The 62,265-nt window shown below is 45.8% G+C and overlaps 1 long non-coding RNA gene across 1 annotated transcript; it reads right to left on the bottom strand.

Moving 5' to 3' along the window:
* Window positions 1-23,834: 23,834 nt before the first annotated feature.
* LOC116454497 lies at window positions 23,835-43,621 on the bottom strand. The gene is made up of 3 exons (XR_004244124.1): window positions 43,508-43,621; window positions 39,496-39,499; window positions 23,835-23,845 (listed from the first exon to the last, which is right to left on the bottom strand). It is a non-coding gene; the product is annotated as an uncharacterized LOC116454497 (long non-coding RNA).
* Window positions 43,622-62,265: the final 18,644 nt, after the last annotated feature.

Genomic DNA, 62,265 nt, shown 5'->3' with positions numbered 1-62,265 from the left:
AACTAAAATATTTACTAATGAGAGGGAGAAGGGAAAGTAATTTAAAAGATTTAAAATAGTTGTGTGTGGGGTTTTTTTATTCATGCTTCCTTTCATTTTCATTACATATTTCAATATTTGCCTACCTTTCCAGCAAAAGATTTACCTCAAGTGCGTACAAATTATCTGGCATTTGGTTAAGGACAATATGTCTAATTATGGCTCTAAAGACCTGAAATATTTTTGACTTAAGCTAAAAGTCAAACTGAAAAAAAAAAGAGCAAAATTAATAATCCTTTTAAAATTCATTCCCATGATCATAGTTGTACAGAACACCTCAATGCCAAAGATTAAACCAAGGGAAATACGAGAGTGGGGAGGAAAAAGAGAGAGAAAATAGAATTTCCCATATTATGCCCTGATTTAACCTCCTCTGGAGACTTGGGAAACCTCGTGTTAAATTGTCTGTATTTGGGTGATGTCTATCCCACACCTTCTGACTCCTGCTCTGCCAGGGAGGATGCACGTGGCTGGGGGAGCCAAAGGCTCCAAGCTCTGCACTGATAACGAGGTTCAAACTGTGGTGATAAATATCTATTTACTACTGCACCTCCTCATCCCTGCTTCCCCTCAGCCTGAGTAACTAATGAAACTCAATTGAGCATATTAATTATTTTCCTCCGGGGGTGAGGAGAAGGAGGATAAGCAGCACCATCTCCAGAGGGTTGCCTGTGCTCCAGCAATTCATCTGTGGTTTAGAGGGCAGAGTGACCCATCCTCAGGAAGACACAGAGGTTGCAGGTGTGCTAATTTCCTGACGAAGGAAGGCACTGCCAAATAAAGAACAGATGGCTCCAGTCACTAGTTATTTATTTCTATAATTAGTTGCAAGCTGTGGTCTCAGAACTTTAAGAAGTTTTGGAGTTCTATGAAATTCCTTCCTGCATTGGCAGGATGGAAGCTGGGCTGGGCTCTGGCAGTTTGCAGGCTGATATTTACCAGCTGGGCACACACTGCTTCGGGCTCCTTAAAGCATGATAAAAATCTTTCCTCTGGCTGGTGGAACCCAGGAGAACATCAAGGACAGGTTGGTCTTGTAATGCAGAAGAGCATTTAAGTCTGGATTAAACTCAGTTCTGTTATCACCTTATGATGCTTTTCCCCCATCAACTTAATTATCCTCTAGTTATTTCCCCAGCTTCTCCTCTGCTTTCCCTTCCTTTTCTCTTTCCTTTTCCCCTTCCCTCTGTTCCATCTCGCCAGGGTCACACTCAGACTCCTTTTAAGTGGTCAAGAGCAGTGAGGACTCACTCTGGAGTCAGATTTCAGTGCCGGCTGTGTTCAGGCTCAGCTTTGATAACCCGGTGTGTGTTGTTGCAGTCCCTGTTATCTCTCCTCCCAGAACCTGGCCTTGCCAACCCCAGCCATATCCTTAAGCCAATCTGTTCTCAAAGGTGGGATCAACAGATCAGGGAGGAATATTTTATTTCCTTCTGGAAGCATCAGGCAGGAAAGGAATTTGCCAGCCCATCTAGGCATGTCTACTCTGTTTTTATTTTATTTTAGATGAAAGCTGCTAAGCTGGAATTGTTAGAAAATGCAGGTCTGCAAGACAGGGGGTGAGTAAACCATTTTCTGGGTCTGTTATAAATGTGCCAAAAGCATCTCATGACAATACCTTTTAATGACACAGGAGAGTCAATAAATAGCAAAAGGAAAGAATTATTGGACAGATTTATCTATGCAAAACTTTTGTGCTTTTGACTTTAAAAAGGTGTGTTCTTTATTTTTGCTTGAATGGCTTCATACAGACAAATATTAGGATTTATTTCTCAGCTATTTAAAAATAATAACAGAACAACCCCATACCCCAGACAAAGCCAGAAACACTCCAACTTAAACCTGAAGAAAATTATCTGCCTCTATGGGAAAGAAACTAATGAAATCCAATCAAATCTCAGCTGGAAGAACAAAGAATGGTGGCTTTGGGCATAAATCAGACATGGAATTAATTTTGTTCTTTATTACATGCCTTAAAAATAAAAAGAGGGCACCCTACGCCTGGGAGTGCTGAAGAGATTGAAATGATGTCCAGAGTCTGCCAGCTCTGGAGTTCAGGCAAACAAGACCGTTTCAAAATCAATATGAATCCTACTGGTGATAAAAAAAACCCCAAAAGCACAAAGGGTACAGAAACCTTTTGCATTTATCAGTTTCCAGGGTGGAAAGAGGGATCTGTGGGATACAGAAGGGACCAGGTGGGGATGATCAGAATGTCCAGGGTTTCCCTGGGTCGTGAGGTGCATTTTGCCAGGCACATCTTAAAAATGCAGCTGTCCCCCAGGAACCACTGGAGTGGGCCAGGCTTTTATCCCACCACCACAGAGTGGCGATGGAAATGCCAAAACCTCAGTGGAGATGGAGCCTGGGCACAGCTGAAGTATCACATTGCTCTTCTCTAGGCAGGACTGTCCTTGTGATGCTTCTGTTCTCAGACTCAACAGTGATGATCCCTGCTTTGTACCTGCCCAAAATTCCTCTTAAATTCATTCTTGTGAGCCCAGCGTGATCAGCATGTGGGAAAAGAGTCTCACTCCAATTCCTCTTTTTGCCAGGTCTTCATTTTCTGTCATCATAAAAAGCAGCACAGAGCTCCATTTGAGATTTCTACCCCAGGTTTTTTCCTCGCTTGCAGTAAAAACTTTAATTAGACATTTATTATAGATGAGGAAATCTAAAAAAAAAAGCTGCAAAGTGAAAAAACACTGAAATTTTAATATTTCCATTGCAACTACTTCCACTTTTGAAAAATTAAAGGGAAAAAAACCAAACCAAAACAGCACCAAAAGAAATGAAATATTTTGGTTTGATTTCCTGAATGTCTCTGAAATTTTTCAGACCAGTTCAGTATTAAACATCTCTTTGTCTTTAGTGATGCATTCCTTGCTGGAGTTGTAGAATCCCAGCTTGCTGCAAAAATAGGGATAACAGAATTCCAAAGAATATCCAAAAAATATCCTGGAGTGCTGCAATGAGCCTGGTACACTGTGAATCACAAATACAAGAGGAATTCCTCTCCAGAGATCTTAGCTGGAGGTGTCCAGCTCCCAGTTTTTTATGAGGCAGCGTTTAGTGGGGCATAACTAAAATAAGTTCATTATTTTCTTTAACTGCTTTCAACCAGAGCATTTAGAAAATTGAAATATTTGAGCCATGGTTCTGTTTTTAATCAGTCTTTTTTCTGGCTGAAAGTTTATATTGCATGTTGATTTTTCCAAATAAACAAACCAACTACAGCAAATGTAAATTTTTCCTCTGAGAAACTGCATTTTCCGTTGTGTATTTCCAATTTGTCCCACTGGAAAGTGCCTGAATAATTCAATAATACATAAAGAACTGAAGGTAAAGGGATGGAAGCGAAGCCTGAATGCTATTTGGCCAAAGCCCAGAATTAGGCTAGAAGGAGAAAGATGAGCATGGAGTGATGTAAACCCTCTTAAGTGAGGCCTAATGATTCACAAATGCCATGAAATGCATAGGTGGAGTCATTTGTATCCCACGCACAGGCAGCGAGGGATTTGAAAAGTGCAGCAAAAGAATTATTGGCATAATCAGAAAAAAAAGCCAAACTCAGCTCTGTTTTACTTCACATGAATCAGGTGGAACGTGGCAGGAGCTGGGCAAAAGTGTCACCCTGGGGTGACCCTGACTCCTCCCAGGAGCTGTGGGGCTGAGGATGGGGCTGGACGCTGCTGGTGCCTTCCTGGGCAGGGAGCTGGGCATCAGGGCAGGAGGAGAGCTAGAGGTAAAACCACTTTTGAGGCTGTCATCAGCTTTGGGGACTTTAACTGTGTGTTAGGGCAGGAAGCAGAAGTTTTGCTCCTGGAAGAAACATCTGTACCATGTCCCCAGTGGGATGCAGAGACAAGAGGAGCAGGGACCTGGGACAATGCACAGGCGCTGCTTGAGCTCCTTCCTGCCTTCCTGCCTTCCTGCCTTCCTGCCTTCCTGCCTTCCCTCCTGCTCTTGAATCCGCCACGCTTTTTATTCTAAATTAATTTTCTGAGATAGGAAGACACTGCCTTAGCTTTGTCCTTGTGAGTCGCAGATCTTCCCTTGATTGAAGGAATATTTTTACACCTAAATGTGCAGGTTACCGTCAGTTTCTGACAGGCGTGTCACTTCCCATGGCCCCCAGTCAACCTCTCCCCGTCTCTACTTTGCCCTCTGATTGTGCCCTGCTAAATATCTCTGTGCTCGTGCCTCTCCAGGAGGTCAGAGCTGCTCTGTAACCACCTCACCTGTCAGCAGCCAGCTCTCCCAGCTCTGCAGGGGTCATAAAGTCACAGAATCCTGAGCAGGTAGAGGAGAACTTGGGGAAACATCTGAAAATCTGCCCCAGGAGAGAGACAGCAAGAACAGAGCAATGCCACTGAGAGCTCCTGAAAATGTCACTGCTGTGAGGGTCTCTCTGAGCCCCACCTCAAAAAATCCTCCACAACACAAAGAGGAAGCTGGAAAAGGAAACTGCTGTGATTTCTTCACTTGTAAGCAAGGCATGGATGCACAAAGATGTTATTTACTGGGAATAGAATTCTGCCCCCTGACTAATTCTTGGGGAGGTGAGAGGGACCATGGGCAGAAGAGGCTCACAGAGAGAACCTTGTGGGAGTAAACGTAAAGGACAACAAATGTGCCACCATTATCATATAACTGCCATGAAGTGGAACCATCCAAATTACCTCAGGCAAAACCTGGAGATGTGACATCAGCTTTGTCACCTGCTTAATCTGAGACAGAGCACGTGGAGGTGAGACCAAGGTCATCATTTATCTTAGCAAAGGAGCTCTGAGCTGAGCTGCACAGACACATAACCCCCCCTCCATCTCTCTGCCAGCCCTTGCTCTGCAGAGCTGCCAGCACTGAAGCTCGTGTGTCAGTGGCAGAACACTGTTATCTTCTTATCAGGAGATGACAACCACAAATACCTTGGCCTGAAAGACTTCTCTGCTATCACCAAGGGTGAGCATCAACCTGCTTCACGAATAATCTAATTTAGGTGGATTACAGAGGACTTGAATGGGGGAGGTAGGATTCAGAGCCCTATGAACAGGACAGGAATTTCTTACATGAATGCAAACCTGGTGCAGCAAAACCAAACTTTTTTCTCTACTTGTGATTGAGGCAGGGAGGGAATAGGTCATCAAGCTGGTTTGTATGCGAGAGATACATTAATCATTAATGGAGTATTAGTATTTAAAGTCCCCAGATCTCCCTCTAACATGCAAAATAATCCTTCCTGCCATGGATGGTTTGTTTCACCGAGTAATCCGCTCATCCTCTGCTATAATCACAGCAGGCACAACTTCCGCAGGGACTTTTCAGTGTCAACAGACTTTGGACTGTGATGTCTTTGAGACAGAGAATCATCTTTTTGCTGCATTTGTGTATCTCCAGGTAAGCTGGGGAGGGGCAGCTTTTAGAAATCCCATGCACTGAGTAACTGCAGTTAGTCACTCCTCCATCCTCCTTTCTCCCTGGAGCATTCCATGTCCTTGCGTCTCTCCCAGACACATTTAAAAGAACAATTTTTCTTGTGACAAGTAAGGCAAGAAGTGTGAGCTGGTGTCTGACAGGTTCAGGGAGAAGCTCACAATGAGGCAATTAGACATGGAAAGTGCTGATTAGAAGCACCATCACCCATAGCAAGGAAAGAAAAAAATCCTAAGTAGCAGGAGGAAAATGGAAGCGGGGACGAAAAAAACGAGAAAATGAAGCATTTGATGAAACAGTTTGTTATAAAAAGTTTGTGACTGACAAGGTCTGATAGCAGGCTCTAGGAATGCTCAAACCTTCTCTGGAGGGAGCTGGGCTTGGTTACTCCTGGAGACAGGAGGCTGCCCTTGATGGGAAAAAAGCTTAACAGCTTTTCATTGCCACACTGGGGTTGCCAGTCGCCAGCTCCTCCGAGAGCTCCCCTCTAGCCCAGCCCAAACCTATTCCTGCAGCCCTCTCCATCCCTCCCTCTGGCAGGAGCAGTGGCTGTGCTGCTGTCCAGATGGTCCCAGCCAGCCCAGGGTGCCTGGTGTTCACACAGAGGAGGTGCTCTTTGGAGGATCATGAAAGCCAAGAAGGTAAAACACTTTGTGCAAATCCACCCTGTGTCTCTGTGGCTGCCATGGGTTGGGCAAGTGAACCTGTGACTGTCCTGTCACTGTGGCTGTGCTGCAAGAGGTCATCAAAGGGTAGAGATGAGCCCTGGGGAAGGGGCAGAGGGCTGAGGAGTGCAGTGAGGGGGGCTCCAGACATCCTGACTTCAAGGAGGGTTTTTTAAAAGGGTTCTTGCACACCCTGTAGTCCTCCCTGAGGAGGGAGGGGAGGAAATAAAACAGCCCAAACCTTCACTGAACCATTCCTTTTGAAATACGTATTCCCCACTTTGGTTTCTCTGGTAATTTTTAGCAAATAGCTGTAGCATGGGCCTGGTGTAAGCATCCCAGGGAAGGTACAAAGGGCTGCAGACCATCCAGATCAGATAGATGTGCAGCTGGATCTGCCTTGCAGAGTGATGACAACAAGCAGTAAAATATTAACACCAACGCAGTAAAAATATCATTATAAAATGCATTAATCTCCAGGGCTGTCACTGCACCGGAGGGCCTGGCTCCAGCAGATTCCAGCCAAGCCTGGCTCCAGGGGCAGGGATCCTGTGATCTCCAGCTCCAGGAGCTGGCCACAGAGGGGTCTTGATGACTTACGATGAGGCATGAGACAAAAGGCACCTGCTCTGTGTGAACTGTATATAAAACAAATAAAGCAGTATTGTGTCTTCCAGGACCTAAGGGGGTGCTCAAGAAACATGGAGAGGGACTATTTACCAGGGCATGGGGTGACAGGACAAGGGGGAACGGCTTCCCACTGACAGAGAGTGGGTTTAGATGGGATACTGGGAAAAAATTCTCCCCTGTGAAGGTGGTGAGGCTCTGGCACAAGGTGCCCAGAGAAGCTGTGGATGCCCCATCCCTGGGAGTGTCCAAGGCAAGGTTGGACGGGGCATGGAGCAGCCTGGGATAGTGGAAGGTGTCCCTGCCCATGGCAGGGGGTGGGATGGGATGGGCTTGAGGTCCCTCCCAACCCAAACCAGTCTGGGATTCCATGATCTAACTTATTCATTACCCAGCTTTTCACCCTTTTGCCATGTAACATTCCCAGCCTTTGCTGACTGCTTGGGAAGAGACCATTGGAGCTTGACTGTTTGGGGGGAATCAGGTGCTCATGGCAACCCAGGACTGTGAACAGCAACACACAACAGCCGTTTAAGGAACCAGTAAGAAAGTGCTCTGCCTCTTATGGAATTTAGGTGAACGGATTGTAATTACCCAAATATTTATGGGTTCTCTTTATTGTATGAGTCACTGAGGGCTTGTGAGGGGTCAGACAATTTCCATTTTGTTTAGGGCAGAAATATCCCCAGAGACCAAGCTGATCTATGGAGCTGCCATATCAAACCCTCCTAGGAAAGGAAAAAAAAAAGATAATGCATTTATTAGTCAGCTCACATTGGACTGCTGTGTGTAGAAAAGGAGAGAACTGAACTGAAAAATGCTTTTAAAACCACAATTCCATAAGCATCTGTCTCATTTCAAGTACAGCTGGGGCCTTTCTGTCTCCTGAAAGGAAAGGAGAGGGTGAATTCAAATGATCTGTGGCTCTGGAGTGCTGAAGGGGAAAAAAGTAATTTCCAACTAGAACTGCATCCCTGCAGACAGTGACCAGGCACAGATAACCTCCTCCAGGGAGCCACACGTCCCCCAGCATCCCTCCCCAAATGACTTGCTCTGCGCTCCCTCTGCTCTCCCCGAGGCTGAGATCAGAACTGTAGGAAGTAACCAGAAAAGAAACAATCATTCTTGGCCATCAGACGAGTGGAGAAAGGGGAAAAGGAGAAGGTAGGTAAGTGATGTTTGTCCCCGTCCATGTCCTGTTTGCTGCATTTTAGCCACCAGTCACCCTTCCCATGAGTGCTGTGGTTTCTGCAGGACACCCTGACGCACATGAGGGCAGCTGTGGTGGATCCCAGCATCAGCAGGGCATGGAGGAGCTGTGGCACAGGGACTGGAAATGCTCTTTCCCACACTGGAATCTCTGGAAGGCTGTGCCCTGGGCAGAGGTGCAGCAATCCTGTGTGACTGGGGCTCGCAGCTCCTGTGTCTGTGCATCTGTGAAAAGGAAGGGACTGAGGGAAAAGAGGAGCCACAGAGAAGGCAGGAGCAGAAACTGCCCTGAAAATTCCTCTTTGTCCTTTGGATCACCACAGCATCTCAGAGTCTTAGTCCAAAATGGGATCTCCAGCAGCACCTGGAGTGGAGCAGTCCCTCCCCTGATCTGTTGGCAGTGACGGTGGAGGGCAGCCCCGTTTCACGGAAAAGCTCTCAGGGCTTTGCCAAGGTTGTCCCCGGCCACGAGGTTGTCCCTGGCCACAGAGTAGGAGCAGTCCAATCATGGGTGAGGCCACAGCTTGGAACAGGCTCCTTCTGCCATGGAGCATCCCCAGGCCGGTGCTGTCAGCACTCAGCTCTGCTGTCCCCCAGCCTGGGTGGCCCTGGGAGGGGCAGGAGAGGAGGATGAGCACGCAGGGCACACCACGGTGTGGTGCACCCTGCATGGGTGAGGCACAGCAAGTCTGGTGCTGTTGAATCTAAGAATCAACATGAGAGGGAAACGGAGAATAAAGAGCAGTAAATGAGCTGGATTAGAGGAGCTGTTTTACATAGCCCTTCATTTAATCCTTTGCTTTCCTTTCATTGTTTAATTGGTTTAGCTCTTGTACTTTTAATGCTGCAGGCAGAGAGAGCCAACCTCCTCTTTCCTTCTCTTTTCCAGCCTTTCCTCTCTTTACATCTCACTATCTAATGCCATTTCTCTTTCTCCCTCTATTTCTGTCTCTATCCCTTGTTCTCATTCCTCCAGGTTCTTTCTCTCTCTCTTCAGGCCCCATATTACTCAAGCAGCTTTTGTTAGTGCTGTCAACTGCATCAGCGTGTAAGTGAAATTGTACTGTAAGTGAAGTTAAAAGTATTTCTATGGTGGGATATTTAATCATTTGAATCCTTGATAGGAGCAGCTCTTTTTATTTTCACTAGCTATAAATCCAGGCTCTATCTAATCTCTGATCTCGACGAGGAGAGAATTAACCAACGGAGTGTGTGACTAGAAAGGAGAAGGCTGGAGAGAAGGGACCACTTTATCTGAGTGTGGAGTGGAGCAGCATAGGAATAAGGTAAGGAGCCATTCCCAGCTCCCTGCCATTCTTGTCACTGCCTTTCCCTCGGTCTACCTTCATTCCCAGACACTCGAACATATTGAAAATGCCATTTTCCATTTGCAGTTCTTTCTTTCCCCCCTGCAGCGAGTCACTCAGCCCATGATGGTGGGGACGAGTTGCATGTCTAGCTGGAGAGCCCTGGGTTTTAGTCCATCTCCAGCTTGTACTGGTCTGGACTGGAATGACTCCAGGTGTGGATGGCACCTGTGGGCTTAACCCTACCTCAAGGGGATCTATACCAAGTTTGGGGTCTCGAGGTAACCCTTGCTCTGGTCTGCTACAGGAGCTGCCTGTACAAATGGAGCCAGTGATTATTCACCTTCTCCTCTTCACCTGGGTCTACTTAGAGCAGGTATGAGCCTCCCACGCTGTCACCAAGGGCCAAGTGCCTTTCTTCAGACACGCTCCCAGGACTCCTCTGTGCACTGAAGCCACCCATCCTACTGCTCTAGGTTAAATCTTTTTATGTAAAGTCCTGGATGAAGGTCATATCTCAACATCTTTCCTTTAGCCCCTTGTTTCCCGTCCAGCCCTAGAGATGAGCCCTAGAGCTCATTCCCTTTTCTGTAACTCTGTTGCTGGTACCCAGCACATCTCCATCAGCTAAGGAGGAGAATGGGGAGATGATCCGAAATGTTCTGACTGATTTGGGACTCTTCTGTTTTTCCTTTCAGAACGTGGTGATCTGGTGGAAGCAAAGCGTTCTGCTGAGATGTGGTAATTGCAATGGAGCCCCTGACAGACCAGGACCATCTCTGGAAACTTTCCTGCTGGTTTACAGGCATACAGGTTATGAGGAAAAAGGAAAGGTCCATAACTGTTGGAGTCTGCTAAGAGACAGGGAAGCTCAGTGGCAGGATTGCATCCAGATCTTCTGGAAGGACTACGTATTTGTCTCCTTAGGGCTGAGATTGGACCACCAAGTGAAGGCAGCAGCCACATACATCAAGGCAGGCACGAAACACAGAATCCCAGAATCCTACAAAGGTTTGAGTTGGAAGGACCTTAAAGATCATCTCATCCCACCCCCTGCCAAGGGCAAGGACACCTTCCACTATCCCAGTTTGCTCCAAACCCCGCCCAGCCTGGCCTTGGACACTTCCAGGGATCCAGGGGCAGCCACAGCTTCCCTGGGCAGAAACAGTAGAGAAAGGTGTGGGGAGCCTGTATGAGTTGTCCATACATTGCCTAAGCCTTGCCAACAATTTCAGCTCTCTTAAACCCCCAGTGCAAGATCTCTATGCAGAGAACTGCAGTCTGATTACACACCATTAGGACATCAATATTTACCTTGAGAATTTGTCTGAAGGATGAAAAGTGCTACAGGTGCTCAACATCTTGGCTGCATTTCCTTGCAGGAAAAATCCAGGCTACCCTTTCTCCTCCCTCCTCCCACTTCCAATTCTCCAGCACTTCTCTTTTATATCTGTGGCCTGCTTGTTTGCAAAGTCACCACAGGAATTATGGCTTGCCAAGGAAATGTGGGACCTCTGATGACTCAAGGGTTAGGTTCCCCCCTCCTCCTCACTTCCAGGAGGTGCTGGGAGCCGTGGCTGTGCTGGGCAGTGCTCTGCAAAAGTGGATAATCAGTCACTGTCACTCGGAGGGGAGGAAGCAGGGGGGATGCCAAGTTTGCACAGAGTCCTGGTTGCACAGTGAGATTCGCACAGCTGTGCCACTCCCAGTGTAAATATGGACAGCCCCATTCATCACTGGCCTCCCTTCCTCAGCACACGTTCAGGGGAGAGGGATGATTTAGTGCCTGCAGCTGGAAGAAGCACTAAGTTTCTCTAAAACAGCAACATTTAAAAATTGGGGATGTTTTGCATGTGTGTTTTGTGGTTCTGGGGAGAAGGGAGGAGGCAATGCCAGGAGCTGGGAGCTGCAGAAGAGGGGAGGCCTCGCAGGGAATCATCAGCTTTCCCCGTTCTGTTCCTCTCACATCTTCCACTCGCAGGGATCTGCAGGACAATGACCCTGGGGATCTTCAGTCATGGAGCAGGGTCACCCCAGGATGCTTGAAATCTATGGGAGAGGCATATCAGGAGAAGCAATAAATGAAGTCAATGGAAGAACGGGAGCCAGCATGGATGGAATTGATCAACAGGCATGGAAGGACCCACTGAGACTGAGGAGTGAGGGGCAATGGTCCCATGAAATGAGCAGTGTGAGCAGTGTGAGCAGTGCTGGACCTCCCCAGGGATCCACCCCTGCAGTCCTGCCCCCAGGCAGGGCAGTTTCCCTCCATCAGTGGTCTCCTCAGTCTTCCCTGCCAAAAGGGTTCGTTCTCCTCACAGCAGAGATGTCAGTATCCCGAGGGATGGGAATATGGAACTTAGGTTCCTGGAGGGTGATGGGGTGTTGGCTGCAGAGGTGCTGGGAGCTGAGGGCTGGGCAAAGCTGCAGAGGGGGCAGGGAGGGTGCAGACTTTCTCCTGTGTGATGGAGAAGGGTTCCCTGAGGATCTGAATGAGGGAGGAAGGTTGTGCCCTCTGGGCACCAAGACGCTGGAAATACTGAGGGTCTGAGATGAATAGAAATTGAGGGAGGCTTTTCTCCATCACTGAGCTGCTCTTAACCCTTGTCATCCCCTCAGGAGTGAATCTGCTCCCCTTTGGTGGCTGCAGCCTCCCAGCAGATAGCAGATGAAGGAAATGGAGAGAGGGCAGCCCTTATCTTTCCATCCAGCAGCTCAGATTTATTCCTGCCATCCCGGGTCACTGTGCCGAGGCTGGCTGTCCCTGCCCATGCCTGGCTGTCACTTGTGTCCATCTTGCAGGCACGTTTCCATCCTGTGTGTGGTTTGCTCAGCCTGTGCTAATTATGCCCTTGACATATGCAGCAGAAGTGCCTGTGTCTATAACAGCTCGGAGGTGAGGGAGGTTAATTAACTCGGAGGAAGGAAGCTGAGTGTCCCCACATCACACCCCCTTCCATATGCATTAGTTTTGAAGCCTGAAGACAGTGTTTAACCAAACACAGCCCACGACTCGCTAACTTTCCTGATTCCTGCCTTCCTTCCCTGTAGCGCTAATGTTGCCTGGGATGGATGGCTCCCCAGGTAATGAAAAGCCTCATGGAAACAGCAGCCTTGCCAGAGAAGATCGTGCCTCATTCACAGGTGATTTTCCCAGGGAGCGCAGGCAGGATGCTGCTGTGTACAGGACACTGGCACACTTCCCTGCCTGCTCTGGCTGAGAGTGATCCTCACTGCACCCACTGCAATGAGATTTGCTGTAGGAGATGCACAGCAACACTCTCAGCCTGGGGGTTCCTCCTCTCCAGCTCTCCCAGACCATGTCAGCATCCTCTGGTTCTGTCAACCACAGGCACAGACCTCCCAGATTTTCCTTGCCTTGCTGGCCAGGAACAGGACCTCCATGTCATGCAACTGCAGTGCAGAGCAGCCCCTTCCCCAACTCCAGGGCAGCCTCCTTGGAGCTGTGCTTGGGGCAAGGGTGTGTTCACTGGGAGCTCCACCACTCTAAATATGCTTCACTTAGGGGATTCCTGCAGTCAGATAATGCCTGAGAGGTACCAAAAACCTCAGGTGCAACTAAGAGGTATCACTGCTGCCCTGTAGGGTGATCACACACATAAATATAACATGGATGTGCCTGGGTCAAGCCACACGTGTGCTTCTTGGAGATTAAATCTGAGAGGCTGAGTGACAGCTGCTTGGCCCCCGACTTTTTCTTCTGTTAACACACAACCTTGAAGGACTCGCTGTCCTTCTTCCTCCTCACCCCTCTGCACAGCCCTCCCCCTGCACACTTTATCTCTCAGGGCTGTAAATCCTTTGCTGCGAGGCTGCTGCCTCTCTGTTTGCACAGCACCTTTTGCAGTGGGGCTTTCAGGTGCTGCTGGAATATAAACAGCAACACAGCTTTAATTATAAACCCTGTGAGGAGATGGACAGCACAAGCCACAGGTTTGTGTCTCAATCAGGAGACTCCACAGGGGCCACCCTCTCAGTGCAGTCCCATTTTTGTGTCCACCGGGCAGCTGCTAAGAGAGGCTAGTTATTCTCCTTTCTTTCCACTCTCAATAATTACAGTTCTCACAGGAGAACTGGTCTTGGAGTAGAAATTTCAGAAAGGTTTTAAAAGATTTTATTAGAAAGGATTTGGTTCCTGTGCAATTATTAGTTTAACAAGGCACTTTGCTCACCCCCTGCACTAGAAATATTATTGATCACACTGCATTTACAGAGAGAGCAAGAGGCTGGCTCTGTATTTCTATGTAATAGATGCACTGGCATATATTTATGCGTACACACTTAAAAGATCCTGAATGCATGCACAGATGTGTCCAGCTGTATAGACACACACACACAGAGCCCATGGGTGGGAAAGGCTCACAGGTATGGAATGTATAGGTTTGTCTGTCCTGTTGGAGTGTGTCCATCTTACTCACTGGTGGCAATTGAGGGATATGGTCTGGGAGTTTGGGAAGCAACAAACAGCAGGGCACAGCTGCTCTGTGTCCTGTTCATGGTTTTTGCCACCTCTGCCTGGGAAGACTCAAGTGACACAGTCCAGGGTCAGGTCTTGAGTCCTACACAGAGAAAGGCTCAAGTTTGTGGCCAGAGGATGAGATATTACCCCAAAAGCAGAGAGAGCAGAGAGTATGGTGCTTGAAATCTTGCAGGGACAACCGTCATGTGCAACAATTATTGTTATTTCCTTTCATTTGCAAATTTTGCTGCTGCTCATGATCTGGATTTTCATCAGAAAGGATTCTGGAGCAAGTGTTCGCTTCAAGCCAGCAGGATCTTGAAAATGACTTTAAACATCTCAGCCTTCTCAAAACCCATCCAGCTGTAAACCTGGTGATTTCCTGACCAGAGCTGTGTCCCTTTAGTGCCTTATCCAGCAAGTGCCTGGTGCTCCCAGCACCGTGTCTTTCCCCTCTGGATGGCAGCCTGGTACCAGCAGCCCATCTCAAAGGCTGCTCCAGGCACCTGCATGGTAGAGACAAGAGGGAAAAAGCAACTTAGGATAAAATTCTCAGCTGCTGGCTGATGGCAAACCATCTCCTTTTGCAAAACAGCACCACTGGTCCAGGCAGAATATATGAGCACTGTGTTCCTTGTCATACGAAACCTGGGGTAATGGAGAGATGGAAGGGGCAAATCCTATTAAACCTGTTGTGCCCTGGGCACCCCTGGGATGTGATGGTTCAGAGTGGGGAAGGGAAGGCTGCAGCACCCTCCTCTCCCCAGATTAATCTCCCTTTCCACACAGCCCAAAAGTTATCCCACTCTCAGCTCAGGGAGGTTTAAACTTGCACCTCCCCAGCCCTGCTGCTGTCCAAAGGCTGGACTAAGGAATCTGAAATACAGAGTGATCTCAGCAAATACAGAGAGAAACAGAGTGGAGAACAACAAACTGAAGTTGCTGGTGCCCGACACACAGCCAGATTACTGAGATATGTTAAACTTAGAGGTTTGCTGCCTTCAACTTCAACATGTACTGATGTGATTGCCTGAGTTCAGAGGCTTCCCCAAGGCAGGGGCACAAAATCAGAGACAGCTCCTGCCTCTCATTCTGTTTGCAGCTTGGAGGTTTCATGGTGTTCACATGGCTCACAAGGTCCTTGGGTGCCCATCACACCCCAATAACCTCAGTGTCTTTCCACAGGGAGCAAGTTTGGTGTGAAGCAACTCGAGATGAGCAGAGGAAAGATCATTTCATTCACATTTTCACCAACGTAAGATTCCCCTTGGGTGGCTCTGGGGCTCTGATTTGTCCTGTGGGATGTTGGTCAGTGTGTACAGACACGCTTCATATTTTCTTTAGCAGTGCAGGAGACCTTTCGAATCGGTGCTGTTGCTGGGCTCAAACCTGCAGCTCAGCTTGGCTGTGCAGAGCCAGGACTGAGGCTGGAGGCAGCACTTTGCCCAGCCAATCCATTTCTCTCCCTTTGCACGGCAGTGGGGATTTTTCTTCACACCCATGTGCCTTCCCCTCCCGGTGCTCACACACCTCTCCTGCAGCAAATGACTCAGTGTGTTTACAGAGAAGGAGAGTTAATAGAAACCAGGCAGAATTCGAGCCTCTCTGGGACTGCTTTACACACTGACAAAATCATTCTTTCCTCCCACGTTAAATATTCATGACACTCAGATTTTTAGATACAAAGGTACATTTTGTTACTAAATGTGTTGATCCATAATAGGTTCCTCAGCATGGGGAGTTTTCCACCCATTTTCAGAGGGGGGAAAAAAAAGCAAGCAGGGTGTGTGCCCCGAAAGCAATGCAGTCTGACTTCATTTCCATCATGTCTCTTTTGGGGGTTGTTTTGATTCAGGAGCAATTTTGCCAAGATATTTATGGCCTGAACTGCTATTTGTACAATGTTGTGCTTTTGTGTACACCTGAGTGTGTGTCCCTTGTACAAATAACACGTCAACATCTCCGTGCTTCCCAGCCTGTGGTTAAGCCCATGAAACAAGATGCTTTAACAAAAGCCCCATATATTACTGCCATTCTGAATATTTGTAATTTTGAGACAATATTTACATAGCCTGTTCAGACTAAGCTCCTGGGCCCGCTGACAGATCACAGGCAGCTGAAAGCACAATGCGTGTGCTGCAGTTTAGTGCTAAGCAGGGAAAGGGGAAAAAAAAAAAGCCAAAAATACAAGCAAGATAAAAAAGACCAGACTTATGTATTAACAGACACATAAAGCAAACAGCAGAGAGAGAATTGGGTAGAAAATCAAATTGTACAAAGCAGGGCTGGAAGGGAACTGGATTTGCACTGGAGCTTCCAGAGAGGTGTTTGGAAGTGGGGCATCATCTGTGCCCACCTCTGCACCTTTTTATTGAAAGCTGAAAGCAAGGTTTTTCCAAGAACTCAACTCCAGATTTGAGGTAAGATCAATTTTACCCTTATGAAAACATCGCTAAAGGTAAGAAACCCCAAACAACCAAAAAACCAAAGCAGAAATTTGGTCTTCTGCTATTTTCTGTTGAATTTGTTCTTGTTTACAAGCACAGCGATGTTACAGGTTCACTTTGGTTTCATTCTGTGGAATTGATCTTTGAGTACACAGGGAACAAACTGAGATATTGCAAAAACCTGGGAAATGATGTTTCCTTTTTCTTTTTAAAGGAGAAAGCTGTGTGGGGATGCAGCTGTAGCTTGGGGAAGCTGGCAGTGGTGTGCACCACGTGCCAGATCCTGTCTCCAAATCTGCACAAAGGAGCTGGTTCCTGTGCCTGGCATGGCAATGCCCGGATCCACCTTGTCCTCTCTTCCTCCTGAGATATTAAAATAACTCTCACTAATTGCCCTTGCCTTTGAGCATGTTCAGCAACTGATTACTGAGCCATTCATGCAAGGAGTTGGACCAGAGGTGCCTCCTCAGCCACCCAGAGCTCTCCACTGAATATCCCTTGCTGTTTCATGGGATTTGTCCCCTCCTTTTGTGCCAATTTATAGTTTTGTGGCCTTATTTTGCTGGTATCTGACATACAGAGTGCACATTTTGTATATGGAACCAGGAATTAGGATGTGACTTTGGCAAACAGAAATGATGAATGAATGGATGTCAGCCTGAACACCTTCAGAACCAGCCTAACCAGGAACTGAGACTGAGCAAAACATTTAAACCGGGCTGGGGGCAGAGCCTCAAATTATCTGTTGTCCATTGGGGAAGATCCACCAAGCTGCAGTGCCAGATCAGCTGAGTGTAAAAGGTCCTCATAGTCCACACCACAGAAACCACAATCAAATTAGCACTAATTGGAAATTGCAGCTGAGAGACCAAAGGCTGAATGGGCCATGAAGACTGAACTCCACATTCTCCTCAGGGTTCTCAAATCAGCACTAAAACCACTTGCGTTAAAAAAAGAATAACTATAATTTTGCAAGTTCTTAGATATTTTTAAATGTGTGGTTCAGTCACATCGCACTCCCATGCAGGAACGGTGTTTCCTCAACATTTTGCATTTGCAGAGTGGTGGAAAGCCCTGGTTTGAAGTCTTCTTGTTGCAGATGCTGCACAAACTCAGGATTTCTTTCAAAATCACCTCACAGCCCACAGGCACCGCTGGCTGTACCGCACACTAACAATCGGTATTTTATGGCTTCCATCAAATAGGGTTTAAAGGAGAATATCCTCACCATGTGAGGCTACAAAAAGAGTTCCCCAGCAGCTGTCTGGCCCCCTCTTCATAGTCCCCAAGCTTATAAAAGGAGGGTGTGACCCCTGTGAAAGGAAGGCAAAAGACTTCTGCGGGCACAGGGTTTGATTTGAGCTGAATTCCTGCTCAATAGAGTTCCCACCAGTTTACCGGGTTGTTTATTGGCTGTAAACCATCACCCTGTGTTTGAGACACACCTTTCAGGAGCCTTTGAGTCTCTGTGTGATTTCCATCTCCACACACCCTTGCTGAAAGCCTCACTGAGCATTCCCTCTCAGCAGGCTGCCATCGCTGGCAAAAAAGGTGAATCTCATTTCTACTTCAATTTCCTCTGGCTTTCTCCTCCACGCCTACATTCTCTGTGTGCCTCTTTCTGAGACAGCAAGGAGGTTGGGCGTCTGCCAGCCTGGATTCGTCCCTGTGACTGTGCTCCCATACCAAAATCTACAACGTCCCTTCCTTCACATTGCAGATCTGCCCTGTAGGAGCTGTATCCCCTCTAACAAGCACAGCTTCCATGGCCCTCATCCCAGACCATGTTGTCAACCCTCTCCCTAATGCCAGCTCATCTCAGATCTTGGGAGAGGTTTCCAGTCCTGTTTCCTTTCTTCCTTGCCATGATAAAAGGTTGGTTTTGCAGTGGCACCACACTCATGCTTCTTCTGAATACTCTGCTGGCATTCCCTTGTCTTGGGAACTGCCTGATATACTCATACCAGAGCTGCTGAGCTGCAAGTTACTCCCATGAACATCATTGATGGGTCCATTTCCAGAGGGAAAAGCAGTGGATCTATCCTAACCTACAGAGAGAGCAAGGAAACTGGCTCCTGGATGAGGGAGCATTCACCGTAAGTGGGAGTAGAGACAAAATGAACTCATTACTGCTTTCACCCAGTGCCAGGCATTAGAAGAATTTAACTGGTTTAGTGCAATTTGCCTTTTTTCGTTATGTATTCGGGCTTCATGATGGACGAGTCGTTAAAAAATAAATACAGAAGTAATGATGGTAGCAATCACAGAAAGCAATTCTCAGATATAATAAAGAGTCTCCTGGATGTGTACAGCCTGTGCTCCACTATTGATTTCTTCCTTTCTTTATTGCACTTCACTCCTCTCTGTTCACCCAAGCCCCAGCCCTCGTGCTGCACAACCTGCCAGCCAACCACAGCCATGAATTATTAACACCAAGGAGCCCTTTAATTGGATGAGCTGCAATTAATAATTCATTGGAGGTGCTTGCAGAGAGAGGGAGGGAGGGAGAGCAGGCGAGGTGCTGATGCTGAGAACTGGGCCCACACTGTGGGAGCAAGTGGGAACTTGAGAAGTTCCAGCTGGAGCCCCGGAGGATTGCTGTGTGCCTGGCTGCAAGAGGAGCGAGGCACAGCGAGGAGAGACCTGCCCAGAGAGTGAGAGATGCTTTTGGAAGTGTGACCTACCCCTTGCAGACGCTGTTCCCAGCACGCCGGATCCATGGCACCGTGCCTGGAGCTGGCAACGTGAGGAGCACACAGCAGGGCATGGAGCTCAGCTATGAGCCCATCTCGCACCTGTGCCTCCAGTGCTCTCTGCAGCAGCCCCAGAATCCCATCCCAGTTGTGATTTCCCTCCCTGAAAATGACCCAGAGGCAGAGTGGGGTGGGCAAGTGGGAGTGAAGCTGCTCTGCTTGTTGTAGCAACAGTCCCTCTGCTTTCAGGGCTCCAAAACCAAATTAATATCCTCAGCCACACACAGCCTTGCTGGCTTCCAGCTGACAGGCAAGGCCACAGACCATTAATGTTAATTAATATTTACATTACAGTTGTGCCTGGAGGGCTCCATTCAGGTCTCTGTGGTGTGATGCATCCTACAAACATATTGAGGATGGGGCCCCCTCTTGTGCTGCTCAGTCCACAAACATATCCAGAGACACGTTCCTCTGCCTGGAAACAGCCTTTCCCTTTTGGTTTTCATAACCTGTGTTTTTTACGGCTTCAGTAAAGGAGCCTGGATGGCTATTAAAGAAAAAATGAAGAAAAGAAAATAGGAAAAACAAAGCAAGATTTAGTGCTTGTAGAAGTGGTAGGAACAACAATTTCATACCAATTTCTCTGCTGAGCCTCGAATGTGTGGATAAAAGAGGCAAAGCAGTCCTGGCATGCAAAGATCACTAAAGTATTTGAGACTTGGACAAGACACTGGGTCTTTCCAGCCCGACTCCTTCCTCAGTATCCATTACCAAATTTCCAGTGACTGCCCCTGTTCTGACCCAAGGAGCAGAAGGTGTGTGACTGAAGCCTGTCTTCCAGAAGCTCATCCCATGCCTTCCTGATTTCACTCTGTCAGAAGAGTGGCAAACCTGCTTCCCCATTTGTGGAGAGTGAGACTCTCTGCCCTCTGGGACTCGTTTACAGGCTGAATAGGGACACACAGATCCATAGGATATCTCAAGTTGGAAGTGACTCACATCCTCACAGGAATTTACCCCAAATTCCCCATGTTGCTGAAGTCATGGAGATGAGCACAACCAACAGTGACCACTCCACTCCTGCACCAGCTCTGCTCAGTGCATGATGCTCTGCTTTTCCTCCCAGAAAAAAAAAAGGTAAAGCTGGTTTGTGGTGTTGATTTTCTCTGCAGGAATCAACTTGGGACTTCTTTCCTCAGCCTTGGCCACATCACTATTGCTTGGTCCAATCTGTGCATCTTCCCCACACTCTCCTGTGTCTCTAATTAACCTATATTGTACCTCTAAGCTCAGGCTCGAAGCCAGAATAATAAATGATTTGCATAGTCTTGTGAGTACAGATACGCTCTAAATCTCAAACCTTCCACTCCTGGCTCCCTCTGAAATAGAGGCAAGCATGGCAACATCTGTATTCCAGCTGAGCTGCTCCATTAGCAAGTTGGGAAGGTGGGGCCAGGCTTTCACCTCTTCCATCTGCTGTGGGGATGTAACGAGGCTTTGATTCACTGAGGGCTCATTCTTCAATGAAAAATACCTGGGAGTTCGTGCATCTGCCAGGAGCCTTAAACAGAGACTTTAAATCCTCTCCTGAACCCAAATGTAAACAAATCCATGACCCTGCCAGGCTCTAAGGATCAAGCTTGGCACAGAGTTCTTATCTGTCCCAAAGGGGCTAAGTAACAACACAGCTTTTAGTTTGTAAGCTGGCCCCAAGGGCAGATCAGCCTGGATTCCATGAATATGAGCATGAGAAACACCTTGTTCTTCATTGCCTCTGATTTTCCTATTCCTTCAAGAATCAAAGATATTTTCATTTTAATTCTTTCAGAATTACTGACCACACAGCTGAACGATTTAGCCAGAAGAGACTCACAATCTATAACATTTCCCAGTTCCATAATTTTTTGAATATTTAATACAACAAACTCTACTGTGTAGAAACCTGAAGACTGGAAAAATAGGCTGAGAATTAGGAATTTGAGACTGATGATTTTTTTTTTTTTTTTTTTTTTAATTGAGAGAATTTAATCTCCTTGTGTCTCAGTTTCCCCAGCTGTCCAAGTGCCATCAGAAAGTCAGGACCCATCCTTGGAGTGGAAGTTTGAGTCTTAACAAAGAGGTTCCAGGCAGTGCAAATGAGAGCTGCTGCACGGCCACTCGGAGCACTAATGTTATTATAGGAGTTCCATGGGGACCCATTCAGGATGGAGAATCATCTTAAAGGGAGATGTGGAGTCTCTCTGCTTCTGCAGGTTAACAGCAGACCTTTCAATGCTCCATCTGTACAGTGTGATCCAGTGCAAATGTTTTGATCATTTAATACGGTAAACATAGAAAGAATTTGGGAGAAAATTATGTCTTTTTAGCTGCAACCCAATGTTTATTCGCTCTGTTTGGCTAACTCCTATTCCTTTTCGTGGTAAGCAGGCTCAGGCTATGCAAGGCTGGGTTAAGGATTCCCCTGAGCTAAAAGTGTGGCTGCACAAACCCTTTTTCCAGTGTAAAAACTAATTAAAAAGTCCTTGCCTCTGGCTGCCCTTGTGTAGCACCTCCTCCCTCACCTGTGCCTCTGTCAGGGGGTTGTGCTGCAAACCATATCACAGAAATGATCTGTGTTTAAAACCCACAAACACCTGCCCCTCACATCCTGCTTGATCACTTCAGGAGAGGGATCCTCTTAAAAATGCCACTGCCAGTGCACAGCATGAATCTAAACCCCATCACACCCTGCACCAGCCTGGAGCCCTGCTCACCTCTTGTTCTGCTCCTGCTGGGGAAATTTGCTCAGACAAAGCAGATCTTGGTGTGTTTGTGTGCAGGAAAGGAGCAGATCTCCAGAGGTGAGTTACAGGCAGCTCATGGAAAAAGATGATGCTGGGGGCATCTGCACACAAGGAGCAGGTGAGTGCCCCAGGAACGCGTCTGCTCTGTGGGGTGATTTGTTATCTAGTACACAGGCTGCTTCCATGGACATTTCCCCCATCCCTATAAAATGTTAATGTTACTCAATAGCTGATGGCTGTGAGGGAGGCACTGGGAGATAAAAGCTGGAGTTTTCCTCTGGGTGACAGTGTACAGGACCTATTCCTGATACCCAGAGATAAGAGCCATACTGAACAGGCCCAGCAGGGCTGATCCTGGACAGAGTGGGACACTGGCTCTGGGGCAGCTGCCAGTCTAAGGCAGGGGAGCTGCAGCAGCTCCAGGCTGTAGAACAGACCTCATCAGTCAAGTTTCGCTCATGGATGAGATTCCTGGTGCCATCCAAAGAAGATCTGGCAAACTGTCCTGGAGACAAAACTGCCATCCCTGAATCACAGGTTCAAGGGGACAGACCTGGAGCACAGCCTGGCAAAAGATCATATTTTTGGTAAACAGACCAAACTCTGAGCTCAGGCTGCCCTTAAATCACGTCAGTTCTTGCAGCACTTGTAGGAACCTTCTGGGTTCTGCTCTTGCTGGAGCACCAGGCCCTGGTGCCAGATGCTGTTGAGGTGGATTGATGGATGATCACCTTGTCCTCAAAGCTGCTGATCTTTGTCCTCCACAAATACTTGAGATGAATAAGCCAGTGCCAAAGAGGCTGGTGCTCACTCCCACGAGCCTCCCCTCACTGGTAATGCCCACAGCACATCTGTGCTCCACTGGGACAAGTGCTAAGCAGGGCATGAAGAAAGCTGCAGGAATTAGCAGAGAGAGAGGGAAAGAGACCAAAACATTCCAGAAAGATCCCTTTCCCTCTCAGAAACTGCAGGCACCAGCAGAGAAATGGGAGGGGTCTCCCACCCTCTTGTAAAACACAGCAGGGAACAGTCTGGAGATGATACAGTGATCCCCTAAGCAGCTTTCACTGAGCTATGACAAGAGGAACATATCCTCAAGGAAAACCATTTGTATCAATTCTGGTCTAGATGTCCCACTATCTGAGGTCCAACTAGCTTGGTTCTCATCCTGGGAGACCACTTTCAAAGGGAAGTGATGTAGTCCCAAAACACTCCCTGGAAAAGGGTCACGAATTGCACATACACATGCAAATGAGGAAGAAGTTTCAGCAGCACATCGTAATTCTGAATAGGGAAAAGAAAAGGAAAAAAAAAAAAAAGAGAATTCCATCCAGTGAGGCTTCTGCAGCAGGAACAGAGTTCATTTCTCTCCAGCTCTGGGAAGTGAAATGTATTCAGCTCACACAGGCCACTTCAGCATCTTTTTTTGTTTTTCATCTTTCCGACGTAGGAGAACAAATTTAACAATGAGATTCTGTTTCTGTTTCCTACATGTGGAATAATTAAATTTGCATCTCACTCTGTAGTTGGATCTGCTGTTTGAAGAGGAATGTATCAATTGGACATGAGCCCAATGTGTTCTGCTCTGCAAATAAGGCAGTTTGCAAAAAAACAAGGCATAATCTCTCACCCAGGCAATAATCACAGGAAAATCATCCCTCACTGACAGCTCTCTTCAGGGCTTGATTCATATTCTTGCTGGAGAAAGAGCAGGAGGGAGGGGGTGTAAAAGGAGCAGACTTTTGGCATCTCCTTGTGACAACCTTCATCAGAAGCTGGGCTCTGGTAAGGGCTGGGATGTCGCTGTGCACCCGCCGGTGGCAGAGCTCTCTGATTTTCTGCAGGAGGTTTCACAACCAGGAATTGTACATCTGCTGACTTCAGACCTTTCCAAAGCCCACTGAAAGCACGGGGAGCATTCCTGATGGCTTTGATCAGTCTGTGTGAGGCTGGTGGAGAGTGATTTTCAGTGAAACCTCAGATCTTGTTCTCAGGGGTTTTGTTACCTGGAACAGAGCTGGGTGCTCAGCACTCCACAAGATCAATCCTTCAGAAAACTCATCCTTGCAGCTCTGCTTGGCTGGATGCAAATCCTTCACTCTCCTGACCATCAAGCCTGCTCAGATAGCTTTCAATAAACAACCTCTCCCCTCCCTGCCTTCCTTGCCCACAAACAGTGAAATTCATTTGCTTTCTCCACAGTGGCCATCTCCAGTACTCCCTGCCTGTGACATTTCCTTCAACCATTCTCAGGAACTGCTGCCCCTTTTGAATCCCATCCACCATTCTTGTGTCCAGAAGGATGGAAAGAAAACATGCCAGGCAGAAGGAGCAGAAGATTCAAACTGTTGAAAAATTTTTGGATCTGGCATGGCAGGAAATGAATAGAAGTTTAATTCAATCAATCAGAGAGTCCAACTGCACCTGGCCCAGTTAATCTAAAACTCTTCAGATTAAATACCTTGTTCTAAGTGGAAATTAATTGAGTTTGTCGAATGGTTCCTACTGCATTAAACACACTCTAGGTCAGAAAAACAGCGGAAATAAAAATTTTTTTCCAGTTGAAAGGCTGTTAGTGGAGCTGGCTGAAGTTTTGGATTTTTCTCTCTCCAATGCCCCCTCCATAGAAGCCTCACCAGTGTCTCACTGGTTTGATTTGGCTGTCCCAGGAGGTCTCAAACACCCACCATGTGTTGGTGAACATGAACTCTGCAGGGGCTCTGGACACACAAAGCCAGTGAAAAGATGATTTTTTTACTCTCAAGTTGGAGTCCTCTGTCTTGTGCTCCCTCCCTCTTGTGCTCTTGCACACTTACTCTTCCTTCTCCCACCCTCCTCCCTTCTTCCCCCCTTTTCCTTATACCTGAACGGAATCTAATGAAGATGCATAAAAAATGTTTCCATTCCGTGAAATGCAATCCATCAACACACACTTCATATATATTGTGCAGAAATGAATCCATTTCAGCCAGGAAGGCTGATAAATCAATTTAAGTGGAAGACTTTTGACAGTTTAATTCAAATTAAGTCCACTTTGTTCAATTAGAAGGTAGCTGGAGGGGTGGTGGCAGGAAACAAACAGGATTGCTAGAACAAAAACTGCATTCTTTCTCAGGCTGAAGCCACCTGTGGATCATTTTTCTTAGAGGAGGGACACAATGATACCAATTAACACACAATCAGTGACCAGCAAATTACCTGTTTTGAAAAGCAAATCCAGATTTTGCACAGCATTCCTGCCTCCCTTTTAGTGAGCTGCAACAGTGCTGGGAATATTTTAAGATGGAGGGTGAGGAGGAGGTGGAAGAGGTGGCCAAGGTCTTTCTGCATTCGGGATGTTTGCTGCAGTGCCCTTGGCATTCTGCTGTGGGTGTGAAGCACCTCGGAACAACTGCAGAACTCAGGGAAAGCCCCATTCCAGTGTCAGACCACATGGGAGACACATTCCCATGGGTCAGACTTCATCCAGCTTTGGTTTGGCTCACAGGCAGAGCTGGTACAGACAACTGTGAGCGCCAAGTCGGTAGCCCACACGTTTCCCCCCCTGCAGTGTCGCAGTGTGGAAGCACAGTTTGTTTGGATATTCCGGCTCTTCTGTGGCATTTTCCTGCAAAACACTGACTTCCTCCGTGCACACAGAGGAGATGATTGCTGACAGCTCAGATCTAGGAGCTGAGGCTGCTGAAATGTGGACATCCAGCTAATGGGATTAAATTCAGCCCAGGTACCTTCTCTGTTCTGTGAAACTTGGTGAATCAATTCAGAATTCCCAGTGATCTGGGTTAAGAGAGATGTCGGCTCCCAGATGTTCTAACACCTGAGAAAGCTGTGTTTTAGTGATTATTGAGCAATACATTTAAAAAGTGAATGACAGACCTGGAAAGCAGCATCTGCTTTTTCACTTTCTAACATATTTTCTCAGCCAAACTGAGGTTTTCAAGTTCACAGTGCAAAATGTAACTGAATTTCATCCAAGTCTGCAGATTCACTAATGCTTTCTACATTCACATTGGCAAAGGACTCCCAATTCTTTTTTTTTTTTTTTCCCCAACAGTTTTGCAAAACTGAGTCCTGGTCCCTGACAGATGGAAAAACAAAGACTTTTGCAATTAGCAGGATAATGTAATTCATGGGATTTGGGTGAGGTTTTTCTTCTACTTTCTTAGAGCAGCAGAGAAAATATGCTTTTTTATTTTCTCTCTGACAGAGGTCTTAAAAAAATGGGAATCCTTTGATCAGGTTGAAGAAGTTGAGCCCAGAAAGAACAGCCAGTACTGAGCAAAAATGACCAGATTGTTTTACTGAGCAATTGAGTGGATGCATCAGCTGCAAGAGATCCAGTGGAAATTTCCTTTCTGTTACCTCTGATTGGTACCTGACTGATCCAGGCCTCAAAAAGTTTTTCATTTAGCCTTGTATAAGAACAACAGAAGGAATTTGTGGAGGCAAATATTTTAGTTCAGAATTGCTACCACAGCAAGATGTTTTCCCTGGGCAGAGCCTGCCTGGTGAAACTCAGGAGTCTAACGAAGCCCATCGGTGCCTCCAAGTGCTGGATGGCAATTTCCTAAAATCTGCTTCTGCCAGCTGCCAGGGGAACAAGAGCAGGAGAAAACAAGAGGATGTCCAAAATATTTGTGATTAAGCATTTTTCCCCACTTATTATTTCCCCCCCCAAATTAGGTTGTTTGCAAAATAGACCTTGTTTTCACTGGAATTATTATTTATTTTTCTTGTCTGTATGTATGGGAAATCAGTGATCAAAGCAAGGTAATTTAAACCATTTCACAGAAAGGAAAAAGGCTTAACAAACGAATCCTTGGTAAAGAACTGCTTTAAGACAAGAAAATGTATTGGCAGATGGAAAATTGACTTGGTGGAGGGTGGTCAGGAAGGACGGCTGACAGAGTGGATAAGAGAGCAACGTGAAAAAGAACAGAGAGACTTCTGGCAGAGGGGCAAAGCCTTTCTTTCACTGTACATGTGCTTTTCATGCCCTTTCAGCCCTGCTCTGGCAGGCCAGGGTGGCTGGGGAGGTGATGAGATCCTGCTGGAGCAGTTCCACATCAGAGGGTTCCACGTCTTGGCCCCTTGGAGAGGAGCCAGTCTGGAGGCTCCGGCTTCATTCCCAAAGCTCTGCAGCACGTCCCCAGCCTGGGTTTGCTGTACTTCTCTCAAATGGATTTATGGCCCTATAAATGGTGAATCACTGTGTACAATAAAGAGCAGAACAGATTTGAGTGGTATCCAATTTAATAATTACTTGAGTAACTCAATCATTTTCAGATATGTGGTTTCAGTGTCTGCAGACCTTGAAGACCTGCTCGGAGCATTCGACAGGCAAGACAGCACTTTTTACTGCTCTTTTAGCAACCCAGCTCCTCACAGACCTTACACATACCTCATCCACGTCTCAAAACTTCACAAAGATTGTGGAGGGTTTGTCTGAGCCTGGACTTGGAGAAGGATGTGCAGAGGACTTGTACCTGCACTTCCCCTGTTTGAAGGCTGCTCCTCAGGCCAATTACAAACAATGTCTGCCTCTGTGCTCTGATAAATGATTAATTTACACACTCTGGTTGGAGATGTTTAAAACCAAGCAGCCTAGCTCCCAGAATTCTTGAGGTCTGCAGTGTCTCTTGATGGGCACTGAAAACAAACTCTAGTTTGTATTCCTACAGTAGATTTTAACAAGGCTGAGCTGAGCTGTGGATCCACAGCACTTGCAAACACAGAGCAAGACTCAAGGGTTATTTTGCCCCATCTCCAAGATGAAAAACAGTCAGATCCCAGTGGAGCACCCTCACTGCTGCAGGTGGGTCCTTTCACTCACTGGCAAAGCCTCAACTCTACAGCACAGCTGAATTCAGGCTGAGCAAGTGAAGTAGAAGATGAGACCCTAAACACAGCTTTTTCTGAAGTCTTCCTTCCTCAGAATAAAATAGAGGAATGTGAGGATTCTGTAAATCAAATTGTTTCCATGACACCAAGGGAGCAGCGTCCTGTTCGTGACTCTGGGCTTTAGGGAACACAACTGTCACATCTCCAACCTAAGGACAGCAAAGGCTGCTGAGGAGTCACTGTGAAACCATCCTCTGTTCTCAGTGCCTGGGACAAGTGACAGCTCTCACATCAGCCAGCCCCACCACCTGTGTGACAGCACCCTCACACCTGCACCAGAATGTGCAAATTCCAGTTTCTCATCATGGGACTGCCAAAATTTGCTCTGTCTTGAAATTCATCATGCAAGATATTAGCTTTAGGATGAGGCTGGGGACTTGGTTACTCGCAGCCATTTGCAGCCTGCCCAGAGGCATCGCCTGAGAAGGGCAATTTCCCCTTTGAAGGCTCACTTTGGTGGTGCAGAATTCACACCTGCACTGGGGACTCTGCAGCTGAATGATGGTTATTTAAATACTCATTTTTTTTCCTTAATAAACTGACAGAGGTTAAAAGTGAGTCGCTGGAAACAAATGGGCCTCCATTCTTTTCTAGCAGCAAGTTAAACCACAAATTTTGGTGGGATAAATATTGATTTCCAGTGGTCTAAAAGACCTTGAGTCCCTGGGCTGATTTGACACATTTCTGAGACTCAAGGAAGCAATTATCACCCTTCCCTAAATTTAGTCTTAGGTATCAAACTCTCCTATTCCAAGTGCTTCCTCCTACAGGAAGAGAATGCTGCCAGTGTCCCTTTAACTCAACACCATCATTTTTAAAGTTCATATATTATTACTCTATATTATATAGTGCACACTAATATTTTAGGTGAATAAATTTCAAAGGAGCATTTTTTCTTCTGGAAAATGCTGTTTTCTGTATTTATCCATGTGGTCTGTTGAGTTCCAGAGTGTGATAAATGACCAAGTGGCTCTTATCTGTGCACGGATCTTTTTCTTGGAAGAGTGAACTGTGTGATAGTAGGATCTGGTATCTCTTGTGAAATGCAATCAGACAATGCTGTTTTATATCCTTGTGTTAAATCTCTGATCTTTAGTAACCATAAATTTTAATAAAAACAAAATCAAAAGGAAAATAACCACGGCCTACTATGAGTACATGATTTGTTTAACTAAGCATCAGAAAGATTTAATTTTTTTTAGGACAAAGACTTAGATTCTCTGCTAGATCTGTGGAAAGCACAAGCATAACTTAAAACATTCGAGTCATCACATTACAAGGCATTGGAAAAACTCACAAAGTCCTTCCACTATGAACTCCTGTGAAACCAAAGGACATTGGGGGCTGCCCATTTCCTTTCGCACCACCACACAGAACTCAGGACAGATTATGTGCCCATAAGGAGGGGATTAGTGAACAAGTGGTGGTGTTAGCACCAAAAGAGAATTTTGGATGGTCAGAGCTCATGTGGGTGTTAGTTAATAGTGGTTGAGGGAGCTGAAGGTGTTTAGGCTCAGGGAAGACCTTCTTGCTCTCTACAACTCCCTGACAGGAGGTTGTAGCAAGGTGGGGTCAGGCTCTTCTCCCAGGTAAAAGCAACAGGACAAGAGGAAATGGCCCCCAATTGCTCCAGGGGAGGTTTAGACTGGATATTAGGAAAAATTTCTTCACAGGAGTGGTGGTCAGGCATTGGAAGAGGCTGCCCAGGGAAGCAGTGGAGCCCCGTCCCTGGAGGGATTTAAAAGACCTGTGGATATGGCACTGGGGGACAGGGGTTAGTGATGAACATTGAGTTGGACTCCATGATCACAGAGGGCTTTTCCAACCTTTATGATTCCATGATTGGTGCATCAGTGGTGTTTTGGAGTAGCTGTGCATGGAGTCCAAGGGCTCAGGACCATTTTTAGGATGCTCTGCCCAGTGAAAAAATATTGAAGTCAGCTTTGCATCCCGTTAGGAATTGATTGGTTTGCAAAGAGATACCACCTGAGCATGTAGGATAAATCAAGGTAGGCATGAGGGTTATCAGTGCTTACACTGAGCTGTTTCACCTTGTCAAGTACACATTTGACACCTGCAGGGCAAGGCTTGGTTGGAGGTGGTGATGGTGGAGGTGGGGAGAGGGCTTTCCACAGGGAATATTTTTCACAGTGTAAGGACTTTGGAGAAAATTAATGTGAAACATTAAAAATGTTCCTTTTTAAAAGGGAATTCATTTTTTAGGCACAATGAGACACTTCAGGTGGTGTGGCAGTGGTGAGTAATGCACACTGGAGTTATTTAACTTCATCTCATGCCTCACTATTCCCCAGGGGCACCCATTAATCAGCATTACCAGGCAGTTTGTCATGTCCTTTTGCTTAAATAATATCCATACCAAACTACAAGTAATGCATGCACCTGGAAATCAGCAGGGGATCTGCCTGTGTCAGGACAGGAGAATCTGTTGTGGAGGACACAGAAAAGCTGAAGGACTCCAACTGTCTTCCATAGAGTTTGAATGGTCCTGTAGGAGATTGTTTGAGTTAGAATGTGTGTCACGATGGGAAAATGCAGCAGCCACCACTGCTCAGCCAGGAGCAGTGTGACAAATAAAGTCAGCAATAAGTTCACAGAAAGATGTGGCCACAGACTGCAGACACCATACCACGCTTCAGTGTCATTTCTCCATTTCTCTGCCAGATGAGAAGGGATTTCATGTGTGTTTGGGTGTGTAATTACAGTTCACATGGGACAACAGCAGTATGTTCTCCCTTCCTGCCAAAACTGGGCTAAAACTGCCAGGAGGACACTACTTGGGCAGATAATTCATGGTGGCTTTTGGTTCTCATGGCTCAGACCTACCTGCAAGGGTGCTGACTCACACTCCAGTGAGGAGTTTGGGAGTGGGATGTGTGCCTGCTGAGAGCCTGAATGCTGGAGCAAAAACCTTTCCCTGGAGGAATTTAAAAGACATGTGGACAGGGTGCTTAGGGACAGAGCTTGGCAGCACTGGGTCAACAGATCCAATGATCTTAACAGTCTTTTGCAATCTAAACTATTCCATGAGTTTCTGATCCACCAGAAACTGAAAAAGCCCCTCTGATTTTATGAACAAACTCATACACTACCAGAACTAACACATTCTACTCACATTCTGCTAATAAAGATTGGCTACCATCACCCCTTGAGGATGGTGTGAGGACTTTCTGTGCCTAAGGATATGAGGGGAATCTCTCCTCTCTGTACACAACCCCACAGCCTGGCTACTCCAGAGAGCCCAGCTTTTCAAAGCAAAGCCTGCCAGATCTTTACCCAGCTTCCTCTCTTGTTTGTCAGATACGTGTTTAAACTGGATACCTGAAGGTTAAATCACTGCAAGCCCTCATCAAACCAGTAAATCACCTAATTCCCCACCTCCCCCAGCCAAATGTTTTCTCTAACTTGTTAAGCAAAATACAGACAGCATGGCCTGCCATTCCTGCAGAACTCACAGCCTTCCAACACCCGAAATTACTGGCAGACCTGTCAAAAATGACCTTCTTTCAACAACATCTCTCTCTTTTTTTATTCCCCCCACCTCCAGGTAGGAGGTGGGGGAGGTTGGAAAACTGTAAAGATCAAGCCACAGCTGCATGTGGTACCTAATTAAACAAGTGCAAGAAAGCAGAGAAAGGTCAGGTTGTCAAAAATCATTGCTGTATCTTTACTGGATTGTATTTAGAGACTGATAGCAGCAAAGAAAATAACTCAATAAAGCGAATGAGACTGGAATATCAAACTGACTCCAGGGACAAGCCAGTTTTGAAACGCAAAAGGCTAAAGCTGCAAGATTTATGTATATATATATATGTATGTATCTGTATGTGTGTATATACACACAGAGACACAAACTGAAGGGAAACAAGTGCTGGGAATGAAAGGAAAAGTGCTTGCAAAGAGTAAACAGATGACAACATGGAGAAGAAGGTGGGACAGGAGAAGTTCAAACAGGAAATGCGGCAAGAATTAGAGGCTGAAAATACACAGGCAAAAGCAGGTAACTTAGGAAGGAGTGCTTCCCTGTGAGGGTGGGCAGGCCCTGGCACAGGGTGCCCAGAGCAGCTGCAGCTGCCCCTGGATCCCTGGCAGTGCCCAAGGCCAGGCTGGACATTGGGGCTTGGAGCAGCCTGGGACAGTGGGAGGTGTCCCTGCCCATGGCAGGGGGTGGCACTGGATGGTCTCGAAGGCTCCTTCCAAATCAAACCAGTCAGTGGTTCTATATGATTCTGTGATAGAAGGAGAATGAAATAAGTAAATAAATTAAGGAGTGGATAGAAAGGGGAAAATATGAGAAAACAGAAAATACAGTCAGAGATTCAGAGGAGGAGGCTGGCTTTATGAGGGCAGAGAGGGAATTCAGACTGGGAGTGTCAGTGCTCCAAGGACAGGCTGTGCTTTGAGAGTACTGGGGAAATTTTGGGGTCACCAGCCCATGCAGACAGATCTCTTCCCACCAATTTTCCCTTTCCTTCCATCTTCTCACTGTCCCTTTCTTATCCAACCACACAGGCTGAGCTGTGCTGGTGTGGGCAGGATCCTGGTGAATCCTATGCCTGTGCCTCAGTGACCATCCCGACACATGGCCTTTGGCCTGATGGTCAGTCAGTGCCACGATTTGGGCACTGCTCAGGGAAGAGAATCTTAGGAATGGAAAAGGGAGAAAGGGAAGAAAATTGTTTCCATGTGGAGGAGGAAAGCAAAGCAAACAAAATCTCACCCTACTGCATTACTTGGTAATGTGGTTTCATAGGAGCCTGGACAAGGTAAGGAGATCAGGAAGGTTTGAGTGCTCTCTGTTATTAAACATCTCTTCATTTCTTCTGTCTGGGCTGGCATGGCCTCCAAGCATTTGCTTCTGCTGGTTATATCTGCCTTCCTCTGACACCATTAAATGTTTTATAAAGCCTGCTCTGCCAGTATCTGTAGGCTGGAAGAAGCTGCACAGGGTTTAAGGGGAGAAGGAGATTTTTTCCCCTTTGACAGAAGAGAATTTTTCCTCTTCTATTTCCCCACAAACAACTTGGAAAAAGACACACATGGTGCATTGCATTTAACAAACTGAAAATGCATTTAAATAGTGTACCACTGCAAGTATAATTGCAATTTGTTGTAATTTCTCCTCCAAATTCCACCCTGACACAGTTGATTTATTTTGCAAATCAGTGCATCTGGAGCGTGTGCCGTGTCACATTATGGGCCTTTGATACAGAACCTTTGTTTTATAACAGGGAAAATAATTAGCTTTCGGACAAGCTTGAGCTGTGATGTCAGAAGCTATCCATGGCTGCTGAAAGAAGTTATTAGTGCTGAGCTGATGAAGGCTGCCTGGAAAAGCTCTGCCTCTTTACTAATTTGTCTCTCTGGGATTTTAGCAAAATTTAAAAAAAAAAATTAGGTACGTGTAAAAAAATGCATTTATTTATGTATCAGAAAGATCTATATTTGTATAGCATAAATGCCAGTAACATTGCTGCCACTGAGATCTGCAGAGAGCTGAGAAATAAACAGAACAAAAGGTATTGCTTCGTTCCAGCAGCAACACCACTTTCCTCCGAGCAGGGAAACATTTGGGCATTTTTTTTAATTAACTTTTTTCTCCCTCCTCCTGCCCTGCTCCTCGAAATTCACAGCGTTCATTGGCAAGTCTGGTAATTATCAATCATTAACAGTGTCAGCTTTCCTCCGAGTGCCATCAGCAGAGCCCTTTCCCAGTGTCGCACATGCCAGGGGGACAGATCCTTCCCTTGCTGTCCCTGGAGTAATTTCACCCAGGCTGGAGCTGTTTCTCTGCTCTGAAGCAAAAACACACCCAGGGAGAAGCTGCCCCTGTCAGTGCCCCTGAAACAGCGAGTCCCCAGAGTGGTTGTACTGCACGAGGGTAAATATTATGGGAAGATACAGAGTGGGATGAATTAAAAGCTTCTGCCTGGATCTATGGAGGGTTTGATTTCACCCAGGAGGAATGAATGAATGCGGATCACTCCGAGCCTGGAATGTCCGAGGCGTAATCTAATTTCTCAATGTAGTCAACCAGTTGAAATGTGCAAAATATGGACTCTGCTGGGAATCTGGCTGAGCTGTGTCTGATTAGCATGTGCAACTGTTCACTGGCAGGTTTTTGCGAGCATTTAGTCCCTGCTTTAAACAGAATCATCACCAGCTGGTTATTTTTTACTGTTATTAGGTTAGAAAATAGCACTGAGGTATACAACAGTAATCACAAAGCTGTGATGCCAGGGAAAAAATAATCACGTTAAATTGACCTTCATGAATAAAGAGTGAGGTTCCATTTCGCCTCATTTCTGTTCATTTTAAAACCAGCCCTAGCTTTTCTGGCACATAGTTTTTCATTGTTTGCTGAGCATGGCTCGATTAGAATGATTCACTGTCTTTAATATTAGTGATTATGGTCCATTTCAATTACACAATGTGTTGTAGTTTGTTGTATTACTCTCCTGCCATCTCTCTGCTGACTTCCTTTGAGGGAAGCAAAAGAAGACAAGGAAAGAGATGCTGAAAGCAGGAGCTGGGGCAGTGAGCCCCCTTTTCCTAAATGGAATCTCAGTGGATAAGCAGCAATGTCTTTAATGCTTAAATATGGGGTTTCAAGCTCAGATGAAGTTACACTCTCCAACCCGCAGCTTGAGATTCTTCCTGGTAGCCACTGATCCACCCTTTCCATGGATTTAAACAGAGAAAAATCAGCAAGGCAAGGAATGCTGCATGCTCTGAGCCTACTGTCAGGATTAGGGTAGGATTTAGGAGATTTACACAAGTGACAGATTAAAAGTTGTTTGGACAATGCTCCCAGGGACAGGGTGGGATGGTTGGGGTGTCCTGGGCAGGGCCAGGAGTTGGACTGCATGATCCTGATGGGTCCCTTCCAACTCAGGATACTCTATTCTATTCTATTCTATTCTATGACACTAAAGGGGTCATACAAGGATCAAAGATAAACTGGGCTTTCTGTGGTGCCCAGCTGCATTGAGGGAGGGGACCCCCAAGCTGCTCAGTGAACCACGAGTGCCCGTGGACTGTTCCAGCTCACCCCTGCCTGGCTGATCCTGGTGTCCAGACTCAGTGTTTCCGGAGTTTTTGCAAACCAGAGTTGGAATGCAAAGAGAATACAGCATAGGCTTTCAAAACTGCTTTAATTTGAGTTTCAGCAGAGACCTTGCACAAATACAGAGTGATCTGTGAACAGTGGGTTTGGCAGAGTCGCCGTTCAAGTGGTTTAACAGAGATGGTGCAATAGGGAGAGATAGCTGCTGGAGAAGCCACAAGAGCTCAGAAGAGAAAGGTGAATAACTGACCTGTATTTTCAGGTGTTCCTCCAGGCTCTAGGAGTCACCAATCATCTAAACCCTGAAGCATGAGATGTAGATCAAATTCAGAACCTCTTTCATTAAAAAGATCCAATTAACCTTCAACTATTTCACCATCCTTTACCTACAGATGTATTTCCAGTCAAAGTCAGGACTGGGTCCTCCCTCAGATTAAATCAGCAAGGTTCCACTGAAAACAGTAATCACAAAAAAATGGATAAGAGTTTGCTTCTTTCTTTTCCAGGGTGGAATATATTGCATTTAAAACATCATTACAGAGCACTTGTTACTCATTGAAGCATGAGAATGTGAGCGACAGGGGAAAACATGCCCTCTTCGTATTGCATCCTTCTTTTCACCTTTTGGTTTGGTCGCGCTCTCTCACTTGCCAAGGAAATTGCATGTGTGTGGAAGAAAGAAGGAAGGAATTTGACACATTTAATGGACATTTATATGGGCTGCAAAGCATTTATTATAGTAGCAAATGAATTAACTAATTATAGGTGACCATTAAATTGTGGCTGCACTCAGAGAAGAAATCCTGTAAAATTAGCTCAGTTTTATTCCACTGATCTGCTCTCTTGACCAAAACATGTTCCCAATCCTGTTGATGTAAATCCAGAGTAATTACTCTGACTTGGTGAAATTAGTCTTCTTGTTCTTTGGGGTAATCAAGAGCCCAATCTGGCTGCTTCCACATGTTCCCATCCCAAATGCTCACTTCCCCAGGGAAAACAAGTGGTTGCTCTCTTAATACCACACAGCCAACAAAGCTGTGGGCAAGGAGCTGGAGATAGCCTGTCTTTCTAATCAGCAATAAAGTTATCAATTATGTTCTAGCTGTAAAAGCTTAATTACTGAGGACTACGAAACAGGCAGGAGAGCCCCAGTCCAGTGAGCACATTCCAGATGGAGAATGCTGCACTGGACCTAAGGGGAAAAACAACGATGGTTTTAGATTGGAAAATGCATCCAAAGACTACGTAGCAAGAGGTCATGACATCAGGTGTCTCTGGTGTCTTTCCTCAGTTATCACAGCTCCTTACTGCAAGTGGTGATACATTATTCAGGCTGGAGCTCTAAACCAGCTACAGATTAGAAAGTGGAAACTGAAGATGCTTGGGATTTTAGGAAGTTTCGGATCTGGAACTTTTATAAGTAATGCCGTGAATTTCTCTGTTATTGAAACCAAAGAACAAACTCCACACACTGACAGCTGTAATAAGCCCACAAGTCTTTGATGCAGAGGAGTTGTAGTAGGAACCACAGACTCCTGCTTTGCTCTCATGGGTTGCAGGTGACATAAAAATCTCTAGCTGAGTAAGAATCACACAGTATGGTGGCTGGAAACAAAGCAAGGAGGTTGGCACCGAGGGGAGAGATCCATTCACAGAAGCGTTTTCTCTTTGCAGCTTTGCTGGAACAAGCCTGGCAAGGCCTTGCTCACGTAGGGAGTCTCCAGGCACAGCCCTCACGATGTGAGTGTAGTTATACCATTCCTTCTCTATTGAATACAGAACAAAATGGGGTGATAAAAATCATAATAAAAGCACATTCTATAAAAACCTCCTAAAAATAACAAAATCTGGAAAGAACAGCATGGCCAAAACACAAAGAGGAAGAGCATAGTTTTATCTGAGACAGAGGATGGGAACAGCAGGGAGGAGGGGAAAGAGGCAGTGGAATTACGAATGGGAATTAACAAATCTTGGCTTCACACAAGTTCTTCAGTTCAACAGGAGAAAAAACAAACCTATGGTTCAGAGCAGAAACACTTTGTTATGTCCCATGGCCAAATCCCAGCAAAGCCTATGAAGTCACTCAGTCATATTTGCTATTGATGAAAAGCATCGGGAATGATTAGGAAAAGGGCCTCTGAAGTCAACAGATCTCAGGCTTGGAGAGGAATATGTGCCTGCCATAACACCAGGAAGTTGTTTCCTTGGAGGAGGGTTGTTTATTCAGAAACAGAACTAAAGAGGGGATCCGTGAGGGGAGGGAAATACCCACCATCTCTGATGGAAATCTATTTTTATCTCGTGAAAAATATCTTAATTTTCACTTATATTCCATGCCTGTAGCTAAGGGCCATTAAAACTAATAAAAGTAAATCATTTGTGACAGATCTTAAAAAACTGTTTCTGCAATGCACCACACTCTCAAATGCTCATTAGAAATAGTGGTTTTCTTTTCGGAAGAATGCTTGCTGAATGCTTAAAACATGTTGCCTCCAACTTTTGACAACTAGCACAGGCTATGAGAAGCTTTGAAGCAAATGTTTGACATAAAAAAGATGGTCTGACGCTATATCAAATAAGATTGGGGAAGAAGCATCAAAGCAGAAACATTAGGATGAAATGCAGTTGGAGGAAAGAAAATCAACATACTCATTTCTGATTTTACATTTTCTGGCATCAGTATAAACAACTGATTTGCATTTTCTGAGGACAGTACATTCAATTCTTAACAAATTAGCATTGAATGGAGTATCCTCCCCAAAATCATTTCTAGCAAAATAGGGCAAGGTCAGAAAAAAATCTTGGTTACACAATGATGGTTCTCAGGAAGAAAAATTATTGTCTCTGATAATTGGAAGACACATGTTGTCCTCCTCCAGCTTCCATCTTTAATGAAAACCGAGGATATCCCTGTGTAACAGTCTCATGGTGCATTCTGAGCAAAATCCCTGCTGGAAACCAACAAGGCTGAAAAAACCCCACCACACGGTAAAATAACAAGCATGTCAAGCATCTTGGCTTAACTCCTTAGAGGGTTAGTGAAATAAATGTGTCATTTGTTTTACATGGTATTTTTGTTAAATACACTTTGAAGTCTCTTGTACATTGATCTAACCTGAGCAGTGTGATCTTAACCTCCAGAACAGGGCTGAGCCACTGCCAATAAACACTGGATTTCCTGAAATACCCCTCAATCATCTTAGCAAGGCTTCACCTGCCAGTTCTGCTAAAAGGACAGCTGGAATAAAAAGCGTGGAAACCTTCAGACAGGAAGGTGTAAACCCAGGATGCACAGATGCAGTGTTCAGGCAGGTGTTTTCTGGAGAGGTGCTCCTCAGATGTTCATCCTGGCTCTGATTTGCTCAGATACGGCAGCACTTGGGGATGGCTCAGGAGAATTCCAGATGGTTTTGTTTAGCCACTGTAGTAATGTTTTAAAGGAGGGGTTTGAGTTGGTTCCTAAAGTTGGGATTGTAAGAAATGGGCAGGAGGATTTTCAATGCCAAAGTTCCAAGAGCATAGAAGAATAGTTTTGTATGAATGCAGGGAAGAGGATTCCTCACTCCAGCCTGGTCAGACACCAGCTTTGCAGCCCTGTGCAGTTGCAAACCAATCCATTTCCTTTGCACGTTAAGTTCCAGGTATTCCATTCCAATTATACTCTGCACAGACCCCACTAACGCAGTCAAGCATCTTAGAAGTCCTGCAGTTTACATTTCCCATCCATATTTTATTCCTCTCTTCCCTTTGGCCCGTAGTCTCTCTCCATCGCTCGATCAGTTTTCATGGTCATTCAAGTCGTAGGGGTGATTTGTTCAGGTAAAATGGAAAATTGAAATGGAACGGGTGCTGGATACAACCTCATCCGCTTTTTCTATTTTGTCAAAGTGCTGTGGCTGCTCATTTTTTCATGGCCATGAGTTGAAATAAATTAAACTTCCCAGAGGCTAAACTTCTCTAAGATCAAATTGGAATATATTGATTAGGCTCTTTGAGGGCTGATGGATTGGACTCTTATGCTTTATAAACACATTTACCAACATGCTCTCAGAAAGAGTTGCTTAGCACTCAGCAAACTGATCGTGTTTATTTAAAACTGTGACAGTGGCCTACACCTGTAGCCCTCATTCTGGCCCATAAAGTCTCACTTACTGATTGATGGAGACAAGTTGAGCTGTCTGGCTGCCTGACTCCCAGGACTGGTCCCAAAGGTTGCCTGGCTGATGGAGTCCAGCATAATGCATCACTGTCAGGAAAACAACTTAGCATGTCATTGACAAGATCTGATCAGCAGGAGCCCAGGAGGGAGGATGAAAGCAGTAAACTGGAAGAATTTTTGAGTGCTGATGATGGCAAAGGGGACAGAGAGTCCCAGAGCAAGAGAGTTTTGAAAGAGCATGTGTACTCATAGCTTTAGATGCATGACACTGGAGATGAATGAATGCAGTTACTGGCCAGAATGTCCAGATACAAGAGTCCCAGGAAGCAAAGCTTGGATGTAATTCACTTGTATGAATAGCTGGGAATAAAATAATGGACTTCACACAATTAGAGAGAAATGTAGAATTGAGAGTTACATCCCATCAACCAGCTCCAAGTCAGAGCGATGCACGATCCTGAACGGCCCCAGCCTGCCTTGCATTTTCCAGCCTCAATCTGCAGCCGTGATTTAGGAATTGTCTTCAGAATGAGAGATCTAAGATAAACATAAGGCAACAAAGGACAAAGATATGGCGGTAAGAACTGTGAACTGGAACTGCACCAGATGGAGATGAGGATTTGTGGACATCGTGTCAGGAAGTCTAATAGTCCGAGGAGAAAAATTACTTTTCTAATTTGTTATGAGAAAAAAATACATTTTAACATAAAAATATGATCTAGCGCTGTATCAAAAATCAGCAGCAAGAGGAAACAAAGCAGAAGCCTTTAAATGAAAGAAGGCATCTTGCTTCCATCACTCTCTCAAGGTATCTGTAGCGTTTCCAGCCCCGGTTGCTAGTCAGCATCAGAAAGTGTGGGTGGCACTTGAGTGCTTTTCTCCCAGTCTCTCATTGAATCTGCGTGGATTAGACCATGTAGGATGCCAACCTGCTCAGGCACATCTCAGTGACATCTAACAGGCTGTTTTATGCCACAGCCCAGAGCAGCGTGGGAGAGAGCGTTAAAGGAACATAAGTCAAAGAGCAGAATTCTGCCTTCAGGTTCCTGCCTGAAACAAACAACTTGACAGGGGGTGTGCTTTCCAAGAGGGAATAAGCAGCCACTCCAGGGAGACAGTGACGTATCTCATTTCCCCCAGTTCACCTGGTGTTACAAGCAGGATTTGTGGCCTGTTTTGGAATACCTGGGCTGTAGCTGGCATGCAGAGACACTGCACTGGATATTAGGAGAAATATTTCTGCTGTGAGGGTGGTGAGGCACAGAGAAGTTGTGGATGCCCCGTTCCTGGAAGTGTTCAAGGCCAGGCTGGATGGAACACTGAGCAACCTGCTCTAGTGGAAGGTGGAAGGTGGCAGGAGGTTGGAACAAGATGATCTTTAAGGTCTCCTCTAACCCAAACCATTCCATGGTTCTGTGGAAAGTGCACATGGAGCAAGACCCCGAGGGATCAAGGCACAAGAAGCCAGTGTAGGAGAGTTTCAGCAGGTCAGCATCTCCCACACAGCCTAAAAAAGTGTTCTTTGCTGCATTATGGTCTGAAGTGCTTCATTTCAGTCTAGCTTAGAATGACTCAATGCCATACATTTTTCACCAACTGGCTTCACTGACTGTCTCCCTAAATCATAGATTTTGCTCTTTAAAATTTGCACCATCTTCCTTTGAGACTATTCCCCAGGCTAACAGCTTCGGAGACAACTTCTCAGCCTAACAGACTTCGCTTTTTATTCCCGTTAGTTGGCCTAAATATTCCTTTCGCTTAATTCGAGCCAATTATTTCCAGTGATACCCACTGGAGCACCCTTAACATTTTCTTTTTGCTTTATGGTGTTTTAGCTCTTCAAAGGCTTGCAGACATTTGTCCTAATGGAGAGTGGATAGAGAGTTATCTGACATGTCGGGGAGGAGAGGCTGCTCTGTTCTGATTCCATTACAGCAGGAAACACACTGGATATCAAAGGGAAATTTATGTAATGTATTCCTGCATTGTTCACAATACAGCATCATGTTTTATGCAAGCAAGAGGAGCGTGAGGAGAGAAGGGAAGAAAACTCCGTTTAACTGGCAGTGAAATGACAATAAAACAACAAATGGGGAAGCGGCAGGAGCTAATCCGCAGCTTTTATGGGCAGATCCCTCAGTCATCATCATGAGTGGAAAGCATGGGGACATCTGAGGGTGGTGAGGACCAAGAGAGTGATGCTGGGAGTGAGAAAAGGCTCTGGGGTGGATTTGGGGATTGGTTACAGACCATTCAGAGCTGTGCCAGGACCTAGCCACATACAACAAGGCAGGCACAGGGACAGAGGACAGAAGGATCCCTGGCATGACAGAGCTGGCTCAGCCCAGCTCCCATTATCCCAGCTGTCAGGAATAACCTGGGCAAGGTATGGAATGGGCCAGATGAGGTGGAACAGTGCACACAAATGCTGTGCCAGATGTGGCATTTGGTCCTGACATTTCTAGTCACGGACATAAACTGGAAGCAGAGTAACATCGGGAACTGCAGACACTTTATCCTTGACCCTGTACTTGTCACTTTCCCCCAGCTCTCCTCTTGCCCTGTTCAAAAATAATTTGGTCAGCAGAAAGGAAAAATTCAGATATGTTCCTCTGAAGTTTAGAGTCCATTTTCAGTGTTCCCAAACAGCCACGTCCATGTCCAGTGAAGGCAGAAGTGTTTCCTCTCCAGGAAAGTGGCACAGTTTTGGGAGAGCCCAGTGTTCTGATTGCATCATTGATTTTCAGGTGAACTCTGATCAGTGGTGGCAAAGTAACAGGATGAAGTAACAGATATGAAGATATTGAACACAGTAAGGTAAAGAGGTGATAGGAACAGTCACAGGGAGAAGCTTGATCTGTTCTTTTGGGTCACCAGATCACCTTCTGTTCATTACGTTTCCAGTCCTCTGGTAGAATGAGATGTTAGTACCCTCTCCTAAAAAGATGTTAATCTGATGGCCTAAATACTAATATTCACTTAAATCAAACCTTTATGACAAAGGCTTTTTTTTTTGATGCAAGAGTTTAAAGGATTAACAAAAACCTCACAGGGTGAGAAGGTGACTTAGTTTAGGGAACCTGCCAGGAGATATAATTCCTTTTCTTATTTTTTTGTTGCTGAAAGAAACACACACGCACACACACATATATAAATAAGTGAAAAGACTTTCAGAGACAAAAGAGCATTTCCATTTTGCAGCAATGATCACAATGTAAAAAGCCTGCGTCGCTATGGAAACGGCCCTAAGCCTCATCATATCTAATGGTGATTTTCCATAGAAGTCCTTGAAACATCTTTTGTTTCTTGCTTTGAAGTCAAAGGAAATGGTTGAGTGCCAAGAAGAGGGCTATCAGCTCCAGATCTCCAATCAGGGGCCTGGGCTCAGCTCTGCAGGCTTGCTTGGAATAATTGCCACACGCAAGTTAGCAAGGGGAGGAAAGCCAGAGGAGAGCAGGACCAAATATACACATGCACATCTAAACGCAGGTGGCTCATGGAGAAAAATTTCCTCAACAAGTGGCAAACACACAATTTCCATTCCCCAGGCAGGATCTTCACCAGAGAGCTGTTATACCAACACTCAGAGCAGCTGAGGGAGCAGGTCCTGGCTTTCCTGGCTGAGCCCACTTTTCCCTCATGGCAGGGACACATTGCTGTGGAAGCAGCTTTGGTGTGCCTGATTTAGGAATTAATGACCTAATTAGGAGCTCTGGAGAGGGGGAAAAGGAGGAGGGAGGGAAGAGGGGCTTTCCACTGCTAATGGGGTTTCTCTCTGTTTGAGGGACTCACTGAGGGCTTTGAGCAAAGGGTTCACAGCCCGTTTCAGAAGCTGATGGGGTTTGCAACTGCACCAGCAGGGAAAGCAGGCAGCTTTCGAGGGAAGCAGGAAATGCTTCTAGAAATGTGGACATCATACTGCCTGCCCCAACACTTGGTGATGTCCCAGGTGCCTTTTTGTCACGGATGACAGTGCCAGAGTGGGGGAATAACAGCCAAGACCAGCAAGACAACAAGGACAGGAGACAGTGTCCGGATCTTTTTAACACTGGTGGCCTGAGGCAAGGACTCTCAGTCTTGGAAAATGTAAGAGTACCAGACATGAGGCTGAAAAGGGGAACAGTGATCCCAGAAATATTGCTTATTCTTGGAGACAAAGATAAAATGACAGCCAGCCCCAGCTTACCCTGATGGTTTGGCCTATCTGTGTCCTTTCTCCTCTGTTCCCTTCTTTTGGTGTATTTTCTTGCAGAAATTAATTTTCCTTCAGACATTCAAGTGCAAAGGATCCTGACCTGAGAGGATTGTTACTTATAACTGCTTCTAAACCAGCCATAAGTAAAATGAGAGGGCTATTGTTGGGGTTTAGGAGTTCTCCTTTTGTTTCTTTCAGGGAATTTTCTCCCATTTTTGTTGGTAAGAGACAATAACGACCTGGTACTTAGGAGAGACAGAAGAAGTTGCCAAGCTCAGGGGAGAATGGCACCTGGCTGCACTCCTCTTATCTGAGGGTTTCTCTCGGAGGGGCAGAGATACTGCGAGGCCTGGGCTGGGAAAACGGGGCTGGGGCAGCTGCTAGCTCCTCCCTGCTCTCGGCATTCGGAGGGGAAGGAGGCTGCAGTCGCTGTGGGAAGAATTCGCCACCGCTGTGGGGTTCTGTCTTTGTTTGTCTTGTTATACATATATATACACTAGTAAAGAACTCTTATTCCTTTTCTCATGTCTTTGCCTGAAAACCCCTTAGTTTCAAAGTTATAACAATTTGGAGGGAAGGGGGTCGTATTTTCTGCTCCAAGGGAGGTTCTTGCATTCCTTGGCAGACACCTGTCTTTCAAACCAAGATAGCGGTTTTCCTTTATTTGCTTTCTCCTTCCTTTTAAAAAAAGTTTGTTCTCTTAAAAAAAAAAAGAGAGCACTGTCTACAGCCATATGAAAACCAGTATGATCAGCCCTTCATATATATTTTAAAGTGGTACATATATCTATAGAATGTAGGTATGCACATGATTTTTTTTTAACATATTTATGTCCTCAAATCCAAATATTCAATGTCCCTCTGTTGCTTAGAAAAGTGCAAAAGAATTTCATCCATTAGATAAATCCCAGTTGCCAGCTCTTGGCTCAGATCCACAAAGGCTTTGTCATTCAAAAAAACAAGGGCTTCAAATCTCAGAGCCAGCACTTTATTGACAACTTTGCACAGAAATAATAACAACAGTAATAATAACAACAACAACAATAATAATAATAATAATAAAAATATAGTAATGAAGACAGATGGCAAGGGGCAAGCAGCAGTGATGCTCCAGACACTTGCCAGCTTGCTTTTCTTTCAAGAAAGGAACAGATGCAAGATGCACCCACATGAAAGTGTTCCCTGATACCATCGCTGTGCATTAGTTGAACATGAACATTCCTCACCTGTGACTCGGGGTGCGGGGAATGGGCTTCTGCCTCACATCCATCCTGGTGATACAATCTCCCATGTGCTGTTCTGAAGCCTTCAAATACTTGGCAGGCAGTCCCAGCCCTTTCACTTCCCAGGGAAGCCAGACTGTTTGCCAAGAAAAAGATTCAGAACTGGATAAACATTAAACAAATGCTTCAGAGAGCTTTATTTTGTTTGTGATACACCTTTAGATTTTGCATTTGAACTTTTTGTGGAGGATTAAACTTTTGATGTGCCTGCCCCTTCTTCTCCCTCACTCTCCTCCTCCTCCTCCTCCTCCTCCTCTCCCAGTATCTCAGGCAATGGTTGTGAGGCAGGAAGACAGGGAAGTTACAGGCAGTTTCATCCCTCAAGGACTCCCTTGGAACAGGTTTATTGTCAGGAGTAGTTGGGTGACCTTCATTCCCAGCAGGAGGGCAACGCTACTCCCAGTCCTACCGAAACAGCCCAGACCTGTGATTTCACCTTGTCACAGGAGAGGACTGAAGGGTCAAAAGAAAGCTTAGCCTTCCCCTGATACATGGGCAAGGCTGAAGCATCCCCTTGATCTTTCTCCAGACATTCCCATGTGCAAACTGGGTATTATCAGAACCACTTTTCAGTCATGTCTTGCCCTACAGCAGTGCTGTGGGATAGAAACAGATTCAGGGCTGAGGTGCATTCTTTGAAATGTAAGATTAATCGTCAGTGTCCTAATCTTCCCATTTCTCTGTTTCTTTGCCTCAGCACCAAATTTCACCCATTTGGATGGAAGGGTAGAGTAAGTGCACATATATTCCCAGCTGTTGTGTGACAAAGCAGCAGCTGGATAGAGGAGGGATAGGAAAAGATTTGGTTGCTGAGGGATAGGAGTAAATGCTACTCTGGGCAGGCATCAGAGGCTCCCCACTGACTGCCATAACCAAGATGCAAGTCCGTAGGAAGACCAGCTTTTTAAATCCTTATTTTTCAGTTGCCAATATTTTCCTGGTTTCTAACACAGGACCTGAATTTCTGACATGGAGGTGGTTTCTCTTGGTTGTGGAGGATATTCTGGGGCCTCTTACCAGTCGTATCCAAAATAGCAGAGCTGCCTGTGGGGCTGTTTGCTATTCACATCACATTTGCAGAAGGCCCAGGCAGTGGCAGCGGGAAGATGGGAATGAATAGAGAGTATGGGAAAAGAGGGAAAATAGAAGCACTAATGTGTTTTCAACTGGTGGGATTTTTTTTTTGTAGATGTTCTGTTCTCTCTCACCTTGATGCCTCATTTCACCTGCTTGCTGCCACAGGCGGGCAGCGTGGTTGTGCTCCACGGGAAACAATGAACAAGAAATTACAATAACAAAGTGCGTCAGCAGCTCCCAAGCTCTGATCAGCTGTAGGATCTTTGGCAGCTGTGAACGCTCCCATTTACACAGGGGGAAGGAGCTGCCATACAAAAATACTCCTCTTACAGCCGTTGGCCAGTGAAAGAGTTAGAAACCAGTGACAGCCAGGCTTGTTCACCTTGGCATGTGCCCTGCCTGGTTCAGTTTTTGAGCTCCCTGTGTTCCCTGGCTGAGCAGGAAGCTGGAGGATTGTTCAGAGTGTGCGCTGCTCTGCAGGGATTTGAGCAATCAGAGAATTGCGGCATCTGGAGTGCGTGTGGTGAGTCTGGAGTTCACTTACCTGGAAGACAGCAGCATCCTGACATTCACATCCCTGCCTCACTGTGGAATAGCAGTCACCACCCTTTGTGCAGTCAGAGCTCCGACTTCAGCAAAGCACCAGGACCCCCAGTGCAAGAGAGGGTGGAGCAGTGTAAGTCCAGGGAGTGATCAGTTTCTGCCACACACCTGGCTCTGTCATCTGGAGGGATTTTCTGTTCTGGGAAAGGGCAGGTGAATAAGCTGGGATCTATCCCAGCCTTCATCTTCTTCCTTGTCATTACAGTGATAAATATTTTCTGCATCAGTCATCGTAAGCTTCAAAACTGATGGAGCAATGGTGCCTCCCTGCATGGGAGGACAGCCTTTTGTTCCACCATTTTCTCCTTCCCTCCCCTCGCAGTGGTGTCAGCTGAGGCACATCCCTTCCACCTCTGCTTTGATTTCCTGCCACATCCCCCTCCTCTTGATAGGCATTACTGGCAAGGGACAGGTCACTTTGGAGACCATGGATTTCTGGTTAGTGTGAAGTCAGGCTTACCAGATCAGGTTGATTCTGAGACATATGGCTGGCTTCTTTTCCACTGTCTAGAAATCCTTGGTCTTTCCTAAAGTGGGTTGACTTCCAGGCAGCAAACACATCCTGATCCCAAGAGATAATTGGGTGCTGTTGGCCAACAGAGCAACCCTGGCTGCTGTTCAAAGGGAGTCACCACAAATGTTCAGACATTTAGCATCTCCTGGTACCAATTCCTTCCCTCGACCTGCAGCTAGGAGACTGTGCTAGCTTGTAATTTGCCTTTCTCAGGAAGAAAAATGAAAATAAAATAGGGACCAAGGTGAGCATCAATGCTCCTGTAAGTTCACGTCAACTCCCAGAGGACTTTGAAGCCTGCCCACTCCCGTGGCACCAAGGGAATTGGAACCTGGCACTCAATTCTGATGGTACAAGTGACAGCAGGAACACCCCTCATCATCACCTCATTTGAAGCTCTTTTCAGGGATGGATTGGAAGAAGGACCCCTGTAATGAACAGGAATCTGCATCCCACTGGGGCACAGTGACGTGGTGTCACGCAGAGGGCACATTTCAGACACGTTGGTTTTGGTCTCTGTAGGAAGTTTGTAAAATCAAACCCACAGGAGCCATGATTCATCTGCAAAGGTAAAATGAACATCTCTGTTGCCTAACAGAAAATCTGAACTAACTCCCATTGGGAATCTTTCTGTTGCTTTTGATGGGGTTCAGAGCAAGTTGCCATTTAACCTTGTATTAATTTAGAAATGGGGCTCTTTGAGCCTACTCCTGCTGCTCTTCCTCGGACAAGTCTCCCATTCAGGTTATTGGGTCTTTTTGTCATCATTCCAAAGGCAGTGGACAAACAGGTATAAAAGAAGAAAAATATCTTGACACCCTGATCTAGTGAGAGAAAAGGTTCTGGAATTATCTCTTTTCATGGTATCAAAACCTGGCCCAGGGCTCACTTGGGTCAACAGAAAATTTCCTGTTTATTCCAGTGGGCTCTGAGTCAAGCTCTAAGGGTGAATTTAATCATATTTGACATTAGCTGTCTAAAACCTGGTCAGCTCAAAGCCAGGCTGAGCAGCTGGACTCCTGTAAAAGAAGCTGCAAGAATGGGCACTTCTGGGACAACCCTTCTGATCCATCTTAAACACTGCCATCGAGTGGGATGAAACACAACCCTCTCCACTTGCTACACACAGAGTGGAACTGTCTCAGAATAAGTCTCTAACTTTTATAGGGACTAAATCTGATGAGATCAATACCACCTAAATTGTTCCATGTGGCCCTTGACAGCGCAGCAGAAAGCCCCGTCAACATCTAAAGAGATCTTTGACAGGAGAAGAACTAATAAATGCAGAATTCGATCCTTTATTATTTCTTTTTCTTTAGAAAGAGCGTTGCTATTCCTGCAGCTCCAACCAGAGCCTGGGTTTAATAAGACATGCTAATGTGTGTGGCTTCTGGGAGCTCTGCAGTGAACCCATGTTGATAACAGGCTTAGCCTCAGAAATGATAAATCACAAGGGGTAGAAGAGATATGAAAATTCTTTTCAGCCCTTGCAAATGAAAAGAAGATGTGATTGTAGAATATGTTTGGGATGTATGAGTGAGGTTCCTATAATCAATCATCCTAAATAAACCATTTTACTTAGCATCTGTTTGAAGGCAGACAATCAGGCTAGGAATAGGTTTTCTCCATGTAAAAATGCTTACAGAGTCTTATATCTGAATTTCTCTATCTTTCTCTTTATATGAACCCTCATTTTACAGCATGTGAGTCCCTGGCAGTCTTCAGAAAGGTTTTAGGCATTATATCCAAACCAGAAAGTAATGCTGCTTACATTTTACTCATAGTGCAAGCAGGCTTGTTCAAAAGCAAACAAGATGTGTATGGCAGAACAACACAAATAAAATCCAGCACTCTCCCAGCCCAGTTGGCATCAGCCACAGGAGCAGCTTCCCTGTACTGGCTCCCTGGATGGCTTTTCTCATCCTCATAAACTGCTATGTGTGTCCTACTTTAGGATGTTTTTTGAAAGGAAATTCTTCAGTTTGGTAAATTTCTAATGCTGTAGAGGGATTATTGGTGTTTTACTTTGAGTGAATGTCAGGAAATTATTGGTCAAGTAAAACAACTCCAAAACCCAACCAAATCCAATAATATTTCTTCTATAGTCCCAGTGTCGCTGGGTAGGAACAGGCTGCTGGAGTTTGTTCTGTCCCTATCCCTTGGGACAAGTCACTCTTGTGTCACTTCTGATGTTTGGCAAACCCACTCATGGTTGTCCTACAAGGCACATTCCCTACTCCACCCCAGACAGCTCATTCCAGCCTCTCAATCCTTCCTATGAGAAATAAAAAAATTCCCTTATGGGAATGTTGGGGATTTAGGCAGATCATAAGACCTTTTTCCCCCTATCCATTGGTCTAACTGTGGTTTCAGTTTATTTTGCTTTCCAGTTGGATACCCAGGTGTAAAAGATACACAAATGACCAGAATCAGGACCAGGGTGCCTGGGATGGGAAGAGCTGCCTTCATATTTTGTGAAGGTCTGAGCCCGATACATTTCTCCTTCATTGCTCTGCACAACTGAGTCCTCCTTTCTTCTTTTTTCCCTTTTTTCTTCTCTTCTTGCTCATTACTGGTGCAAGTACTTACTTTTAATATGTACGAGGAATATATTAGATATACATTCCTCATAACTCCTGCCATGCACAGCAATGCCCTAAAGACTCACGTTTATTTAGTTCCAAGGAGTCTTTGTTCACCAACAGGAATTTGCCTGAAAAACTCTCTTGGTCATTTGGTAGAGTACCTGTGTTCTTTGTCGTCAGTTTCTGGCAAATTTCAGCCTTCTTTATGTGTTTTTACATCCTGGGCAGGCTCTGTAAGATCCTGGGAAGCCCAGCCTGGCAAAGGGCTGATGTAGGGTCACTCTGAGCACTTCACACTCTGACAGCAGTTCCCCACCATGTGAGGCACTGCCTTGATGTGATTTCAGCTGTGCTGATGCTCCCCCAAATTTTGGAGCCCCTCCGTTGATATCAGTTGCTAAATGAAGCCGTGTTTGTGCACATCTCGTTTCGTCCCTTGGTCAAGTTCATTCGCTGGCCTCGCTGTAACCTCACAGCCCATAACCCCACAGCTCACAGCCCCGCCCCGGGCTGTTCTATTTGCTGTGTTTGCTCACATTTAGCACAATCCCTACACGGCAGGAGTGTGAAAACATCCAGGAGGCTGCTCTTATTGACAGACACCCTGGTCTGACTCTGCTCAGCCCAGAGACAGCCGGAGCCATCCCATCAGTGGAAAGGAGCAGCCAGAAGCTGCCGGGAAGCTCCACAAGATGCTGCTGCTGAGTCCAAGTTTCTCCCACAGGCAGCTTTGAAGGTGACTTTTTGCTCCGCTTGTTCCACTCAGTATCTCCCCTTTCCCCATCCACATGATGCTGTTGTGGCCACACCGAGACCCCCCTGCCCTCAGCCCTGCCCGCTGCCCTGCCCTGCCCTGCTCACAGGCAGCACATCTCCAACAGCTGCTTTGCAAGTACAAGCATTTGACATTTTCTCTTTGCAAAGCACGTGTAAAACCAGCCCGTGAATTATACAAAACAGGCCAGAATTTGATCACAAAACCTGATTAAAGGAGCTGCATGAAAGAGCAGCATATATTGTATGCAAACAGGAATAGTAGCTGCCCATTCAGCTTTCATGCTGAAGAGAGATTATTGTCTGACATCTCTGCTGCCTCCCCCTTTCTTTTGTGCAATGAAAAGGCCAATATGAACACATCCTGGAAATATTTATTATTTTTCAAGGGAATCAGAGTTTTCCTATGCTTCAACTCCAACCAGAAGTGCCTCCGAATTAGTAGTGAACAGAAGAGTATCATCAATGAAACAGAAAGGAGGTAAATTTAAAACTTTTTTGATTTGCATTTATACAAAAACACGTGGAACTGAGTGCTAAGGATGTGAGCAAGCAAGATTCAGATAAGAAACTGAGATTTGTGAGAACAGAAGCTCTTCAGCAGCCAACCCTCCCCAGAATGTTCAAAGAGATTCATTCATTCAAGGACACAAAGCAGTTCCTCACTATTAGGGAGCTGTGAGACTGCCTCCCCTGTGGTGCCGTATTCCATCAGCACCACTGAGGCTTTGCAGCCCTGCTCCTGCTGATGAGGTCCTTCCCCGGGACCACGAGCTCCTGCTGTGGGCTCCAGAGGGAGGACACTGCAGTGCTGTGACTTGGGCAGGGCTCTCCTTTGCCACATGTGCCCCATGTGACTCTTCCTCCCCAGCCCCAAGAGCTTGAAATGGGGCATTACCCCAGCCGAAATCTCACTGTGCGAGCCCCAGAGTGGATGGATGCTCTGACACAGAACTCACATTTCTTTGTTGGCAGCCTCTGGCGTCTTTCTTTTTTCTTGTGGAGTGAAGCTGATGCTTTCCCTGGGGTGGGATCATGGAAAACCACCCCTTTGCTGAGCAGGGGTCACCCCTGCAGTGAGTGGCAGGTTCAGTGTCCTCCCCGTGCTCAGTCTCACTGGTGCTGCACAGACAGAACTGAAAAGCACCGCAGGGAGCCCAGCACTGCACACTTCACACAGCAAAGCTGCTGCACGGAGGCAGTTCCAGCCCACAGCTTCAAACCTGGGCCAGGTTTATTTTACATATCCTTCGCCTTCACTCCCAAGACTGTGGTTGCTTGAGCAGAGAGGTTTTTCTCACTGCCCTCTCTCTGAGACATGGGGACACTGAGATCCCCCCAACTGCTTCTTTTTTTGCTGGCCCTGTCCCTCTGTGGGACCTGCTGGGAGGTGATGGTAGCTCTGGGCACGGGATGATATTATATCAGATGGGATCAGATACAGCCAGTCCAGGAGTGGCAAAAGTTAGGAAAATATGGGCTCCCTTCCTTCCTTCCCTTATGTTGTGCAGTTGATGCAAAGGTTTTTTGGTCTTGGTTATAAGCCCAGACGTTGGTTTTAAGGGGTTGCTGAACATTCACTGACATCCTCCATGAGGGGTAAAGCTTCAGTGCCTTCCCCATCTGGGAATGTTTTTCACTGTTACACTAATAACTTAATCTACCTGCTGTATTTACAAGGCATCTATCACCCCAGTATCTGAGTGCTGCTACTAAATTACCCATCATACACGGGAAGTACAGAGACAAATCGAGTGCTGGATCCCCACAAACAGCCTGTGACAAGTACTGAGCTTGTTCAGGCTTTATTTTACTGTGCACGTCACTGGCAAGCATTAAAATCTGGAATAAAGCATGAGGGGAGAGGAAGGCAAGACCTTGATGGGAAAGCTGATGGAGTGGGAGGGAGCTTGGTCCCAGTTCCCATGAGCTCCTCCACCAGACCCAATCCTGGCTCCCTCCACAAGTCTCTCCAGCACCCTGCTGCACACCCAAGCCACTGCATTCGGTGGGTTTATGGGGGTGGGATAGAAAAGAGCCCACTGTTGAAAGTCACTTCTTTCTCAAAAATGCAAATCTCAAGGTTATATTTGTTTAACAGCCTCGTTCTGCAAGTTGTGTCACAGCAGGAAGAGTTTGGTTCCGTGTGAAACCATCAGCAGCACTACCTGGAGCTTGCACCCAGCCCCATTATTCCTAACACTAAGATAATAAATAGGTGAAAAATAAAAACTGATTCCCCAAAGTAATGCCAAATCCATCTCCTTGGGAGGAAAACTGAGCCTCAGAGACAGTCTCCAGAGCTTCTTCATAAGCCCTTATCCCACTCGAGTGTGAGTGCTGCAGATTCCCTCAGGCACAAGGTTTCAGCTGAAGTGGGGTTTTCTTTTTGACTTAAATAATCTTGGCTGACAGATGCAAGTTTTTTGAAGAAGTCATTTCCAGGTGACTAAGCCCAGTCCTGGGTCTGCTTCTAAGCTTTGCTTCAAGACTCCTTACAGGCAGAGTATAATGGAAAAATTCTCATCTGGGTCTCAGAATCCCCACGCATTTGGTCTCGGTTTCTGGGGCTAGGTCAGATGGGTAGCCTGTCAAAAGGATGATAAAGAAATTGCTGCACACAGGAGCTGTACAGCTGCAGCCAGGCCAGAGTCAATGCCCCTGCCAGGCAATATGCCTTGCTCACATTCAGTGGCCACTTGTGTGGGATTTCTGGACACCACCCACAGTTGGAATGATGAGAAATCCCGAATTTTGATAGAAGTGTGCAGGGGTTTTGTGGACAGAGCTAATACATCATAGTTAAAGCGACAGGCCACTGCCCGGCTCGGAATACCCAGCAGAACAAAGCAGAAGGGTAGCTTGATTTTTATATATTAAATAAATAAACCTTTCTGATCCTTCAGGCAGAGCCTGCAATTCTGCAATGTGTCCTCGTGAGCTGTTGTTTTACTGTAAATATCCTTTGCTATATTAAATCATACATCACTTCCCAGTGCAGCTAATTTTCCATTCACACTGATGCTCGTGGGCAATATCCTCATGCCCTGATGTCCCATAAAGCACCCAAGCAGCATCCCTCAGTCAAGTCTCATTTGCATACTCCCAGAAGCTCTCGGTGAGCATCTCAGCAAAAGGAAGGAAAATGAAATATTTACTTTTTGTTTCCACATGCCAGTAGTGAAAAGATATTGATGTGGTGAGGATGGGACATTAAAATCAAAATTATGTTGGGAATAAAAAGCAAGGCATAAATTAGCACTGTTTGCTTCGTCTCTGTTTTAAGAGAGTTTGCATTACCCGGCTGCCATATAACATGCCAGGGACATTTGGGGAAGTCTGCAGCACTGTATTTCAAGAAAGCTTTGGAGCCAAGATGACATTACTAAAGGCCACAGCAAAATTAATAAATGGCCACCAAAAAGTCTTTGTCAAGGGCTGACTGTGATGGTGCCAAGTGAGAAAATGGAGAGGAGAGCAAAGTAGCTCCTGACAGTCTGTCAAGACAAAAGGAAGGAGATCAGCAAGAGGGGAAATGCTTTTCATGCTTCTCTGCTGGTGCCATCCTTCAGCTGCTCATTTTCTCTCTTCTCACTGTCTATCTTGGCGTTGTTTCCAGGGACTTTCTGCCCCCACCTTGCAGACCTTGCACTTGGCTTGACACACAGGTTTTGGGTTGTCTGCACCAACCCTAAATTGTGAGCTGGAGGGGATCATCCACGTCCTTGGTTAATCAGTCAGTCCACTTGAACACCTCATAGCCCAGAATGTGACTCTCACATGAGAGGGGATCATGGCACTCTCTGCCAGTTGTGCTTCTTTAGCCATGGTCCAAATCTGCTGCCACTGAGGGCATCATCCTTCCTGAACTCCCAGAAAAATTGGGACAAAAAGGTAAAAGAAATCTGTTGTGTCATCAAATCCAGTTTTTTGTCTTCTCAGGCAGTCGCACACAAAACCCTGATCTGAAACACATCAAACACCGACTTACAGACAGCTGGATTCCTGTCCCCTTTCCCTTATTCCAAGAGTTACTCCACTCATTCTCAAAATACTTCTCTTAGTGTTTGGTCCACCTGTGACATTTTATATCCAGGAACTACTGTGCTCCTGATGCTGCTTAACCTAAACAGCTTTTCACTCTCCTGTATTTTTATACCTTTCCCATTTTACTCTGAGGATGCAATCACATTTGCTTTCTGGTTCACTGAATTCCCTCTGTCCTCAATCCCTAGGAGGAAACATAAAGGGGATAACTGCAAAATATATATTTTTTTAAACCATATATACCTCCATAGGGAGGAACAAAAAGTCTCCATTTCCTAGTTCTCCTTGCAAGATAATGAAGGATAAAGATGTGTGCTGGAAGCCCACAGTTCATGCAAGGACTGGCTCACCTGCTCTTGCACAGACAACACAGTAAAAAAAGTCCATGACCAAACATCAGCACACAACGGCAAAGAAAGGGAGAAAAACTGGAAAAAACCTACCCAACAATTCATGAAGCATAAGATGGCATGGAAACACTCGTGCTCAGTGTGACAGATGGAGGGAGCAGCCCTGATCAGAGGCTCATTCCTTCAGCTGGGCTCTCTGAAGCTGGAGGGGGGCTGAGGAAGTTAATGGACCTGCTCACACATGTAAAGACTCCTGGATGAGACCATCAATTTTCTATAGGTCACTGGGACCAGACACAGCTTCAGAAGGAATGAGAGAGCAGAGAAGTAGAGCTATTAGCACAAAACCTGTCACTTCTTTCATTTCAATCAGAACTCATGACAGGGGGCTGAAAAGTGGCCAGTGTTGTATCCATCCTTAAATAAAGGTGGAAAAGGGGGTGAAGGAATTACAGGCTGGCAAACCTTGCTTCAATTGAAGAAAAGGTAAGAGGAAAACCATTGAAGACAGAGTTACAATGTCCTCAGATGCTTGGGACGAACCAGTGTGGAGGCTGCCACAGTAAATCACGATGCTAATTTAAATGCATTTCAAAATGTTAACAAAAATAGTGGCTATCTCTGAACAAGCTGAGGTGAATTATTTAAGTATTCAGAAGATCTTTTGAGATGAGCCCTCACAAGGAGCTATTGAGGAAAGCTTAGTGGGTTACCTTGAGGTAAGAGGTAAAAGTTCTTTCATGGATTGAAAACAAACTATGGCATAAAAATCAAAGAGCTGTGTAAAAAGTCCAATTCTTGCATGGAAAGAGGTTAATAGTGGGAGGTGCTCCAGGGACTGCTCCCAGGACAAGCATTGTTAAAGAGATGTTTTAAGAGCCTGAGGATGCAGTGGAAAAAGGGCAACGTTTCTTCAAAGAACAAAATTTCCCTTCTCCCCCATCATCCTTCTAGGTCACTCAGGTCTGGGGAAAGTGACGAGAAACTCATTTAAGAGAGACCTCAGAGAAGGATGCAAGTGGGCCATGCAGTGGCAAAAAAAATCCTGCTAAGGATTGCACACACAACAAGAGGTTTTGGGAAGAGCAATTGGAATTGTTCACATCCAAATGAATTATCCTTTCTGAGATGAAAGAAGATGTTGGCTGCTGTGGGGAGCCCAGCGTAAGATACGTGTTCAATGCACAGCGATCATCAAAGGGCTGGATGAAATGTAAAGCTCTTTGGAGAGATATTGTATTTCCTCCCTTGTTTTCTAACAGCAGCTGCATGTTTTTGCCCTGGGAAACATCATCACATGGGAGCAGCAATGTAAGGAAAGCATTGTAGAAATAGAGAAGGGCCAAAGGAGGTAAGGAAAAGAAAGAATTTCTGCAGATAAGGAGGGAGGTTTAGACATCCATAGAAAAAATGTCAATAGCAGTGTGTCACCCTCTTGCAGGGGCAAGAAAGAAAAGGTAAAGAACTGAAAAGTGCTCTTGTTGTTGTTTTGGGGGTTGGGGTTTTTTAGGGTTTTTTTTTGTGTGTTTTTTAAAATTTTGTTTATGTGAAAGCAAATAGGCTGAAGTCCCAGAGAAGTCAGCTGAACTGTGTGTGAGTGAGCACCTGGGTTCAACAGCTCAAGAATAAAGATATCAATCAGCTGCTCTCTTTGTCCTTTTCAACATTAAGGGGAGAAAAAGTCACTTGGGCAAATTAAGAAGAAAATGGAGTAAATAAAAGAAAACAATTTTCCTTTTTAAATATAACTAACCTGTGCCATTTCCAGCTGCTTGCTAACTTTGAGGCAAAGAGCGACAAGAGTTTCCTGAATTTCTCTGAGGGAGAAAGCACGGGCAGCAGTGACAACCCAAAACCTCCGAACAGTGAGCACATAAAGTCACTTCTCATTTTGTTACTTCTGGACCCACAGCATGGAAATGGGACAATGCATTTCTTGGAGGGGAAACACCCAGGTCTGAAGACTTGGAATAGCAGGGAGATTGGGAAGGAAATTGCCCAGGTGATTCAAAGAGATGAAGTACCCTGAGCTGTACTTCTGAACAGAGCCAACACTGACCTGTAGCTCATGCAGCAGGCAGAGACCCATAAAACACATGTAACCCAAATAACCCTCGTAGCCTCTATCCCTTATAACCCAAACAACCTGTAGAACCCATATAACCCAGATAATCCATATAACCCATGTAACTCCCCCTCGATCCCCTATAGCCCATATAACCCCTTTAGCCCATACAACCCATATAACCCCAATAACCCCTGTAAGTCTGTGTTACCCTTATAACACAAATAACCCACATAAACCAAATAATCCATATAACTCATGTAACCCCTATAACCTGCATAGCCCATATAACCCAAATAACCCAAATAACCTCTATAGCCTGTATGACCCCTGTAGCCCATATAACCCATATGAATCCTATAACCCAAATAACTTCCCCACCTTCCAACTCTGCTCCAAACTTCCCCTGTGCGCTCCAGAACACCATTTTGACAGGAGATGTTGTCCTGAGGGATTTGTATCCATGAAGGAGCACTTGTGATGTGAACTTTTAGAATTGACTTATCAGCCATGAGATTTAAGGTCTTTTAAAGCCTGTCAGAGACTTCGGTGCTCCAGGTGCCCAACAGAGTTAGAAATCAGATCTCAGAGGTGGTGTTGCACAGCCCTCCTCCATGGGCTTCCCAATTTCACCACCTCCCTGTCCCTCCTCCTTCTCCAGAGTTTTAATCTGACATAGGAAAAGTCTTAAAAACTCCTTTGAGCAAGGACAGTGTGCAAGTCAGCAAAAACAAGAGAGTGACTCTTACCTGCCTTTCTGACACTAATGGGGAATGAATTCCTGCATATTTGCAGCCTGGATCACAGAGATCTTCTCTTTCTCCAGCTTCTTCCACAAAAATCCCCAAGCTTTTCACAAATATTAAAGGTTGGATGAGTTATTCTTTGCTCAATGTGAATGCACTCAAGTCGATGGCATTACTCATGGAAGAAATGTTCCTGACTGTAAGTGTAGATATCCCAATACAATTTATTAATTTTGCTTTACTGTGCATTTGTGAGGCTTAACAGATGGGAATATTGACATTAGAAGTTCATGTGATCGGCTCAAGGTCAGAAAGTGACAGGATTGGAAACTTCACCAAAGCCTCGATTTTCTTTTCTCTCATTTCAGTCATGAGATTTAAAAATACAGAAACCAGCAGCACCAGCTAGTCCAGAACTCTTCCGTTTGCAGAAAGGAACTGCCAGATTGAAGGGAACAGCCCCTCACGTGGCAGGGAAGGCAATCAGGCTGAGCATGGGGAGGATGTGGAGCAAAGATATTGAGGAGTCAGGAAGAGGGAGGAGAGAAAGTTAGGCGCTGATTTTTTCCTTATTTCACCCCCAACTTGGAAAAAGGCTGAGAATATGCTTGGGATGATTGTCAGGGCACTGTGTTCTTCTGTTTGCTTGCTTAAAAACTGTATTTTAGAACAAACACTGGTTTTTAAAGCCTCTGAAGAGATGGAAGAATTCTCTTTGCTCTTAGCAGGAGACATCACACTATCATGTTTGACCCTTTTAGGCTGAAAAGAAACTCCCTGAAGGGAAAAATCCCTATCTGAGTCTGGGCAATCACCCTATTATGGGGATCTGTACAAGCCTAAGACTTCCCTAGGACCCCACAAAGGCTTCCTGTGACAGCTTTTGGTTCAAGAAGGCACCACCATCTCATGCTCACTCCTCCCTCATCTCTCACTTTTCCCTCTCCATTTCTCTCTTCTAACAGGATAAAAATCAAACCTCTTAAAGAGCACTTTTCTTCCTCGAAGGCTTTCTTGCCCCTGCCTTGATGCTCCAGCCACCACTGACATCCTGCAACATCTCCATCCTGAATGGTTTGGGAACTCTATGGCACTTGCTCAAACACCTGCTCTGGGGGGCGAGAAGAGATAATTAGCACCATTTTTCTAATGACCCATTTGTAGCTGATGAGGCAAAGCAAACAGAGTAGGGGTGGTGTCCATGAGCCCTCACCAGAGCCATGGCTGCAGGAATTGCCCCAGATGAACCATCCATTCATCTCCAATTCACCAGGCTCCTGCTCAGACCTTCATCCTGCCCGTGTGAGACCTGGAAGGTCCCTGCTCCCGTCATGTGCCAGGCTTTCCTCTTGTCTCCAGTGGCAAGAGGGCCAGGTTGTCATTTCACCGAGCAGCAGCGAACAGAAGGACCCGAATGCAGCTGAGAAAAATCCTCAGTCTGGCATTAATCACCTGCTTGGGGCTGGCGGCAGGCAGTGACATTTTCTCAGTGGCACACAACCAGACATCTGCTGAATGAGCCAGCAGCTCGATCCAAGGGGAGGCATCTGCCTTTTTGTCTCCTCCCTGTAGGAAAGGAAAGGTCATGGCAGTCCCAGGGAAGCAGAGAAGGAAAGGTTACCCATGGAGTCAGGGTCCCTGGGCAGCCAGGGGTTACTTGGTGGGGAGCCCAGTATGTTCATGCACAGCACTCACCACACGTGGAGGTAAATCAATGCCACCTCGGAAGCTGCTGGGAGATTTAGATTTAAATAGAGAAGTTAAGGAATGTGAATGGCTCTCCAAAGGAAACAAACGTGGGAAATCACTCAGACCAGGATCATGGAGACCACGAGACTGCTCAGGAAGCTTCAGCTGCATCACGGCTGTCAAGAACGGGGTGGAAAGAAAATTCACCCAGAGCAGGGAACTCCATCCTGTGCTTCTGGTGATGGATTCTGAAATGACCTCTCTGCTGAACTGTCAGATGCAAAATATGAATCTAATCAAACTATGGATCTGAGCCAGCACAGTAATTCACCTGTTTCTGAGGCTGCAGTGCAAAATACATTTCTCTGAAATATAACACTGATCAAAAATAAAATAAGAATAGGCAGACAGATTTTCTATTGGAAAATGCTGATTTATTGAAACCAAGATGTTTAATAGGGATACATTGATTTCTTTAAAAATTTTGAGGACTTTCATTAGAAGTTACAAGATGCAAGGTGGGACAAAGCAAGAAGCCAAATTTAACTCCTCACTGTCATTTAAGCTGAGCCTGAAGAATAACATCTAAAAGAGGGCTTTGAAGGGGGTTGCAAAAATGCTGATTTTTCATTTCCCAATCCAGATCACTGCATCTCACTTGCACTTTGACAAACGTGTGATCACATCACATTTAACACTTTTGTAGTAACTTCAGCTGAAAAAACGTAGAAGACTTCATCTTATGGAGGGCTACGAAGACAATGGAGGGACTGGAGCATCTCTTACGAGGAAAGGCTGAAGGAGCTGGGGCTGTTAAGCCTCCAGAAGAGACAACTGAGAGGGGACCTCATTAATGTGTATAAATACTTAAAGTGGGTGCCAAGAGCATGGACGAGGCTCTGCTCTGTGGGGTCCAGCCACGGCACAAGAGGAACGGGCAGGAACTGCTGCCCAGGAAGTTCTACCTGAACATGAGGAAGAACTTCTTTCCTATGCAGTGACCCAGAGAGGGTGTGGAGTCTCCCTCACTGGGGATATTCCAGAACCCTCTGGATACACTCCTGTGCCATGTGCACTGGGATGGCTCTTCTGGAGCAGGCAGGTGGGACCAGATGACCCAGTGTGATCCCTTCCAACCTGCCTCATCCTGTGATTCTTACCTGTGGAAAAACCCTACAGAAGAACACCATAAATGCTATAGATCCTGTTTGCCAGGGCTGGCTGAAAGGCCCCTTTGAGTTGCTTTGAGGGTGCTGGTGCTGTGCAGGCTCCTTACAACAAGAATGGGGGTGCCATGTAGTGCCACAAAGTCTTTCCATCCTCGGGCTTTTCCCAAAATCAGTATGGAATGTCAGCCAACCTTACATCCTTGCTAAAGATGACTGTTTCATGTCAGCTCCTGCTTTTATAGCATCCAATCTTAGTTTTGATTTTCAAGGGATGTTTCTGTTGATTATTTTTTTTAATCACAGATACATATCATGCCAAACATCAGCTCTAGCCAAAGAAAACCTTTTCCCTGGCAGGGTTTGTGGATTTCTATCACTCTTGCTCTGTTGAACTGATCAGATTAGATAGGATGGGGCCAAGATTTCTCTTGGCTCTGGTGCTTTCACATCATTCAGTGCACCGCTGGGAAGGGAGCATGAGGGACAGGATGCAGAACGTGCCAGAGGAGAGCTGCTACCTCTAGGATGGCCTGAGAGGGTTTTAATGAAAATCAACCCTGTCCTACAGGCTGAGGGCAACCCTAACAAGAGAAGATTCCCTGTTTACAGCATTCCTCCCTTCCTTCACGAGCTGGATAATATATGTAATACGGACAGGAAGAAAAAGAGGGTTTCTTTATGAGCAGCCGTCTTCAAGGGGCAGAAGAGGGATGATGATCCAGTAGCTGGGAGCAACACTGTGTTGGGCAGCTGAGCACAAAGGAGTGACAAATGTCACTATGCATTTCGATTACATGAGGGATTTGGGGACTTGGAAAGTTAAAACTTGGCTGGTACAAATTAAAATTTGGCTGCTACAACAGCATTGCCAGAGCCTGTTCTCAGGAGCAGTGGAAGCATTTCCTTGGTAGTTGCAGTTGGTCAAGGCTTTGATGTTCTCTCTAATTTCAAAAACAGTAAAATGGAGAGTCAGGTGTCATTAAAGCAAGATAAACCACAAACACATGAGAATGAGACCTCATATTCCCACCCATGAACAACATAAGAATAAGTAAGTGTATGTATATATAACTTACTTTATACATAGTTATATATCTATAAATTATATATATGAATGAGAGAGGTGAAAACCTTGGATAGGTTTCAGACTCCTGGCTGCTTTCCAAAAACACTTTAGAAATACAGTACTAAATTTACATTGGTTTCAGTAATGCAAGCCCAGAATTTCCCCCTGGAGATCCCATCTGCTCCTCACTTACATGAATCCCCCAACCTGGAGAACAGCAGGGCCGACATCCCATTAAATCACTGGTTTTATCATGCCCATTCAGTTTTTCCCTGGATCGGATGATCTGCCAGGGCAGAATGCTGCATCATTTGCTTCATCAAAATGTACAATGTGGTGTGCAGTGATCCAGGCAGCAGAGAGGTGTCAGGCACAATGGCTGGCTCCTGGAGGATGCAAACCCTGTAAAGCTGTAACTGCTGAGTTCCTGGGAGCTGACACACACTGGGATCTCTCCCTGCTATCCAGGCATTAGCAAATTACTGTTCAGACTAGTTGGGAATAGGGGAGGAAGTAGCTCAGAAGTTTTCTTGGAAGTTAGTGGAGGGAGAATAAACTCGTGAAAAAAAAGTGAGTCAGGGATGAGACATGGCCAGGCTTCCACAGAATTGGGAAAAACAGAGGAGACCAAGGTGCTGTGACCTTCCAGTACTTAAAGGGCTGGAGAGGGACTTTTTACAATGGCATGGAGTGACAGAACAAAGGGGAATGGCTTTAAGCTGAAGAAGGGTAGATTTAGGTTAAATAATGGGAAGAAGTTCTTCCCTGTGAGGGTGGGCAGGCCCTGGCACAGGGTGCCCAGAGCAGCTGTGGCTGCCCCTGGATCCCTGGCAGTGTCCAAGGCCAGGCTGGACGGGGCATGGAGCAACCTGGAATAGTGGAAGGTGTCCCTGCCCATGGCAGGGGGTGGAATGAGATGAGTTTTAAGGTCCCTTCGAACCTAAATGATTCAATGATTCTGTGATCAATACAAGGCTTAGGTGACAGAAGCTCATTCATGGACCACACCGTTTCTTCCAGACTCTGCCTAAATAATTGCACATTTTATCCTGTGACTATTACAAGGGATCCCAAAACATTTTCCACGCAAGAGCTTAATCTAAGCTGCTGTTAAAATACTGTGTGCTTGGCACCGTGCACAGCCAAGAGCAAAGCAGAAAGAATCAAGCAATGGAAAATCATTGTCTCTACATGGCCTGGAGAGGACACCACAGCAGGGCAGGGATGCACCCGGCGGTGGAGATGGAAAACACTGAGCCTTCTGCCCCTCTGCCA

This window comes from Corvus moneduloides, chromosome 21 (assembly GCF_009650955.1).
Source record: "Corvus moneduloides isolate bCorMon1 chromosome 21, bCorMon1.pri, whole genome shotgun sequence".
NCBI classification, from domain to species: Eukaryota; Metazoa; Chordata; class Aves; order Passeriformes; family Corvidae; genus Corvus; species Corvus moneduloides.
The sequence above is the reverse complement of the archived record's forward strand: the minus strand, read 5'-3'. Positions and strand labels throughout refer to the sequence as shown.